Source organism: Ornithorhynchus anatinus, chromosome 8, assembly GCF_004115215.2.
Source record: "Ornithorhynchus anatinus isolate Pmale09 chromosome 8, mOrnAna1.pri.v4, whole genome shotgun sequence".
NCBI lineage: Eukaryota > Metazoa > Chordata > Mammalia > Monotremata > Ornithorhynchidae > Ornithorhynchus > Ornithorhynchus anatinus.
The window spans coordinates 33,694,094-33,766,182 of record NC_041735.1 but is presented as its reverse complement, the minus strand read 5'-3'; the positions used below and the strand labels follow the sequence as shown (position 1 = coordinate 33,766,182).

The 72,089-nt window shown below is 46.8% G+C and overlaps 1 protein-coding gene and 4 pseudogenes across 1 annotated transcript; all 5 read right to left on the bottom strand.

The window, feature by feature from the left end:
• On the bottom strand, positions 1,050-1,951 carry ORNANAV1R-PS4008 (vomeronasal 1 receptor ornAnaV1R-ps4008 pseudogene; annotated as a pseudogene).
• ORNANAV1R-PS3445 (vomeronasal 1 receptor ornAnaV1R-ps3445 pseudogene) lies at positions 18,895-19,492 on the bottom strand (annotated as a pseudogene).
• LOC114813731 lies at positions 32,952-33,890 on the bottom strand (annotated as a pseudogene).
• A 17,016-nt stretch (positions 33,891-50,906) lies between these two features.
• ORNANAV1R3138 (vomeronasal 1 receptor ornAnaV1R3138) lies at positions 50,907-51,848 on the bottom strand. Its single transcript, NM_001253530.2, has one exon. The coding sequence runs from the start codon at positions 51,846-51,848 to the stop codon at positions 50,907-50,909; it is 942 nt and encodes a 313-aa protein (NP_001240459.2).
• On the bottom strand, positions 66,744-67,618 carry ORNANAV1R-PS3200 (vomeronasal 1 receptor ornAnaV1R-ps3200 pseudogene; annotated as a pseudogene).

Below are 72,089 nucleotides of genomic sequence, written 5' to 3'. Positions count from 1 at the left end.
AGAGTTACTTTCTGCCATATAGAAAAGGGAGGGCTTTCCAGGCCAGTGGCCAGACACAAGCAAGAGATTGGCAGTGAAATAGATGAGATCTAGGTAGAGGGCGTAGGGTGCCACTAGGGGAGTGAAGTGTGCAGGCCGGATAATAGTGAGACAGCAGTGAGGGAGAGTAGGAGAGGGCAAAGTCACTGAATGCTTTAAAGCCAAGGGTAAGGAGTTTCTGTTTGATGCAGAGGTTGATGGACAACCACTGGAGGTTCTTGAGGAGTGGGGAAAGATGGTCTGAACATTTTTGTAGAAAAGGGAAAGGAAGATATTTGCAGGATGCAACTGCTATGGTTTTGTGAGGGAAACTTCCTACTTTTAATCAATGATAATGATGTTTTCATAGTTGTTAAGCACTTATAATGTACCAGATGCAACCTAATCAGATAATGAATAACTGTCAGGTTTGTTAAGCCCTTACTATGTGCCTAGCACTGTCCTAGGCACTGGGGTATATACAAGATCATCAGTTCGGGCATAATGGCTGTCCCACATTAGGCTCACAATCCAAGTAGGAAGGAGAAAAGGTTTGGAATCTCCATTTTACAGTTGACAGAATGGAGCTACCGTGAAGTATATGACTTGCCCAAGATCACACAACGGACAAGTGCCAGAGCTGGGTTTAGCACCCAGGACTTCTGAATTCCATACAGGTTCTCTTTCCACCAGGTTTCTCTGCTTCCCCCCATCAAGAGAAATGGAAGGCAGATCCCAAGAATGTTCCAGAGAGATCCAGCAAAGCATTGTGGGAGTTGCTAGAGCCACTAGAGGTATCTTGGCCATGAGATGGGGAAAGGTTCCAGAGGAGGGATGTCTGGACAAAAATTCTCTGTGCCATAACCCTTCACCTGCCTTTGGCAAGTGAAGCCCTGATTTTCTGCAGGGATTGGGTCTAGGAATATCCTTCGTTTAATGGTGATATCTAGGTATATCCTTCGTTTAATGGTGATATTGTTCTCCTAGGATCTCATTGCTGGTGAAACAAGATCTCCACTTGGATTTCCATCTCAAAGAGGGCTGGCAGATAACAGTGTGGGCTGAGAGGATTTGAGTGGCCTATTCCCCAGAAAATCAGCTAGAAACTTAATGACCCTGCTGTCACAGGTGAGCAACACAGAGGGGCTGATAGGGGCATATCCACTGGTCATAAACATGGTAGCACTGAAGATGGCAGCATTACTCTTCAGGGATGTCCCTAGAAACAGGGAAAAGACAAGGTCTCCACAGTAGAAGACTACAAAGTAGCTCACCAGTAGCACAGTGGTCTGGGTGGCTCGTCTCTCTGGCGATGTTTTGGGGGCTTGGCTGGGACCAAGAAGATGTCGGACCTGGTGCCTGTGTCGGTGCAGGAGAAGGTCCATATACCCACTGCAGCAGCTCATGAACCCCAAGGAGAGGATGTCACGGAGATCCATGATGGTGAGAATCAGCCCCTGGAGGAATGTGTTTATAGGCACCAAATAGCAGTTGATATCCATGTTGGTTGTATTGGGAGAGGCGAACATTTGGAACAGAAGGTTGGTGCTTATCAGCGAGTTGGGAATCTACAAGATGACTAAGACCAGGCGGATGGCATTTGGGTTTGGAACAGATAGGAAGTGCTAGGACTGATGGTGATGGCCTGGACCACACTCAGGAGGGAGGTGGCGCAGATGGAGAGGGCCTGGCTGATGTGGTAAACAAAGACCAAGAGCTTACACTCGGCATCATTCTGGACAAGCTGCAGCCCTAACACCCCTGCTGCTATGAGGATACACCTTGTAAGGAGCATCACAGTGTGGACCAAGGCCAAGTGGATGATGGTCAGGTCTGTGGGCTACAGTTTGGAACCCAAGAGGAATGAAGAGAGGTAGAATGTGATGAGGAGAGAGTTTCCCAGGATACCTACTTTGGTCTGGAGAGGAAACATTTCCTGAGCCACATCAATGGCCATCGTTTCCTGATATGAATTTCTACAGGACCACTGGAAAAATCAGGATGGACCAGAGACATGAGAATTAGTACCTGGAGATGAAAAGAAGACTTGCAAAGGATCCAAAATGAATTGAGTATGTCAGTCAGATTGTTAGGGAATAGTCATGTTTCTATAGTCCATTTTGATCAAGCCCAGGTTTCAAAAGTCTTTTGAACTTCTCAGCATAGTATGTCCACTGCTTACCTAACACCTACAGAATGAATGGTCAATTTAAAGAATTCCAGCACATTAGTAGGATGCAATGACCCTTAACAAGCACTTAGAACAGTGCTCTTCACATAGTAAGTGCTCAATCAATATCATTAATTGATTTAGTGATTAACATAGGCAATGTTGTCTTTCTCCCAGCAGACAGTAGTTTTCTATGGGCTTACACTTTCTCACAAGCCCTCAACCATTTTCATTTAGAGAAAGGACTGAGCAATCCTGAGGGTAAAACTTATAAGTGAATGCTTTTCGACCCTGGGGTCTAGAGGTTAGAATCCCTGAGGAGTGAGGCTCCCATCCCTGGGTTTTTTTTCTGGGCCTCGGAAAATCAGGAGAGAGTGGACCTGCAACCTGGGATTCCTGGAGAGGCTGAAGGGCAAGGATCAGAAAACACGAAGCCTACAGGGAAGAAGTATCCTGGGGAAGGGAAATGTATGAAAGGAAAGGTCCAGGCATTTTTATAGAGGAATCATTGCACATTAACTAATTCATTTGTTACAGATTCTGTTGATTCAAGTGTGACAAATCCAGTAGCATTCTAACATTTCCGTGTAGCTGGGGTAGAGGGTCTGTGAGCCACTGGGGGTTTGAGGGGCAAATTTGCCTAGGACACCAAGGGAAGGGGATGAAGAGCTGGGAGGGTGACTGACAGTTCTCTGAATGATCCCATTGCAGTTCGGGGGCTTATATGACATTCAAATTTTGTCCTGTTCCTGGATAGGAAAGAACGGAGGGCCTTAGGATGCAGCTGACATAACTGGAGGCCTGACCCCTCCTAAAATGACTCTATAGCCATTTTCATCCAGGGGAAAAGCTGAGGAGCTAGAGTGATCACACAAAGATAAAAGTGCGAATTCACTTGTCTTGTTTTCAAGACTCAGTGTAGTGAGTAATTTGAAGATGGAGCATGAGTCAGATAATATGACCAAATTCAAGGAATTTGTCATGGAATGCGATTTCCTTCTTCTTCCTTAATATCCGGGATACCCTCAGTCGAATGACCTAACCTCAAATGTGGTCAAAATAATCAACTGACAGGCCACTTGGAAATCAAAAGATTCATTTGAAGAGCAGTGCTGTATGGCAGCTGCAGCCAAGGGCCAGGAGTATTTTGAGCCAAAACCCCAGAGTGATCAACCCGATCTCTGGGGCCCACCATCCTGGAGAGAATCTACCCCCCACTCTCAACCACGGCTTGTACAGACCCCTGTTCCAGTTGGGAAGTAGTCATATGCTGGCAACTGCTTGACTCATCCATGATCACTGGAGGCTGCCCTGCTCCTATATCTATATCATTCATGAACTTTCCCTCTAGCGTTTAGCACAGTATTTTGCATATAATAAGCATTAATTGAATACTGCTGTTGAGAATGAAATGTTGACAGTGAAAGTGTTCATATGTATATTATAGCAGTGTGGCTCAGTGAAAAGAGTGTGGGCTTCGGAATCAGAGGTCATGGGCTCGACTCCCTACTTTGCCACTTGTCAGCTGTGTGACTGTGGGCAAGTCACTTAACTTCTCTGTGCCTCAGTTACCACATCTGTAAAATGGGGATTATCTGTGAGCCTCACGTGGGACAAACTGATTACCCTGTATTTGCCCCAGCACTTAGAACAGTGCTCTGCACATAGTAAGTGCTTAACAAATACCAACATTATCATTATTATTATTATTGTACTGCTTCTGTCTATGTGAAAACCAAAACAGTATGGAAAGGAACCCATCTTATCATTCAATCATTCAATCATATGTATTGAGCCCTTACTGTTTCTCTGAAGGACTGGAGAAGAGACAATCGAGACCAGATGAGAGACAAGAGAGAGATAACCTAAGAAGAGCGATTGAGGGGACACAACTAGCAAAAACCAGGTAAGGCTGCTACCTTGATGAAGTAACCTGAGGACAGGGAGAAGTGATGGGGTATGGTGCTGAACTGTTTCCTAGGACAGCCTGCTGGGCTACCCTATTTGGCAATCAAGTCCTGCTTACTGGAACCATGGACTCCTTTTCCTGTTCTATCGGACGGTCCACTGAAGTTTTGGGCTAAAATGTTGGCTTTGGGAGCACGATCTTGAAACGTAAGACCCAGGTCCTGGATTGATCACCTGGAGAGGATGGGTAAGACCACAGATTGACCACCAGCCCAGCAGACCTGGGTCTTCATTGGAGAGTTTATTGCCAAATATATTCAGAATTGGCGTAGGCCCTTCAAGGTCCCAAGACATCCCAGAAGGTGAGATAAGATGTCAATCTAGGACCCAAAGGAGACTCCAAAGGGAAGGCCAACAGTGGTCTTGGGGTGTCCAGTGGGGGGCATTTACTCACTGAGTAGAGAAAGTTTGCTCTCCAGGTAATAAGTTCCGCAAGGACAAAAAGGGGCCATTGTATTTCAATCATTACTGGAAAAGATAAGGGTAGTCTTGGAAGAAATGGAGACCATGTGCATGATCCTAGTTCTCCCCCTATCTTTCTGGAATCTTATTCTCAGTTTTTTTCACGGGTTTTTCCTCTACCTTCCACCAACTGACTGTGGACTTTCCTCGAGGTTCAGTTCTGGGTCCCCTTCTATTCTCCAGCTACAACCATTCCCTTGGAGTACTCATTTACTCCCGTAGCCTCAACTACCAAGTCTATGTAGATGATACTCAAATCTACATCTCCGGGCACCATCAATCTCCCTCTCTGCAGTCTCACATCTCCACCTGCCTTCAAGACATCTCTACTTGGATGTCCTCCTGTGACCTCACATTCACCGTGCCCAAAACAGACCTCCTCATCTTCCCACCCAAACCCTGTTTTCCTCCTGACTTTCCCATCACCATAGCCAGCACCACCACCATTCCTGTCTCACAAGCCTGTAACCTTGGCCCTATCTTTTCATTCAATCGATAGTATTTATGGAGCACTTACTATGTTCAGAGCACTGTATTAAGCGCTTTGAATATACAATTTGGCATCAGATGGAGAGAATTCCTGCCCGGTGACGGGCTCACAATAATAATGTTGGTATTTATTAAGCGCTTACTATGTGCAGAGCACTGTTCTAAGTACTGGGGTAGACACAGGGGAATCAGGTTGTCCCACGTGGGGCTCACAGTCTTAATCCCCTTTTTACAGATGAGGTAACTGAGGCACAGAGAAGTTAAGTGACTTGCCCACAGTCACACAGCTGACAAGTTGCAGAGTCTGGATTTGAACCCAAGAACTCTAACTCCAAAGCCTGTGTTCTTTTCACTGAGCCACGCTGCTTCTCACAGTCTAATCGGGGAAGACAGACAGAGAAAAACAAGACAACATAATCACGATAAATAGAATCAAGGGGATGTACACCTTATTAGCAAAATAAATAGGGTAATAAAATATATACAAATGAGCACAGTGCTGAGGGGATGGGTAGGAGGACGGGGAGTAGCAGAGGGAAAGGGGGCTTAGCTGAGTGGAGGGGAAGGGGAAAGGGGGAGGTGCAGAGGGTGGGGGGGCGCAGGAAGGGAGCAGAGGAAAAGGGGAAGTTCATTCTGGGAAGGCCTCTTGGAGGAAATGAGCTCTCAGTAGGGCTTTGAAGAGGGGAAGAGAATTAGTTTGGTGGAGTTGAGAGGGGAGGGCATTCCAGGATAGTGGTAGGTTGTGGGTCAGAGGTTGACGGTGGGATAGATGTGAATGGGGGACGGTGAGGAGGTGAGCGGCAGAGAGCAGAGCGTGCGGGCTGAGCAGTAGAAAGAGAGAAGGGAGGTGAGTTAGGAGGTGGCAAGGTGACGGAGAGCCTTGAAGCCAAGAGTGAGGAGTTTTTGTTTCATGCAAAGGTTGATAGGCAACTGCTGGAGGTTTTTAAGGAGGGGAGTGTCATGTCCAGAGGGTATCTGTAGGAAGATGATCCAGACAGCGGAATGAAGAATAGACTGGAGTGGGGAGAGACAGGAGGAAGGGAGATCAGAGAGAAGGCTGACGCAATAATCCAGCTGGGATATTGTGAGAGCCTGTACCAGTAAGATAGCCCATTTGGTTGTAGAGGAAAGGGCGGATCTTGGCGATATTAATTAATTCATTTAGAATTTGAATAGATTCAAACAGTCATTCAGGCTGCTGTTTTATCTTAATCCACTTTTCTCTCTTTCCTTCTCCCCTTCTTGCTACTCTCCTCCACTTCAACAGACCATTACTCTACCACTCTTAAATGTCTTATTGAAGGCACATCTCCTCCAAGAGGCCTTCCCTGACTAAGGCCTACTTTTCTCTTCTTCCTGTCCTTTCTACCAGCCCTGACTTTCTCCCTTCATTCATCCCCCCCTCCCAGCCCCACAGCACTCAAGTATGTTTATGTAATTTATTTATTTAGATCAATGTCTTTCTCTGCATCTTGACTCTAAGCTCACTGGGGGCAGGGAATGTGGCTGGTATATTGTACTGTTATTCTCTCCCAAGTACTTAGTTTAGTGTTCTTTGCACAGTACATGCTCAATAAATATGAGTGACTGACATCACAGCTTTAATGGAAGAGGATAGAGCCTCCAGAAGGTTAAGGAGGCCCATCAGGCTGTCATAAATCATTTGACCATGGCCGTGGAGCTGATGTCACCACAGTCATAGGAAAAGACAAAGGAGAGAAGGGGCAATTGAAAGACAGAGCGAAAAAGTTCCAAGGTCTCTAAGTGACCTTAGCTCAACTCGGGGGATGAACCTCTGGAGTCTGTCTTTTGGTGCCCGCAGAAGAAAAGGGGACTTTGTATCCAGAGCCTCTGAGGGCATAGAACGATCCCATATCTGTGAACGGTATGGTGCTTGCCCCAACCTAGGGAGGAATCATAAGGAGATAAGCAGTGTGGCCTGTGGAAGAAGCAGAGGCTTGGGAAGCCGAGGACCTGGGTTATAATCCCAGCTCTGCCATTTGTTGGCTATGTGAACCTTAGAAAGTCTCCTAAATTTTCTGTGCCTCAGTTATGTCATGTTTAAAATGGGGTTTGAGATTGTGAGGCGCATGTGGGACATGGACTATGACCAACCTGATTATCTTGTATCTATTCCAGAACTTAATACAGTGTCTTGCCTACAGTAAGCATTAGTCGATTAAACTGTAAGCCCGTCAGTTGGCAGGGATTGTCTCTGTCTTTGCCAAATTGTACATTCCAAGTGCATAGTACAGTGCTCTGCACATAGTAAACACTCAGTAAATACTATTGAATTAAATGAATGAATAAGCACTTAAATAACATTATCAAATTAACCTCGGACAAATCTAAACTGCCAGGGAATTTCTGTGTGGACACAGGGACATGGACCCTTGATTTATCAGCAGTCCACAGCCCTCTGGACACTTGGGCAGTATTCACGGTCTCTCACTAGACTTTTGCATTCTCTTCTCCCCAGTGCTTAGTACAGTTCCCTGCACTAAATAAGCACTCAATAAATACCAAGGATGGATGGATCGATTGGGTTTACCATTCATTTGTGGAGACAACCTGAGGGGAGGCACAAGTGGGAAATAAAAGAGACCCTAAGGAATTTGTGTGAGGTGCAGGGCAGCCTACTCTGTAAAATAAAGTTACCTTAAAAAGAAATATTAATCGATGTTTTTGCTACAAGTAAGGAGATATATTGAGAGGAAGTGGAATAATGGGAGGTAATTTAGGGAGATGGATTGATTTAGAAATCCAACCAGTTAAGGAATTAAAGAGGACATTTGCACTGGGGAGTAGTGTCAAGCAGAGAAATAGGATGACATAAAGGTGTGATAGAGTGCAGTGGAGAAAGATGAAGTTGAACAAGGGTTCAGACATTATTTACATGAAGAATACACCTTCTCTTTTAGACCACATCATCAATCAAATTAATCTATCAATGGTATTTATGAGTATATATTATATGCAGCCCCTCTCAGGATTATAGAAGCAGTGTGGCTGTGTGGAAAGGGCACGGGCTTGGGAGTCAGATGAAGTGGGTTCTGATCCCAGCTCTGCTGCTTGTCTGCTGTGTAACCTTGGGTAAGTCACTTAACTTCTTTCTGCCTCATTTATCTCTTCTGTAAAAGGTGTATTTAGACTGTGACCGCCAAGTGGGAAAACCTGATTATCTTGTATCTACCCCATGGTTAGAACAATGTTTGGCACATAGTAAGAGCTTAACATATGCCATCATTATTGTTATCATGCCTGGAGAATTTCTACTACCCTATCAGTATCTGCTATGAGAGGGAGAGTAAAGCAGAGGCAAACCCATTCTATTCCTAGCTTGGGCTAGTGGCTAGTGAGAGGAAAACAATCTGTTACAAGTCAAAACTCACCCGTGCTGGGCAGCAGCTACACCAGCGATAATGGAGGACAGAAACTCTAGTGTACTGCAGGTTAAAAAGGCTATGGCAAACCACTTCCATATTTTTTTACCAAAAACCTCTATGGATACACCTCCCAGAATTGCAGATGGAGAGTGGGATGTTCTGGGAAGGGTGCATCTGTGGAGTCGTTATGTGTCCAGACGACTCCACAACATAAGACATTATATGCAGATCATTGTGCTTGGTACTGCTTGGAAGAGTACAGTGAGCTTACAATAAAAACCTAAACATTAAAATGTCTATTAAGAGTTAATTTTAGAATAGTTTATTTGGGAGAAGGGTGCAGCAAAACATGGTGGGGTGCTTAATTGCCCAGCACTACAAAGAAAAATGAATGGCAAAGAAAAATTCCAGATTTCTGTTTTAAAGCAAATGTGTTTTCTTCTGAAGGCACTCAGGAAAGTTTTAGGACTTGGATTCCTAGGATTTAGGCATTTACAGAAGGGTCATTTTGTGATAGGGAGTATGATATGAAAAGAATTGTCTCAGATTTTATCAGTTGTGTCTGAGTAGCTGATTCTACTGGGCGTTCATCTGCTTGGCAATCATTTGGTTAGGATTGAACCTTCCTAGGATTTTACAGGACATAACTGATGCAATGGGACACTCTGCCTCTGATCACTGGAGATGCCTTAAGCCTGAGCTAGGATATGAAAGCATCAGGATAGGGGGTGTGCTCTGGTAGATCACCTGGTCCAGGAAAACAGGCAGGGACATCATCTGAAGAAAGATGAGGTCTTCCTAACCACAATAAGACATTAATTGCTCTTATTTCACCCCTAACTGGCATGAATAATTGGATGCCATTTTCTATCTAGTAATAATCATAATTAATAATTATCATATTTTTAAGGAACTTAATATGTGCCAGGCACTATTCTATGTGCTGAAGTAGATACAAGCTCATGAGGTTGTCCCACGTGGGGCTCACAGTCTTAATACCTATTTTAAAGATGAGGCAGCAGAGGCACAGAGAAGTTAAGTGACTTTCCCAGGGTCGCAAAGAGGACAAGGTGGTGGAACCAGGATTAGAATCCATGTCCTCTGACTCCCAAGCCCGGGCTCTTTCCAATAAAGCACACTTTACTGACTTATGAGGAGAGAGAGAACTGATCTCAGAAATGTTTCTGTCTCATCATGTCCTCAATCAGGAGATCCCAGGACATACCAGGAAAACAAGCCATACAGACTTCCATTTCATATAAGAAACATGTTTAAACAGTATTTTGTGAAAGCTTAAATATGGTCCAATTAGTAAGTAAAATCATAAGTATCAATCAAGACTGAATAAAGTTATTTAGGAAAGATTGACTGCTCCAATACAAGAACAAAGAACAAAAAGAAAGTTAGGTCACTAAGTAAATCCTGTCTTTGAATTAGTCATGAAGTTCCTGGTACAGTTTGGGAGTGAATATAAGTATGTTTTCCTCAAATTATTAAAAGGATAAAAAGAAGGGAGGGCATTCCTGGTCAGTGGTAGATATGGACCAGGGGTCGACGGCAGGACAGGTGAGAACTAAGTCCACTGAGGAGGTTAGTGGTGGCAGATGAGCAGAGTGTACAGGGTGGGATGTAAGAGGAGAGAAGGGAGATGAAATAGGAGGGAGCAAGGGGATGGAGAGGTTTGAAACCAAGAGTGAGGTGTTTTTGCTTCATGTGAAGGTTGACAGGCCACCACTGCAGGTTTTTGAGGAGGGGAGTGAGCGTTTCTGTTGAAAGATAATCCGGGCAGAGGAATGAAGTATAGATTGAAGCAGGCAGAGACAAGTGGATGGAAGATCAGAAAGGATGCTGATGCAGCAATCCAGGTGGGGTATGATGTGAGATTGTACCAACAAGGTAGCAGTTTGGATGGAGAGGAAAGGGCAGATCTTGGTGATGTTGTGGAGGTGAGACCAGCTGGTTTTGCTGACAGATTGGTTGTGTGGGGAGAATGAAAGAGCGGAGTCAAAGATGACACCAAGGTTGCGGGTACGTGGTATGGTAAGGATGGTATTGCTGTCCACAGTGACAGGAAAGTCAGGGAGAGGACAGAGTTTGGGAGAGAAGATAAGGAGCTCAGTTTTAGACATGCTGAGCTCAGTCTTAGACATTCTGACTTCATTCCAGTACTCCGAGATCACTAGGCTGGCTCTCCCCACAGTCATCATGTATTGGGTCTGTGAGGACCTAATTTTCTCTCCTCTGTATAATAGAGTCAGCTGAGTTTCCATCTCTCCTATATTTTCTTCATTTAATTTGTCTTGCTCAGCAAAGGCAAGACATGGTTGTTCTGAGCGCTTGGTAGAGTCCAGTACAATAAGGTTGGTAGACACATTCCCCGCCCATAAGGAGCTCACATTCTAGAGGGTATTTTTTAGTGTCTACTGCCTGTCCACTTGCCCGTCCCTGTCCCAGTCACATGTCTTTACCTTGTTCATTCCCTCTCTCACTAAGTTAAACACAGTGAAGATAGCGAGGGAAGTACACAAATACAAGAATTTCTCTCATTCACCCCACACATCCAATCTGTAACCAAGACCTGCCGGTCTCACCTTCATAATATCGCCAAGATCTGCCCTTTCTTCTCCACCCAAACGGCTATCTTACTGGTACAGGCTCTCGTAATATCCCAGCTGGATTATTGTGTCAGCCTTCTCTCTGATCTCCCTTCCTCCTGTCTCTCCCTGCCCCAATCTATTCTTCATTCTGCTGCCGGGCTCATCTTCCTGAAAAAACTATCTGGCATGTCACTCCCCTTCTTAAAAACCTCCAGTGGTTGCCTATCAACCTTCACACGAAACAAAAACTTCTCACTCTAGGCTACAAGGCTCTCCATCACCTTGCCCCCTCCTAGCTCTCCTCCATTCTCTCTTTCTACTGCATACCTCACACGCTCCGCTCCTATGCCGCCCACCTCCTCACTGTCCCCTGTTCTCACCTATCCCACCATCGACCCCTGGGCCATGTTCTCCTACTATCCTGGAATGCCCTCCCTCCTCACCTCCGCCAAACTACCTCTCTTCCCCTCTTCAAAGCCCTACTGAGAGCTCACCTCCTCCAAGAGGCCTTCCCAGACTGAGCTTCCCCTTTTCCTGCTGCTCTCTCTGCTACCCCTCTACCCCCTCCTCACCCCTCCACAGCTAAACCCCCTTTTCCCTCCCTTTCCCTCCGCTCCTCCCATTCTCCCTTCCCCTCCCCTCAGCACTGTGCTTGTCCTCTCATTTTTATATATTTTTATTACTCTATTTATTTTGTTAATGAGATGCACATCCCCTTGATTCTATTTATTGCTATTGTTTTTGTCTCTTTGTCTCCCCCATCAATGGGCAGGGACTGTCTCTATCTGTTGCCGATTTGTATATTTCAAATTTGTATAGTAAGCACTCAGTAAACACTTTTGAATGAGGAATTACTCAGGACACACCGGCAGAAACCTACACCTGTTAAATTCTTGGTTGAAATGCTGTTCCCATTTGATTTAATGGGGAAAAGGAGTATAAAATGGGGGTGAGCTTCCTGTTCTCTCTATCCCTTAGACTGTGATCGCCATGTGAGACAGGGACTCTGTCAGATGTGAGTATCTTGCATTTATCTCAGTATTGAACATGGTGCTTGGTGATACTAAGTACCACAACCCCAGTCAGGTTCTGTCTGGCCCCCTCTTGTGAGCCCCTTCTATTTGTCTTCCTTGGTTTTGAGTTCCACTGTGATGAAGTTAACACTGAGCCACTTCCACCACAAAGGCCATGCCAAGTGGCCATGCTGCCCAGCATCCTCCTTCCCCCACCTCTTACTGGTGACACGAGGCCCCCATGTGGAAGTGATGCTGCTACAAGACACCCACAAGTTGCTGCAATTGCTTCTCCTCAATCCCCCTCTTCTCTCCAGCTCCTCCATAATAAGCACTTAACAAATGCCACAGTTTTTTTAATTATCATTATTATCTTTGGTATCCGCTTGTTCTGCAATTACCCAGACTAAATTCAAAATCAGTGAAATGATCAATCGTTTGAATTTACTAGAGATTCCTATGTGCAGAGCGCTCTACCTAACTCTTTGGAGACTACAATACAAGAGTTGGTAGACACATTTCCTGCCCACGATGAGCTTACAGTCTACAGGGGAGCCTGACAGTCACTAATATAAATAAATAAATTACAGCTATGTACATAAGTGCTGTGTTTTGAGGGAGGGGTCAAAAAAGTAATAAATCTATATTCAAGGGTGATGCAGAAGGCAGTAGGAGAAGAAGAAAGGAGGGCTTAGACAGGGAAGGCCTCATGGAGGAGATGGGCCTTCAATATAGGATAGAGAGATGGACCAGACTGTGTCCAATCTGATTAGCTTGTATCTACCCCAGTACTTAGAACAGTGCTTGAAACATAAGAAACGCTCAACCAATACCATCATTATCATTATCATTACGTGGAAAAAATCTCGGGAGATGCAATTAATTGCTAGGCCGACAAGAACTCGGCTGGAACAGGCACCCAGACATGAATGAGATCCATCACGTATTCCAGATCGTTGCGCTTGTGTTATGACTTCTGATAGCTAGCAGGCCCAAATAACCCGTTCCCTTGGTCTTCATCCAACCAGCTTTTCAACAGCAACTGACCCTTTTTGGGTGAATTTATGGTCGGGATCCTCTGTGGACCCTTGTTCTTGGAAGGGCACCCCTTCCTGCCAGAAGACTCAGAGACCCAAGTGGCCCAGAACCCCAGTACCCAAGCACTGGTACACAAACTCCTGGGTTAAAAAGGCCCCTGTCCTGTCCTCACCAACACATTAAACCTCACTCAAGTTGTGTGAATGCCATCTAGAGGGAGGAGTCAGAGTGGGTCATTTCCTTCTCTACCTATCTTGTCCGTTGAATACCATACCCCAATCAGTTAATCGAGCAGTCACATTTATTGAGTGCTTACTTCGTAGAGAGCATGATACCAAACACTTGGGAGAATAAAATATAACACTATGACAGGCACATTTGCTGACCACAGTAAAGCTTTTAAAGTACAGGGGGAGACTCACGTTAATATAAACAAATACATAACGATAATGTACCTAAGTGCTGTGGATTACTGTGTCAGCCTTCTCTCTGATCTCCCTTCCTCCTGTCTCTCCCACTCCAGTCTATTCTTCATTCCGCTGTCTGGCTCATCTTCCTGCAGAAACGCTCTGGGCATGTCACTCCCCTTCTTAAACACCTCCAGTGGTTACCTATCAACCTCTGCATGAAACAAAACTTCTCACTCTAGGCTACAAGGCTCTCCATCACCTTGCCCTCCCACCTCTCCTCCCTTCTCTCTTTCTACTGTCCACCCCATAGGGTCCACTCCACTGCCGCCCACCTCCTCACCGTCCTCCATTCTCGCCTATCCCGCTGTCGACCCCTGACCCACGTCCTCCCACTGTCCTGGAATGCCCTCCCTCCTCACCTCCGCCAAACTACCTCTCTTCCCCTCTTCAAAGCCCTACTGAGAGCTCACCTCCTCCAAGAGGCCTTCCCAGACTGAACTTCCCCTTTTCCCTCTGCTCCCTTTGCTACCCTTCTACCTCCCTCTTCACCTCCCCACAGCTAAACCCCCTTTCCTTCCCTTTCCCTCTGCTCCTCCCCCTCTCCCTTCCCCTCCCCTCAGCACTGTGCTCATCTGCTCATTTATTACCCAATTTATTTTGTTCATGAGATGTACATCCCCTTAATTCTATTTATTGCTACTGTTTTTGCCTGTCTGTCTCTCCCAATTAGACTGTAAACCCGTCAGTGGGCAGGGATTGTCTCTATCTGTTGCCGAATGGTGCATTCCAAGCGCTTAGTACAGTGCTCTGCACAAAGGAAGCGCTCAGTAAACACTATTGAATGAATGAATGAATGGTGCTGGGGTGGGGGAATGAATAAAGAGAGCAAGTCTGGGTGATTCAGAGGGGTGTGGAAGAAAAGGAAACAAGGCCTTAGTCAGAGAAGACCTTTTGAAGAAGATGTGCTTTCCATAAAGGTTTAAAGGTGGGAAGAGAAATTGTTGGATAAGTCAGTGGGGAACAGGAATGGGGAAAGGGAGTGGGAGCACGAATGGGGAGTCTTCAATCCTTCCACTTTCATTTATAATTGCTGTCCCCTCCATCATACTATTTTGGTTCTATATCTATGCCTTTGACTCCCCTGACAACTTTTCTGCTGCCTTTGTTATTGCTGCCCTCCCCTCACTTCAAGATAATCTCCTCTTAATGTTTTTAATGGTATTAAAACGCTGGTATTTAACGGTATTAAACGGTGTCAAACGCTGGGACGGATATATGCTAATCGGATGGGACACAGCCCTGTCCAACATGGGGCTCATAGTCTAAATTGGAGGGAGGAAGATTTAATCCCCATTTTAAAGATTAGATAACTGAGGTGCAGAGATATTAAGTGGCTTGCCCAAGGTCACACAGCAAAGAAGTGGCGGAGCCAGAATTAGCAACCAGGTCCTTTGACTCCCAGGCCTAACCTCTTTCCACTAGGTCCTGCTGCTTCCCAGCTCAGGATCACTGCTTCTTTCAGGTTATTCCTAATTCTTAACCATTTGGCTCACAATCTATTACCTCACACCCCTCCCCAACCTTCCAGGCCCCAGTGGAACCCAAATATCCCAAACCTTACATCATGAGACACACCTCCCAACCCAGTCCCACAACACTTAGGTACAAAACTGTAATTTATTTATTGGTATGAATGCCTGTCTGCTCCTCTAGGCTATAAGCTCCTGGTGGGCAAGGAATATGTCTTTTTATTATTATAATATACTCTCCCACGTACTTATTTCAATGCTCTGCACACAGATTTGATTGAATGAATGAATGAATATTCATTCGGAATGGTAGTTATATACCAAGTACCATCTAGAAGCAGCATGACATATTAGCCCAGTGGAAGGAGGATGATTCTGGGAGTCAGGGGACCTGGGTCCTTGTTCCTGCTTTGTCACTTATCTGCTATGTGACCCTGGTTGAGTCACTTTATGTCCCTCGGTCTCAGGGAAAACTGCAAAATGGGGATTTAATACCTGTTCTCTCTCCTACTCAGACTGTGAGCCCCATGTGTGATCTGATTATACCTTCCCCAGAACTTAGCAGAGTGCTCAGCACTTAGTAAGAATTTAACAAGAACCATAATTGTTTTTATAATCATTTTTTATTAGACTAGTGTAAATCCATAACAGATTACACCCATGAGGCTCACAATCTAAATTGTGGTAGGTAGTTATGTAGAGAAATGTTGACGGACTACACAAAAAGTCAGATCAAAACTTTGGCAATTCAAGGTATTTTAGCTAAGTAGCTAAAAATGGTACAGAAATCCTCAGACTCTTCCTGGCTCCAGGTAACAGAATGGTGATTCAGGCAGTATTGTGTATTATAGAATTTGTGTCTCCCTGACTGCTTAGCACAGTACTAGTCTTAGAGTAAGAACTTAAGAAATACTGTAGTTAACTTACCTCTGGAGCTGGTGACTAACAGGGTTAGTGCCTGTCATTCTCCCTATCTTCATTACCTTGTTTAGGAGGGAGGAGTTACAGCGTGGCTTAATGGAAAGAGCCCAGGCTGGGGAGTCAGGGGTCATGGGTTCTAATCCCTCCTCTGCCACCTGTCTGTTGTGTGAACTTGGGCAAGTCACTTAACTTATCTGTGCCTCAGTTCTCTCATCTGTAAAACGGGGATTAAGACTGTGAGCCTAGTGTGGGACAACCTGATTACCTTATATCTACCCCAGTGCTTAGAACAGTGCTTGGCACATAGTAAGTGCTTAACAGGTCCCATCATCATCATCGTCATCATCAAAGTATGAGGAGAAACAGAACGGCCTAGTGGCAAGAAAATGGGCTTGGAAGTCAGAGGAAGTGGGCTTTAAACCCGGCTCCATCTCCTGTCGGCTGTGTGAAATTGGGCAAGTTACTTAGCTTCTCTGTGCCTCAGTTACCTCATCTGTAAAATGGGGATTAACTTTGAGCCTCAAGTGGGACAACCTGATTATCCTGTATCTACCCCAGCACTTAGAATAGTGCTCTGCACATAGTAAGCATTTAACAAATATCAACATTATAATAATTATTATTTCCTGAGTGCTTTCGGTGTGCAGAGCACTGTATCATATGGGCCAGGGACTGTGTCCCATCTGATTACCTTATGCCAGTGCTTAGAACTGTGGTTAGCACATAGTTATCACTTAATAAAAGCCATAAAAAAAGAGAAAGGAGAGAGTATGTAAATCTGGTGATTCCATGGGCCTCAAGTCCATGGACCTCAACTGGACTCTTAAATAATAATGATGGTAATAACAAACAATAATGATGACAATGTTTGTCGAGTGCTACCTATGTATATTAATTAATTCATTCATTCATTCATTCAGTCAGTCATATTTATTGAGCGCTTACTGTGTGCAGAGCAGTGTACTGAGCTCTTGGAAAGTACACAATCCTTGCCCACACCAGGCTTACAGTCTAGAAGTGGGGAGACAGGCAACAAAACAAGTAAACAGGCATCAGTGGCATCAATATGAAGAAATAGAATTACAGATGCATACACATCATTAATATAAACAGAACTATAAATATGTACATATATACACAAGTGCGGCGTGGCGGGGAGGGTGGTAGAGCAGAGGGAGCAAGTCAGGGCGATGAGAAGGAGAGGGGGAGCAGAGGAAAAGGGGGGCTTAGTGTGGGAAGGCCTCCTGAAGGAGGCTAGCCTTCAGAAGGGTTTTGAAGCAAGGAAGTATGCTAGTTTGGTGGATTTGAGGAGGGAGGACATTCAAGGCCAGGGGTCAGCCGTAAGACAGAGGTTGATGATGAGACAGGGTAGAAGGAGGTCCAGTGAGGAGGTTAGAGGCACCAGAGGAGTGGAGTGTGTAGGCTGGGCTGGAGAAGGAGAGAAAGGAGTTGAGGTAGGAGGGGACAAAGGGATGGAGAGCTTTGAAGCCAAGCATGAGGAGTTTTTGCTTCATAGGAAAGTTGATAGGCAACCCCTGGAGATTTTTGAGGAGGGGGGTGACATGCCCCAAACGTTTCTGTAGCAAGATAATCTGGGAGGCAGAGAGAAGTATAGACTGAAGAGGGCAAAGAAAAGAGGATGGGGATCAGAAAGGATGTTGATGCTCTAATGTAGTCAGGATAGCATGAGCGATTGTACTGAGGTGGTAGCAGTTTGGAGGAGAAGAAAGGGTGGATCTTGGCAATGTTATGAAGGTGGGACTGGCAGATTTTGGTGACTGGATATGTGGGGTGAATGAGAGATCAGAGTCAAGGGTGACACTGAGGTTGCGGGGTCGTGATACGGGAAAGATGGCAGAGCCATTCACAGTGACGGGAAAGTCCGGGAGAGAACAGTGTTTGAGAGGGAGGATAAGGAGCCCAGTCTTGTACATGTCGAGTTTTGGGTTGCAGGAGGACATCCAGGTGGAGGTGTCCTGAAGGCCGGAGGAGATGCAAGCTTGGAAGGAGGGAGAGAGAATTCTTCTAAGTGGTGGGGAAGATACAAATTGATTATGTCGGGCACAGTGCTTACTCCACAAAGGACTCACAGTCTAAGTAGGAGGGAGAAAAGGTATGGAATCCCCATTTTACTGTTGAGGGAATGTAGCTAGGATGAAGTGAAAGACTTGTCCAAGATCACACAGCAGATAAGTGGCAGAACTGGGTTTAGCATCTGGACTTCTGAATCGCAGATCCGTCCTCTTTCCACTAGGCTTCTCTGCTTCCCCACATCAAGAGAGACAGAGGGCAGATCCCTTGAATGTTCCAGAGAGATCCAGCATAGCATGTGGGAGTTGCTAAAGCCACTAGAGAGATCTTGGCCATGAGACGGGGAAAGGTTCCAGAGGAGGGTTGTCTGGACAGATTCTCGGTGCCGTAACCCCTCACCCAGCCCCCACCAGTGAAGCTCTGATTTTCTGCAGGGATTGGGTCTAGGAATATTCTTTGTTTACTGGTGATATTGTTCCACAAGGATCTCATTGCTTGTGAAACAGGATCTCCACTTGGATTTCCATGTCAAAGAGGGCTGGCAGATAGCACTGTGGTCTGAGGAGATTTGAGGGCTCTATTTCCCAGAGAATCAGCTAGGAACTTAATGACCCTTTTGTCACAGGTGAGCAACACAAAGGGACTGATAGTGGCATATCCGCAGGCCACAAACATGTTAACATTAAAAATGACAACATTATTCTTCATGGATGTCCCTAGAAACATGGAAAAGACAAAGTCTCCACAGTAGAAGACTACAAAGCAGCTCACCAGCAGCATAATGGTCTGGGTGGCTCGTCTCTCTGGTGTGATTTTGGGAGATTGGCTGGGGCTGTGAAGATGCTGGACCTGGTGCCTGTTTCAGTGCAGGAGAAGGACCATGTACCCACTGCAGCAGCTCATGAGCCCCAGGGAGAGGATGTCACGGAGAGCCATGAAGGTGAGAATCAGCCCCTGGAGGAGTGTGTTTATAGGCACCAAATAACAGTTGGTATCCATGTTGGTTGTATTGGGAGAGGCAAACATTTGGAATAGAAGGTTGGTGCTTATTGGCGAGTTTGGAATCCACAAGATGGCTAAGACCGGTCGGATGGCATTTGGGATCTGAACCTTGAGCTAGAACAGATAGGAGGTGCTAGGACTGATGGTGATGGCCTGGACCACGCTCAGGAGAGAGGTGGTGCAGATGGAGAGGGCCCGGGTGATGCGGGAGGCATAGGCGAAGAGCTTACACTCAGCATGATTCTGGACAAGCTGCAGACCCAGCATCCCTGCTGCTGTGATGATCCACCTTGTAAGAAGCATCACGGTGTGGACCAGGGCCAGGTGGATGATGGTCAGGTCTGTGGGCTTCGGTTTGGTACCCAGGAGGAATGAAGTGAGGTAGAGTGTAATGAGGAGCTCCCCAGGATACCTGTCCGGGAGAGGAAACAGACTCCCTGAGCCACATCAACGACCATCGCTTCCCGATACAAATTTCTGCAGGACCGCTGGAGAAGTCTGAATGGACCAGAGACATGAGAATGAATTCCTGGGGATGAAAAGAAAACTTGCAAAGACTCCAAAATGAATTAAGTCAGTCAGATTGGTAGGGAATGGTAAATTTTCCACAATCCATTTTGATCAACCTGCGGTTTGAAATGCCATTTGAAATTCTCAGCATACTATGCCCACTTCTTACCTGACACCAACAGACTGAATGGTCAACTCAAAGAATTCCAGCACATGAGTAGGACTCAATGACCCTTAACCAGCACTTAGAACACTGCTCTGCAAGTAGTCAGTGCTCAATCAATACCATTAATTGATTGATTGATTAACACACGTGATGCTGTCTTTCTCCCAGCAGACAATAGTTTTTTATGGGCCTAAACCTGAGTGCAACCCCTCAACCATTTACAGTTAGAGAAAGGACTGAGCAATCTTGCAGGGAAAGGTGATAGGTGAATGCTTTTCCACAATGGGGACCGGAGGTTAGGGTCCCTGAGGAGTGTGGCTTCCATCCCTGGGGTTTTTTCCTGGGACTCGGGAAATCAGGAGAGGGTAGACATGCAACCTGGGATTTCTGAAGAGGCTGAAGAGTAAGGGTCAGAGAGAACGAAACCTACAGGAAAATACGGTCCTGGGGAAGGGAAATGTATGAATGGAAAGGTCAGGGCATTATTATAGAGGAATCATTTCACATTAACTAATTCGTTTGTTAAAGATCCTGTCGATTGAAGTGTTACAAATCCAGTAGCATTCTAACATTTCTGTGTAGCTGGGGTAGAGGGTCAGTGAGCCGCTGGGTGTTCGAGGGCCAAATTTGCCTAGGACTCCAAGGGAGGGGGGTGAAGAGACAGGAGGGTGACTGACAGGACTCTGAATGATCCCACTGAAGTTTGGGGGCTTATATGAAATTCGAATTCTGTCCTGTTCCTGGATGGGAAACAACAGAGGGCCTTAGGATGCAGCTGACATAACTGGAGGTCTGCCGCCCCCTAAAGTGACTCTACGGCCATTTTCATCCTGGGGAAGAGCTGAGGAGATCAGAGTGATCATACAATGATAAAAGTGCGATTCATTTGTCTTATTTTCAAGACACAGTGTAGTGAGTAATTTTAAGATGGACCATGAGTCAGATAATATGACCAAATACAAGGAATTTGTCATGGAATGTGATTTCCTTCTTCTTTTTAGTATCAGGAATACGCTCGGTCGAATGACTTAGCCTCAAATGTGGTCAAAATAATCAACTGACAGGCCATTTGGAAATCAAAAGATTCATTTGAAGAACAGTGCTGTATGGCAACAGCAGCCAAGGGCCAGGAGTATTTTGAACCAAAACCCCAGAGGGATCAACCCGATCTCTGGGGCGCACCATCTTGGAGAGAAAATACCCATCACTCTCAATCATGGCTCGCACAGGCCCCTGTTCCAGTTGGGGAATAGTCATACGCTGGCAACACCTTGACTCAACCATGATCACTGGAGACATCCCTGCTCCTGTATCTATATCGTTCATGAACTTTCCCCCACAATATTTTGCATATAATAAGCATTAATTGAATACTGCTGCTGAGAGTGAAATTTTGACAGTGAAAGGGTTTGAATATATATTATAGCATACTGCTTCTGCCTACATGAAGACCAAATCACTGTGGAAAGGAACCCACCCTATCATTCAATCATTCAATAGTATTTATTGAGTGATTATTGTTTCCTTGAAGGACTGGAGAAGAGACAACAGAGACCAAATGAGAGATAAGGGAGAGATAACCTAAGAAGAGAGATTGAGGGGACACAACTAGCGAAAACCAGATAAGGCTGCTACCTTGATGGAGTCACCTGAGGACAGGGAGAAGTGATGGGGTATAGTGCCGAACTGTCTCCTGGGATAGGCAGCCGGCTGGGCTACTCCATTTGGCATTAAAGTCCTGCTTGCTGGAACCATGGATTCCTTTTCCTGTTCTGCATGAGCATCCACTGGAGATTTGGGCTCAAATCATGGTTCTGTGAGCACGATCCTGAAATGTAAGACCCAGGTCCTGATTTGATCACCTGGAGAGGATGGGCAAGACCACAGGCTGATAACCAGTTCTGCAGCCCTGGGTCTTCACAAGTGAGTTTATTGTCAAACATATTTGAAATTGGGGTGGGACCCAAGGAACGCCAGGAGGTTATACAAGATGTCAATTTTGGACCTAAAGGGACTCCAAAAAGAGGGCCAACAGTGGTCATCGCGTGTCCTGTTGGGGGGACTTACTCACTTTATAGAGGAAGTTTGCTCTCCAGGTAATAAGGTCAGCAAGGACAAAAAGGGGCCATTCCATTCCAAGCAGTACTGGAAGAGATAAGGGTTCTCTTGGAGAAAAAGAAGGCCATGTGCATCAACCTAGTTCTCTCCCAAATTTCTGGCCTTTCATTCTCAGTCTATTTCACAGGCTTTTCCTCTACCTCCCATCCATTACTGTGAGTTTTCCTCAAGGTTCAGTTATGGGTCCTCTTCTATTCTCCAACTACACCCATCCCCTTGGAGAACTAATTTGCTCCCATGGCTTCAACTATCAGCTCTATTCAAATGAGAATCAAATCTCCATCTCCGGCCACCATCTCTCTCCCTCGCTACAGTCTCGCATCTCGATCTGCCTTCAAGACATCTCTACTTGGATGTCCTCCTGTGGCCTCACTCTCAACATGCCCAAAACAGACCACCTCATCTTCCCACCTAAACCCTGTCCTCCGCCTGACTTTCCCATCACCATAGACAGCACCACCATCATTCCTGTCTCACAAGTCCGTAACCTGGGCCTTATCCTTGACTCTTCCCTCTCATTTAACCCACATATTCAAAACACCACAATGTTCTGTCAGTTCCACCTTCAAGACACCACTAAAATCTACCCTTTCCTCTCCACCCAAACTGTTACCATGTTCCTACAACCGCTTATCCTATCCTGCCTTGATCACTGCATCAGTCTCTTTGCCGACCTACCGGCCCCATGTATCACCCCTACCCACTCCATACTTCACTCTGCTGACCAGATCATTTTTCTGCAAAAAGGTTCAGGATGTTCCCCCACTCCTTCACATCGAGCAGAAACTCCTCACCATTGGCTTTGAAGCACTCAATCATCTTGCCCCCTCCTACTGCACCTCACAACCTCCTAGTACAACACAGCCCACACACTTCCCTCCTCTAATGCTAACTTTCTCACTGTACCTCAGTCTCGTCTATCTTTCCACAGACCTTTCCCCCACATCCTTTCTCTGGTCTGGAACCCCTTCCATCCTAAAGTCCAACAGACAATTACTTTCCCCTCCTTCAATGCCTTGTTGAAGGCACATCTCCTCCAAGAGGCCTTCCCTAGCTAAGTCCTCCTTTCCTCTTCTTCCTCTCCCTTCTCGAAGCCCTGGATTGCTCCCTTCATTCATCCCCCCTCCAAATCTCACAGCACTCAAAAAGGTATATGTAATTTATTTATTTATATTGATGCCTATCTCTGGCTCTTGACACTAAGCTCACTGTAGGCAGGGAATGTGTCTGGGATAGTGTTCTATTGTTGTCTCCCAAGTGGTTAGTGTAGTGTTCTGCACACAGTATATGCTCAGCAAATATTACTGACTGACATCACAGCCTTAATGAAAGAGGATAGAGCCTCCAAGAGGTTAAGGAGACCAAATCAGGCAGAAGAGACAATTGACCATGGCTTTGGAGCTGATGTCACCACAGCTACAGGAAAAGATAAAGGAGAGAAGGCACCAATGAAAGGCATAGAGAAGTAGTTCTGAGGCCGCTAAGAGACCTTACCTCAAGTGGGGGACATGAAGTCCTGGAGTCTGTCCCCTGGCATCCACAGAAAAATAGGGGACATTGTACCCAGAGCCACTGAGGGGACAGAACGATCCCACTTCTGTGAACGGTATGGTGATTGCCCCAACCTAGGGAGGGACCATAAGGAGAGAAGCAGGATGTCCAAGGGGAAGAAGCCAATGTTTGGGAGACTGAGGACCTATGTTCTAATCCCAGTGCCACCCCTTGTTGGCTGTGTGACCCTTGGAAAGTGACTTCAATTTTCTGTGCCTCAGTTATGTCATGTTTATAATTGAGTTTGAGACCGTGAGGCCCAAAAGAGACTTGGACTGTGTCCCACCTGACTACCTTGTACCTATTCTAGAACTTACTACAGTGTTGGGCCCACATTAAGCACTTAAATAACATTATCAAATTAACCTCGGCCAAAACTAAACTGCCGGGGAGTTTCTCTGTGGACACGTGGACACGGACTCTTGGTTTGCCAGCAGTCCACAGACCTCTGGACCCTGGGGCAGCATTCACACTCTCACACTAGACTTTTGCATCCTCCTCTCCCCAGTGCTTAATACAGTTCCCTGCACTAAATAAGCACTTAATAAATACCACTGATGGATGGAGCGATTGGTTTTACCATTCATTCGTAGAGGCAACCTGAAGGGTGGCACAAGCAGGAAATAAAAGTGAACCTAAGGAATTTGTGTGAGGTGTAGGGCAGCCTACTCCATAAGATAAATTTACTTTAAAAAGACATATTGATTGGTGGGTTTGCTAGAAGTAAGGAGACACCTTGAGTGGGAGTGGAATAATGGGAGGAAATTTGGGGAGATGGATTGACTTAGAAATCCAACCAATTAAGGAATTAAAGAGGAAATTTGCACTGTGGAGTAGCGACAAGCAGAAAAATGGGATGATGTAAAGGTGTGATAGAGTGCAGCGGAGAAAGATGAAGTTGAACAAGAGTTCAGACATTATTTACATGAAGAATGCACCTTCTCTTTTAGACCTCATAATCAATTAAATCAATCTATCAATGGCATGGGTGAGTCTATATTATATGCAGCCCCTCTCATGATTAGAATAGCAGTGTGGCTTAGGGGACAGAGCACGAGCTTGGGAGTCAGAGGACATGGGTTCTGATCCCGGCTCTGCCGCTTGTCTGCTGTTTGACCTTGGTCAAGTCACTTAACTTCTCTGCCTCAGTTATCTCATCTGTAAAATGAGCAATAAGACCGTGACCCCCAAGCGGGATAACCTCATTATCTTGGATCTACTGCACGGTTAGAACAATGCTCAGGACATAGTAAGAGCTTAACAAATGTCATCATTATTATTATCACACCTGCAGAATTTCCAGTACTCTACCAGTATCTGGTATGTGAGGGAGAGTCAAGCAGAGGCTAACCCTTCCGATTCCTAGCTTGGGCAGTGGCTTGCGAGTGGAAGGCAGTCTGTTACAAGTCAAAATCTACCCATGCTGGGCAGCAGCTGCATGAGAGAGATTCAAGGGCAGAAACTCTAGTGTACCGCGGGTAAGAAGGCTATGCTAAACCAGTTCCGTATTTTTACCAAGAAACCTCTATGGATATACCCACCAGCATGGGCAATGGAGAGTGGGGCTTTCTGGGAGAGGCATGTCTGTAGGTCACTATGGGTCTAGGAGACATGACAACATGCGACAAGACATTATATGCAGATCACTGTGTTTGGAACTGCTTGGAAGAGTACTGTGAGATTACAGTAAAATCCTATATATTAACATGTCTCTTAAGACTTAATTTTTGACTGATTTATTTGGGAGAAGGGTGCAGCATTACATGGTGGGGTGCTTAATTGCCAAGCACTACAAAGAAAAAAGGAATGGCAAAGAAAAACTGTGGATTTCTGTTTTAATGCAAATTGTGTTTTCTTCTGAAGAGACTCAGGAAAGTTTTAGTATTCGGATTCTTAGGATTTAGGCATTTGCAAGAAGGGTTAGTTTGTGATAGCGAGTATGATCAGAAGAGAATTGTTTCAGATTTTACCAATTGTGTCTGAGTAGCTGATTCTACTGGCCGTTCATCTGCCTGGGAGTCGTTTGGTTAGGATTGAACCTTCCTAGGATTTTACAGGATGTCACTGATGCAATGGGACACTCTGCCTCTGATTACTGGAGATGCCTTAAGCCTGAGCTGGGATATGAAAGCATCAAGATAAGGGGTGTGCTCTGGCAGATGACCTGGTCCAGGAAAAACAGGCAGGGACATCATCTGAAGAAAGACGAGGACTTCCTAACCACAAGGAAATGAATCGTTATTATTTCACCCCAAACTGGCATCAATCACTGGATGCCATTTTCTATCTAGTAATAATAATAATTAAAAATTATGGTATTTGTTAAGCACTCACTCTGTGCCAAGCACAATTTTATGTGCTGAAATAGATACAAGCTCATCAGGTTGCCCCAAGTGGGGCTCACAGTTTTAATACCTATTTTACAGATGAGCTAACCCAGGCCCAGAGAGGTTAAGTGACTTGCCCAAGGTCCCACAGCAGGAAAGGTGGCGGAGTCAAGGTTGGAACCTATATCCTCTGACTCGCAAACCTGGGCTCTTTCCACTAAAGCACACTGTACTGACTTATGAGTTGAGAGAAAACTGATTTCAGAAAGGCTTCTGTCTCATCATTTCCTCAATCACGAGATCCCAGGATATACCAGGAAAACAAGCCATACAGACTTCCATTTCATATAAGAAACACGATTTAAAGAGCAATTTGTGAAAGCTTAAAGATGGTCCAAGTAGTCAGTAAAATCATAAGCATCAATCTAGAGAGAATAAAGTTCAATAGCAAAGCAGGATGGCACCAATATAAGATCAAAGAACAAAAAGAGAGTTTGGTCACCAAGTAAATCCTGTCTTGGAATTAGTCATTTAGTTACTGGTACAGTTTGGGTGTGAATATAAGTATGTTTTCCACAAATTATTAAAAGAATAAAAAGAATACTCATATCCAAGACTGAGTCTGCCTACCACATGGCAATAATTAATTTGTCAAATCACTCTTTAAGCAGTTGAAGTGTCACCAGTAGTCAAGACAAGCCTTTCAACGTATCTGTAAACGAAACCAGAGGGCTAGAAGATGATGAACAGAGGCGGGATGATCAGGCTGTGGCTAGAGCAGATTGCCAACAATTTTTTAAAGTTAAATTAACCTAATTTGAGTTCACTGAAAAGTAGAGAGGAGGTCATTTTTAGGGAGATGGCATCATACCTCTAGGAAGTTATCTACAGGAAGAATCAGAATAATTTAAAACTAATACTCACCGAGGATTCAACAGAATATGTAGGCAATGAGGACTTGGAAGGAAATGGATTCAAGGAAAATTAGTGAAGACATCCCATGCCTGCTGGAGAACAGGGTAAAGAGGGGGGAATGAAAGAGGGAGAAATGTATTAAGATAAACCGGTATCCTGAATGATTGTTTGAATCTATTCAAAGCCTAAATGCAAGTGTTAAGAACATAAAGAATTAAATCATTCTTATAGAGATTTGGCAATAATTTAGTCCAGTGAACTGTTGAGGGACTAGATTATTTCTGGTGGGAGGTAAAATGGGACTGTAATTGTCTTGCCAGAGTTCTAGGGTTATGTTTGTGTTTGTGCGTGTGTGTGTGCTTATGTTGGTATCCTTTGTGTGTGTGTGTGTGTGTTTGTGTGTGTGTATCGGTGAATCCATGTCTGTGTTAGAGTGTTTGGGGGACAGAGTTTGTCTTTGAATCAGGGGTCGAGAGAGAAGAGAGAAAGTCAGCAGTAACATGTTCATTTCAGGGAAAGACCCAATCTAATGGCCCTAAAACCCATCCTGTTCCCCTGACCAGTCTCTGGCCAGCCCCAGCAGAGGTGGCCCTTCAGCTCTGGGACCAGCAGAGGGATGGGGAGAAGTGAGTGTCTGAACCTCAAATAGGAGAGACTTTCTGAAAATCTGGGGGGCATAGGTGTCCTGGGAAAAGGGTATTCTCTCTGCTGAGAGGTCCCCAAATCTGGGAGGGAGGGAGAGGCCTGTACTGGACATACAGCTATGAGGCAGGAAAATGATGGTGAAAGTGACTGAGGATACAGTCAGAAGCAGGCAGCTCTCTCAGTGCAGCCAGCCCATCTGCTAGAGGGTACAAGGACCAAGGAAGGATGGGAAATCTGCCTTGTCTGGCAAGGGCGCTGGGGTAATGTCACTGTCAGGGTGTGGGGGGGAACGGCCACTTCCAACTGTCATGATTTTGTTGATCAGCCCTCGCCTGGTCCACGTCTACATGACCCCTTTGGCTCAGAAAAGATGATCTCCTGTCCTTTCCCAACCATAGGAGAAACTCACTGTGCTGCCATTGATTCCAGAACCGTGCTTCTCTTGGCTCAGTGTGGTGACCAGGTGGATGTTTATAGGGAAGGATTTCATGTGCTCATCTCCCTCCAGCCCAGTAATTTTCTTTTCCCTAGCAGGATCCTGACACTGTCAAGCATGAGTAGGAGATGGGGAGTCCCCATGTTCCAGTAACCACCTGTGTTGGTGCATCATAGAAATCAGTTAGATTCAGCCTTCCCACAACTCTTCTGGCTTTCTGTACCAAATCATAATAATAATGAACATCTTAATTATAACAGTCATATAAGTAATGATAATTACCTTGACATCTGTTATGCTCTTTCTAAGTGCAGGCACTGCATTAGTGATGGGGTAGATAGGAGATCAGACACCGTGAATAACCTCGTGGGTCTTGCATTCTAAGTAGGAGGGAAGACAGCTATTGAATCCTCATTTTACAGATGTGGAAATTGAGGCATATAGGAGTTAAGTGATTTGCCCAAGGTCACACAGAAGGAAAATGGCAGGACCAGAATTAGAATCCGGTTCCTTGGACTCCCACGTCTGGGAATCTTTCCACTAGGCAACTCTGGCTTCACATATATCAAGCATTCAGTAAGTTCCACTGATGGGTTGATTAACTGTTATGGAACTTGCAATCAGTTAGCACAGCAGATCTGAGACACTGGTTCTTTATTTCCTCACCACGCGATATACATGCGGACTATGCAGACATTATTTACGCATTCATTGATTCACACTTACCTATAAGTATCTCAAAGGGATAGAGATATGTGAACTTGTACATAAGCATATATGTAACAGTATATCCCTACTGAAGAGAGATACATGTATTTGTGTGTGTGTGGGGGGATTATGGAGATTTAAAACGAGAGAGAATATATTCCTATTCAATCGAGAGATAATGAGGTAGAGCAGCATGAAGTAATAAACTTCCAGCTAAAGTGAAGATCCACAGAAGGGTAGCTGAGTCCAAACTTCCCTATGATCGTAGGACGTGGTCCTTCCATAAGCAACTCACCGGACTCCTTGAGCAGTTCTGTTAGTATAATGTCTGAACCATACTCACCGTCAGTATCGGGAAGCAGTATGGCCTAGTGGAAAGATCCCGGGCCTGGGAATAGAGGTCCTTGGTTCTAATCATAGCCCTATCACTTGTTGGTTAGTGACCATGGGCAAGTCACTTTATTTCTCTGTACCTCATCTTTCTCAGCTGTAAAATAGGGGTTAGAGCTGTAAGCCCCATGGGTTACATGGACACTGTCCAGCTGGATTCTTTTATATCTACCCCACTGCTTAGTACAGTGCCTGGCACATAGCAAGCACTTAACAAACGTTATTTTTTTGTGGCAATAAGTGATCAAAATCACCAAAGCTATAATATTTTTATTCATTCATTCAATCGTATTTACTGAGTGCTTACTGTGTGCAGAACACAGTACTAAGCACTTGGAATGTACAATTTGGCAACAGATACATTCCTTGCCCAGTGAGGGCTCACAGTCTAAAAGGGGGAGACAGATAGCAAAACAAAACCAGTAGTCAGGCATTAATACCATCAAAATAGATAGAATCATAGATCTATACATATCTTTAATAAAATAGAGTGATAAATAATATGTACAAATATACATGAGTGCTGTGTTGAGGAGAAAGGAGTAGAGTAGAGGGAGGGAGGAGGGGGAATGGTGAGGGGAGGAGGGGCAGATGGATAGGGAGGGCTCAGTCTAGAAAGGCCTCCTGGGAGGAAGGTGAGCTCTCAGTAGGGCTTTGAAGAGAGTTAATTTGGCCGATGTGAGAAGTGAGGGCATTCCAGGCCAGTGGTAGGACGGTGGACCAGGGGTTCGACGGCGGATGGGTCAGAACGAGGCCCAGTGAGGAGGTTAGTGCGCCAGAATGAGCGGAGTGTACAGGGTGGGCTGTAGGAGGAGAGAAGGGAGGTGTGGTAGGAGGGGGCAAGGGGATGGAGAGTTTTGAAGCCAAGCGTGAGGAGTTTTTGCTTCCTGCGAAGGTTGATAGGCAACCACTGGAGATTTTTGAGGAGGGGTAACAAGCCTAGAATGTTTCTGTAGAAAGATAATCCAGGCAGAAGAGTGTAATATACACTGAAGTGGGAAGACAGGGGTTTGGGAGATCAGAAAGGATGCTGATGCAGTAATGTGGTCAGGATAGGATGGGCGATTTGTACTAATGTGGTAGTGGTTTAGATGGAGAGGAAAGGGCAGATCTTGGCGATTTTAATGAAGGTAAGACTGGGATGTTTTTGGTGACTGATTGGAGATGTGGGTTGAAATGAAGAGACGGGTTAAGATGACACCGAGGTTGCGGGCTTGTGAGACAGGAAGGATGGTAGCGTTGTCCACAGTGAGGGAGTGAGAGAGAAGACAGGGTTTTGGGAGGGAAGATAAGGAGCTCAGTCTTAGACATGCTGTGTTCATTCTAGCACTCCAAGATCACTAGGCTGGCTCTCCCCACCGTCATCATGAATTGGGTCTGTGGGGATCTCATTTTCTCTCCTCTTTATAACAGAGTCAGCTGAGATTCATCTCTTCCTGTATTTTCTTCATTAACTTGTCGTTGCCCAGCAAAGTCATGGCATGGCTGTTTTGAGCACTTGGGAGAGTGCAATACAATTAAGGTTAGTAGGCATATTCCCTGCTCACAGCCTAGAGGGTATTTTTTGGTGTCTACTGCCTGTCCCACCTGCCCGTCCTGTCCCAGTCACAATGTCTTTACCTTGATTCTTTCCCTGCTCACTAGCTTAAAAACCATGAAAGTAGCGAGAGAAGTATAAAAATACAAGAATTACTCAGGACACACAGGACATCTTTTACGCCTGTTAAATTCTTGGTTGAAAGGCTATTCCCATTTGACCTAATGGGGAAAAGGACTATAAAAAGGGGGTGAGCTTTCTGTTCTCTCTATCCCTCATACTGTAATCTCCATGTGGGACAGGGACTGTGTCAGGTGTGAGCATTTTGCATTATCTCAGTATTAACAAAGTACTTGGCATACTAAGTGCTACACCCCTGGTCAGGTTTTGTCTGGCCCTGTCTGGACAGCCCCTTCCACTTGTCTTCCTTGGCCTTAAGTTCCACTTTGCTGAGGTTAGCCCTGAGCCACTTCAACCGCAAAGGTCTTGCTCCGTTGCCAAGCCGCCCAGCCTCCTCCTTCTCCCACCTTCTCCTGGTGCCCAGTTGTTCTCCAGTAATCCAGACTGAATTCAAAATCAGTGAAACAATCAATCGTTTGAATTTATTGGAAGCTTCCTATGTGCGGAGCACTGTAGTCAACCCTTTGGAGACTATTATACAACTGTAGGAGGGTTGTAGGAGGAGAGAAGGGAGTTGAGACAGGAGGGTGCAAGGTAATGGAGAGCTTGAAGCCAAGAGTGAGGAGTTTTTGCTTCACTTGAAGGTTGATAGGCAACCACTGGAGGTTTTGAGGAGGGTAGTGACACGCCCAAGCGTTTATGTAGAAAGACAATCCGGGCAGCGGAGTGAAGTATAGACTGGTGCAGGGAGAAACAGGAGGATGGGAGATCAAAAAGGATGGTGATGAAGCAATCCACTTCAGGTACGATGAGAGATTGTACCAGCAAGGTAGAGGTTTGGATGAAGAAGAAAGGGCAGATTTGGCAATGTTGTGAAGGTGAGACAGGCAGATTGTGGTGACAGATTGGTTGGGTGGGTTGAATGAGAGAGCAGAGTCAAGGATGAGACCGAAGTTGCGGGCTCGTGATACAGGGAGGATGACAGTGCCATCCAGAGAGATGGGAAAGTCAGGGAGAGGACAGGGTTTGGGGAGGGAAGAGAAGGACCTCAGTCTTAGACACGCTGAGTTCATTCCAACACTCCAAGATCACTAGGCTGGCCTCTCCCCACAGTCATCATGAATTGGGTCTGTGAGGACCTAATTTTGTCTCCTCTGTATAACAGTCAGTTGAGATTCCATCTTTCCTGAATTTTCTTCATTTAACTTGTCTTGCCCAGCAAAGACATGGCATGGCGTGTCCTGAGAGCTTGGGCGAATCCAGTAAAATAAGGTTAGAAGACACATTCGCTGTCCCTCGGGAAGCTCACAGTCTAGAGAGCATTTTTTGGTGTCTACTGCCTGTCCATCTGCCCCTCGCTGTTCCAGGCACATGTCTTTGCCTTATTTATTCTCTCTCTCACTAGGTTAAACACCATGAAGGTAGCAGGGGAAGTACAAAAATTCAAGAATTACTCTGGACATACCGGCAGACACCTAAGCCTATTAAATTCTTGGTTGAAATGCTACCACCTATTTGATTTAATGGGGAACAGGACCATAAAATGGGGGTGAGCTTCCTATTCTCTCTATCCCTTAGACTGGGATCGCTATATGGGACAGAGACTTTGTCAGATGTGATTATCTTGCATTTACCTCAGTATTTAACATAGTATTGGGCGATATTGAGTGCTACACCCCCAGTCAGGTTCTGCTGGGTCCCGTATTGGCAGCTCCTTTTACTTGTCTTCTTTGGTCTTGAGTTCCACTGAAGAGGTTAGCATTGAGGCACTTCCACCACATAGGCCATGCCAAGTCACCATGCTGCCCAGCATCCTCCTTCCCCCACCTCCTCCTGGTGACATGCGGCCTCCATGTGGAACTGATATTGCTACGAGGAACCCGCAAGTTGCTGCAATTGCTTCTCTTCAATCCCCCTATTCTCTCCACCTCCTCCATAGTAAGCACTTAACAAATGCTACAGTTTTTTTCCATTTGAATTATTATCTTTGGTGTCTGGTTGTTCTGCAGTAATCCAGACTGAATTCAAAATCAGTGAAACAATCAATCGTTTGAATTGATTGAGAGCTTCTTATGTGCAGAGCACTGTAGTAAACTCTTTGGAGAGTATGAAACAACAGAGTTGGTCAACACGTTCCCTTCCCACGATGAGCTTACAGTGTACAGGAGGAAAACGACAGTCACTAATATAAATATATAAATTGCAGGTATGTACATAAGTGCCGAGTCTTGAGGGAGGGGTGAAAAAAAAGAAATCTAAATTCAATGGGTGATGCAGAAGGCAGTGGGAGAAGAAGAAAGGAGGGTTTAGACAGGGAAGGTCTCTTGGAGGAGATGGGTGTTTAATAAAGCTTTGAAGATGGAGAGAGTAACTATCTGTCAGATCAAAAAGGGAGGGCTTTCCAGGCCAGTGTCAGGACACGATATAGAGATTGGCAGAGAGATAGATGAGATCTAGGAAGAGTTCAGTGCTTGACTCCACTTGGATTTCAATATCAAAGAGGGCTGGCAGATAGCACTGTGGTCTGCGAGGATTTGAGGGTTCTATTCCCCAGAAAATCAGCTAGGAACTTAATGACTCTTCTGTCACAGGTGAGCAACACAAAGGGGCTGAGAGGGGCATATCCACTGGCCACAAACATAGCTGCATTCAGGAGGGCAGCATTCCTCTTAAGGGATGTCCCTAGACACAGGGAAAAGACAAGGTCTCCACAGTAGAAGACTACAGTGCAGCTCACCAGCAGCATAATGGTCTGGGTGGCTCATCTCTCTGGCGAGATTTCGGGGCTTTTGCTGGGGCTGTGAAGATGCTGGACCTGGTGCCCGTGTCGGTGCAGGAGGACCATGTACCCGCTGCAGCAGCTCATGAGCCCCAGGAAGAGGGTGTCGCGAAGAGCCATGAAGGTGAGAATCAGCCCCTGGAGGAGTGTGTTTATAGGCACCAAATAACAGTTGGTATTCGTTGTGGTTGCATTGGAAGAGGCGAAAATTTGGAACAGAAGATTGGTGCTTATCAGCGAGTTGGGAATCCACAAGATGGCTAAGACCGGTTGGATGGTATTTGGGATCTGAACCTTGAGCTGGAGCAGATAGGAAGTACTAGGACTGATGGTGATGGCCTGGACCACACTCAGGAGGGAGGTGGTCTCAATGGAGAGGGCCCGTGTGATGGGGTAGACATAGGTGAAGAGCTTACACTCAGCATCATTCTGGACAAGGTGCAGTCCCAACATCCCTGTTGCCATGACGATCCACCTTGTAAGAAGCATCACGGTGTCAACCAGGGCCAGGTGGATGATGGTCAGGTCTTTGTGCTTCACTTTGGAACCCAGGAGGAATGAAGTAAGGTAGAGTGTGATGAGGAGAGAGCTCCCCAGGATACCTACTCCTGTCTGGGAGAGGAAACTGACTCCCTGAGCCACATCAACAGTCATCGCTTCAGAAACAAATTTCTACAGGCCACTGGAGAAATCAGGATGGACCAGGGACATGCGAATTAGTGCCTGGAGATGAAAAGAAAATTTGCAAAGGATCCAAAATGAAGTATGTCAGTCACATTGGTAGGGAATGGTCAAGTTTCCACAATCCATTTTGATCAATCCAGGTTTCAAACACTTTTGAATTTCCCAGCATATTATGCCACCGCTTACCTGACACCTCTAGACTGAACGGTCAATTGAAAGAATTCCAGCACATGAGTAGGACACAATGACCCTTAACAAGCATTTATAAGAGTGCTCTGCACACAGTATGTGCTCAACCAATATCATTAATTGACTGACTGATTAACACACGTGATGTTGTCTTGGTCCCAGCAGACAGTAGTTTTCTATGGGCCTAAACTCTATCGCAACCCTTTCACCTATTTACAGTTAGAGAAAGGACTGAGGAATCTTGAGGGGAAAGGTGATAGGTGAATGCTTTTCCAAATTGGGGTCTGGAGATTAGGAACCCTGAGGAGTGAGGCTCCCATCCCTGGGCTTTTTCCGGACCTCAGGAAATCTGGAAATTTGCAGGTCCACCCTGGATTCCTGGAGAGGCTGAATGGCAAGGATCAGAAAGCACGATACTACAGGAAAGTAGGGTCCTGGGAAAGAGAATATGTATGAAAGTAAATGTCAAGGCATTTTATAGAGGAATCATTTCACATTAACCCACTCATTTGTTAGAGATCATGTGGATTCAAGTGTTAAAAACCCAGTAGCATTCTAACCTGTCCGTGTAGCTGAGTTAGAGCGTCGGTAAACTGCTGACTGTTCGAGGGACAAATTTGCCTAGGACACCAAGGGAGGAGGGTGAAGAGACGGGAGGGTGACTGACAGGATTCTTTACGATCTCACTGCAGTTCGGGGGCTTATATGACATTCAAATTCTGTCCTGTTCCTGGAAGAGAAACAGCGGAGGGCCTTGGGATGCAGCTGACATAACTGGAGGTCCGACTCCTCCTAAAGTGACTCTAGGGCCATTTCCATCCAGCGAAGAGCTGAGGAGATGAGAGTGATCACACAAAGATAAAAGTGCGATTCACTTTGCTAGTTTTCGAGACACAATGTACTGAGTAAGTTTAAGATGGACCCTGAGTCAGATAATAAGACCAAATTTAAGGAATTTGTCATGGAATGTAGTTTCCTTCTTCTTCCTTAGTTTCTGGTATATCCTCAGTCTAATAACGTAGCCTCCAATGTGGACAAAATAATCAACTGACAGGTCATTTGGAAACCAAAAGATTAATTTGAAGAGCAGTGCTGTATGGCAGCTGCAGCCATGGGCCAGGGGTATTTTGAGCCAAAACCCCACAGTGATCAATGTGATCTCTGGGAACCAACATCTTGGAGAGCGTTTACTCCCAACTCTCAACCATGGCTCGCACAGGCCCCTGTTCCAGTTGGGGAGTAGTTATCCAGTGAGCACAGCTTGACTCATCCATGATTACCGGAGGCTGCCCTGCCTCTATATTTATATTGTTCATGTCTTTTCCCCCCAACATTTAGCGTGCTATTTTGCACATGATAAACATTCAATGAATAATGCTAATGAGAGTGAAATGTTGACAGTGAAAGCATTCTTGTGGATATTATAGCATACTTCTTCTGCTTACCTGAAGACCAAATCACTGTGGAAAGGAACCCACCCAATCATGTAATCATTCGGTCATATTCATTGAGTGCATACTGTGAGCTGGAAGGACTGGAGAAGAGACAAGAGAGACCAGATGAGAGACAAGGGAGAAGTAACCTAGGAAGAGAGATTGAGGAGACACAACTAGCCAAATCCAGATAAGGCTGATACCTTGATGGAGTCACCTGATGCCAGGGAGAATTGATGGGGTATAGTGCTGAACTCTGTCCTGGAACAGGCAGCCTGCTGGGCTACTCCATTAGGCAATAAAGTCCTGCTTGCTGGAACCACAGACTCCTCTTCCTGTTCTGTGGGAGGGTCCACTGGAGATTTGGGCATAATCATGGCTCTCTGAGCACGGTCCTGAAAGGTAAGACCCAGGTCCTGAACTGAACACCTGGTGAGGTTGAGCAAGACTACAGGCTGACCACCAGCCCTGCAGGCGTCGGTCTTCAGTGGAATTCCGAATTGGTGTGGGCCCTTGACGAACTCAAGGCACCCCAGAAGGCCAGACAAGATGTCAATCCAGGTTGTAATGGGACTGTGAAAGGGGGGCCGACAGAGGTCATCGGGTGCCTCGTCGGCGGCATTTACTCACTGAATAGAGGAGGTTTGCTTTCCAGGGAATTAGGTCAGCAAGGACAAAAAGGGGCCATTCTATTTCAAACATTAATGGAAGAGATAAGGGTCCTCTTGGAAGACAAGTAGGCCATGCGCATGAACCTAGTTCTCCCCTGTCTTCCTGACTGCTCATTCTCAGTCTCTTATACGGGCTTCTCCTCTCCTTCCCACCCCTTGACTGTGCGTTTCCTTGAGCGTTCAATTCTGGGTCCCCTTCTATCCTCCTTCTCCACCCATTCCCTTGGAGAACTCATTTGCTCCCATGGCTTCAACTACCAACTCAAAGCTGATGATATTCAAATCTACATCTCCGGCTACCATCTCTCTCCCTCTCCAGTCACATGTCTCTACCAGCCTTCAAGATATCTCTACTTGGTTATCCTCACCCTCAACAAGCCCAAAACAGACCACCTCATCTTCCCACCTAAACCCTGTCCTCCGCCTGACTTTCCCATCACCATAGACAGCACCACCACCATTCCTGTCTCACAAGTCCGTAACCTGGACCTTATCCTTGACTCTTCCCTCTCATTTAAACCACATATTCAATCCACCACAATGTTCTGTCAGTTCCACCTTCACGACACTGCTAAAACCTGCCCTTTCCTCTCCAGCCAAACTGCTACCATGTTAATACAACCACTTATCCTATCCTGCCTTGATTATTGTATCAGTCTCTTTGCTGACATCCCAGACTCTTGTCTCCTCTCCCCTCTCCAGTCCATACTTTACTGACCAGATCATTTTTCTACGGAAATGTTCAGGACGTTTCCCCACTCCTCCTCACCAAGCAGAAACTCCTCACCATTGGCTATGAAGAACTCAGTCATTTTGCTCCCTCCTACTGGTCTTTGCTATCCTTCTGGTACAGCACAGCCCAAACACTTCCCTCCTCTAATGCTAACTTTCTCATTGTACCGCAGTCTCGTCTATCTTGCCACAGACCTCTTCCTCACAATCTTTCTCTGGCCTGGAACCCCTTCCATCCTAAAATCCAACAGACAATTACTCTGCCCCCCTTCAATGCCTTGTTGAAGGCACATCTCTTCCAAGAGGCCTTCCCTGGCTAAGTCCTCCTTTCCTCTTCTTCCTCTCCCTTCTCCATGCCCTGAATTGCTTCCTTCATTCATCTGCCCTGCAAGCGCCACAGGACTCAAGTACGTATATGTAATGTATTCATTTATATTGATGTCTGTCTCTGGCTCTTGGACTCTAAGCTCACTGTGGGCCGGGAATGTGTCTGGCATAGTGTTCTATTGTTGTCTCCCAAGTGCTTAGTATAGTGTTCTGCACACAGTAAATGCTCAGTAAATGTGACTGACATCACAGCCTTAATGGAATAGGATAGAGCCTCCAGGAGGTTAAGGAGACCAATCAGGCATTCATGAGTCAGTTGACCACAGCCGTGGAACTGAGGTCACCACAGTTACAGGAAAAGACAAAGGAGAGAAAGGGCAATTGAAAGGCATAGCGAAGAGGTTCTGCGGCCTCTACAAGACCTCAGCTTAAGTGGGGGGATGAGCTCCTGGAACCTGTCTGGTGGCATCCTCAGAAAAATAGGGGACATTGTACCCAGAGCCGCTGAAGGCACAGAATGATCCCATGCCTGTGAACAGTATGGTGATTTCCCCAACCTAGGGAGGGACCATAAGGATAGAAGAAGTGTGGCCAAGTGGAAGAAGTGCAGGCTTGGGAGTCTGAGGACCTGAGTTGTAGTCCAAGCACCACCACTTGTTGGCTGTGTGACCCTTGGAAAGCCACTTCAATTTTCTTTGCCTCAGTTATGTCATGTTTAAAATGGAGTTTGAGACCGTGAGGCCCACGTGGGACTTGGACTCTGTCCCATCTGATTACCTTGCACCTATTCCATTCATTCATTCCATAGTATTCACTGAGCGCTTACCATGTGCAGAGCACTGTACTAAGCGCTTGGAATGTACAAATCAGTAACAGATAGAGACAGCCCCTGCCCTTTGACGGGCTTACAGGCTAATCGGGGGAGACAGAAGGACAAGAACAATGGCAATAAATAGAGTCAAGGGGAAGAACATCTCATTAAAACAATAGCAAATAAATAGAATGAAGATGATGTACATCTGATTAACAAAATAAATAGGGTAATGAAGACATATACAGTTGAGCGGATGAGTACAGTGCTGAGGAGTTGGGATGGGATGGGAGAGGGGGAGGAGCAGAGGGAAAGGGGAGAAGAGGGTTAGCTGGGTAGAGGTGAAGGGGGGTAGAGGGAGCAGAGGGAAAAGGGGAGCTCAGTCTGGGAAGGCCTCTTGGAGGAGATGAGCCCTAAGTAGGGTTGTGAAGAGGGCAAGAGAATTAGTTTGGCGGAGGTGAGGAGGGAGGCATTCCAGGACCGCGGAAGGACGTGGCCCAGGGGTTGAAGGCGGGATAGGTAAGAACGGGGGATGGTGAGGAGGTGGGCGGCAGAGGAGCGGAGTGTACGGGGTGGGCAGTAGAAAGAGAGAAGGGAGGAGAGGTAGGAAGGGACAAGGTGATGGAAAGCCTTGAAGCCTAGAGTGAGAAGTGTTTGTTTAATGAGGAGGTTGATAGGCAACCACTGGAGGTTTTTAAGAAGGGGAGTGTCAGGCCCAGAGCGCTTCTGCAGGAAGGTGAGCCGGGCAGCGGAGTGAAGAATAAACTGGAATGGGGAGAGAGAGGAGGAAGGGAATCCACGTGGCTCAGTGGAAAGAGCACGGGCTTTGGAGTCAGAGTTCATGGGTTCAAATCCCCGCTCAGCCACTTATCAGCTGTGTGACTTTGGGCAAGTCACTTAACTTCTCGGTCTCTCAGTTACCTCATCTGTAAAATGGGGATTAAGACTGTGAGCCCCACGTGGGACAACCTTATTCCCCTGGGTCTACCCCACCGCTTAGAACAGTGCTAGGCACATAGTAAGCGCTTAACAAATACCAACAGTATTATTATTATTTTAAGGGAGATCAGAGAGCAGGCTGGCACAGTGATCTAGCCGGGATATTACGAGTGCCTGTAGCAGTAAGATAGCCGTTTGGGTGGAGAGGAAAGTGAGGATCTTGGCGATATTATAAAGGTGAGACCGGCAGGTTTCGGTAACGGATCGGATGTGTGGGGTGAACGAGAGAGCCGAGTCAAAGATGACACCGAGGTTGCGGGGCCTGAGAGACGGGAAAGAATGGTCGTACCATCCACGGTGATAGGGAAGTCAGGGAAAGGATAGGGCTTGGGAGGGAAGATAAGAAGCTCAGTTTTGGTCATGTTGAGTTTTAGGTGGCGGGCAGACATCCAGGTAGAGACGTCCTGGAGGCAGGAGGAGATACGAGCCTGAAGGGAGGGGGAGAGGACGGGGCAGAGATGTAGATTTGTGTGTCATCTGCATAGAGATGATAGTTGAAGCCGTGGGGCGAATGAGTTCACCAAGGGAGTGAGTGTAGATGGAGAACAGAAGGGTGCCTAGAACTGACCCTTGAGGAAATCCTACAGTTAGAGGACGGGGTGGTGGGGAGGAGCCTGTGAAGGAGACCGAGAATGAACGGCCAGAGAGATAAGAGGAGAACCAGGAGAGGACAGAGTCCGAGAAGCCAAGGTGAGACAAGGTGTGGAGGAGAAGGGGATGGTCGACAGTGTCAAAGGCAGCTGAGAGGTCAAGGAGGATTAGGATGGAGTTGGAGCCATTGGATTTGGCCAAAAGGTGGTCATGAGTGACCTTAGAGGGAGCAATCTCGGTAGAGTGGAGGGGACAGAAGCCAGATTGCAGGGGGTCCAGGAGAGAATGAGAGTTAAGGAATTGTAAGCAGTGAGTGTAGATGACTCGTTCTAGGAGCTTGGAAATAAGGGTAGTAGGGAGATAGGGCGATATCTGGAAGGGGAAGTGGGATCGAGAGAGGGTGTTTTTAGGATGGGGGAGACATGGGCATGTTTGAAGGCAGAGGGGAAAAAGCCATTGGAGAGTGAGCGGTTAAAAATAGAAGTTAAGGAGGGGAGGAGGGAAGGGGCGATGGTTTTTACAAGATGAGCGGGAATGGGGTCCGAGGCACAGGTGGAGGGGGTGGCACTTAATAATAATAATGTTGGTTTTTGTTAAGCGCTTACTATGTGCAGAGCACTGTTCTAAGCACTTGCGAGGAGGGAGGAGATCTCCTCTGAGGATACTGCAGGGAAAGATGGGAAAGTAGGGGAAAGGGTTGGGCGGGGGGGAGGCAGAAGGGGGAGGCGTGACTGGGGAGCTCAGACCTGATTCTGTTAATTTTCGTGATGAAGTAGGTTGCCAGATCGTGGGGGTGAGGGATGGGGGAGGGGGAGGAACAGGTGGCCTGAGAAGAGAATTAAAGGTCCGGAACAATTGGCAGGGGTGATGGGCATGGGTGTCGATGAGGGAAGAAAAGAAGTTGTGCCTGGAGGAGGAGAGGGCAGAGGTAAGGCAGGAAAGGATAAAGTTGAAATGATAAGGTCGGTTTGTTGCTTGGACCTTCGCCAGCAGCGCTCAGCAGCTCGAGCATAGGCGCGTAGGAGGTGGACCGAGGCAGTGACCCAGGGCTGTGGGTTAGTGGAGCGAGAGCAGCGGAGGTAGCGGGGGGCGAGAGTGTTGAGATGAGTAGAGAGGGTGGAGTTGAGCGCGATGACCTGATTATCGAGAGTGGGAAGAGACGACGGGGGCCAAGGTGGGGAGAGAGGCTTTTGGAGAGATGGATGGGATTAAGAGAGCGGAGGTCTGTGTGGGGAGTAGTACAGATTTGCAGGGGGAGAGAGTGTGAGAGAGGAGGCAGGTCAGAAGGTTTTGGTCTGAGAGGGAGATTCCGGAGGTGGTGAGGGAGGAGATAGTGCAGCAGTAGGAGATGACGAGATGGAGGGTGTGACCGAGTCAGTGAGTGGGCGAGGCATGGTGGAGCGGGAGGTTGGCAGAGTCGAGAAGCGATAGCAGGTGGGCGGCAGAGGAGTCACCGCGTACATCCATGTGGATGTTGAAGTCTCCGACGATCAGAGTGGGCAGAGAGAAGGAGAGAAGGAAAATGAGAAAGGGGTCTAGGTGGTTGAAGAAGTCGGTGGTGGGACCAGGAGGGCGGTAGATGACGGCTACAAGTATCTGGAAGGGGTGGTAGAGGTGAATGATATGGGCTTCAAAGGAGGGGAAGGAGAGCGATGGGGGAGGAGGGATAGTGTGGTAGCGGCAAGGGGGTAAGAGAAGGAAGCCGACGCCTCTTCGCTTTCCGGTGAGTCTGGGGGAGTAGGAGAAGGAGAGGCCTCCGCTGGAGAGAGCAGCGGAGGCGACCGTGTCTCCAGGAGTGAGCCAGGTTTCCGTAAGGGCGAGAAGGAGGAGAGAGCGGGAAAGGAAAAGGTCATGGATGAAAGGTAGTTTACCTGTAATGAAGCGGGAGTTCCAGAGGCCACACTTGAAAGTACCTGTGAGTGCAAGGCGGGGAGAGGGGGGAGAGCGTGGGGAGGGGAGGGTTTGGATGGGAACGAGCTATCGGGGCCCTGGACGGGGAGTGGGGGAGGAGGGGTGGTGGTGGGACAGGAGGACTGCGATGGGGCGTGGGTGGGGAAGAGGGAAAGGGAGAGCGTGGGAGGAGGGGGTTGGTTGTGGAGGAGCATAGGGGGAAGGGGGGAGGGTTGGCGCTTGTAAAGTGGGGTTCTAGGGCGGGGTGGAGGAGGCGGGGAGGAGGGAGAGGAGAGAGCGGGAAAGAGCTGGGCGGGAGCGCGGAAGGGGAAGGAGAAGATTGGGAGGGGCAGATGAGGCGAGTGGAAGGACATGGGGAGGCCAGAGAGGTAGGTGATAGCACTGAGAACAATTAACGATAACATGCGAAAATGGTAGTATAGTAACAAGATACGATAAAATATTATTGATAAGCGGGTGATGACCAGGCTCGGGGGTTGACTTGACTAAGGGTCGACCTGATCAAAATCAAGGTCAAAAGGCTAGAGACAAGGAGAGTCCTGGGGCTCATGGTCCAAATGTCTCCGAGGCGGTGGCGGGAGCCCTGAGGATGTCCGATGTGAGTTGCGGGCGTAGTTGGTGGCTAGGGTAAGGTAACACAGTGAGAACAAGGACATTGTTGGCCCGGGTGGGGGAAATCAATCACGTCACGGGGGAAGAGTGAGTGAGGGCTTCCCAAAATGGCCGCTTCGGGCGGAGTAGGGGAAGGACGGTTGGGTAGCACAATGTCCCTAGGCCCAGGGTGGGAGGAGCAGGGGAGCACAATGTCCCCAGGCCCGAGCAAGGGAGCACAATGTCCCCGGGCACGAGCAAGGGAGCACAATGTCCCCGGGCACGAGCAAGGGAGCACAATGTCCCCGGGCACGAGCAAGGGAGCACAATGTTCCCAGGGCGGAGCGGACGAGCACAGTGGGAGCTGATGGCTGGGGGGTCTGCGGGGGCGGCGGGGGGAGATGCTTAGTGGAGGAGTCCTTGAGCGGGGGTGCAGAGGTCCGGGTTGCAGGGCTCAGGGGCAGGTGGTCGAGGACTAATACCGCGGCTCTAAGGAAGCAGAGGTCTCGAGTCGATGTGGCGCCGATGACTGGAGGAGAAAGGTTCAGCCCCACACCTAGCCCCCAAACACTTACTGTCCATATCCATAATTTATATTAACGTCCATCTCCCCCTAGACTGTAAACTTGTGTCTGTCAACGCCATTATATTGTTCTCTATCAAGCACATAATACAGTGCTCTGAACACAATAAGCGTTCAATAGATATGATTGATTTTATCTACGACAGGACTTAGAATGGTGTCTGCTACATAGTAAGCACTTACAACCACGATTTTTTTTTAAAAAAAAGCAGAAAATTATGGCCCAGGATAAGGGAGGGGGTCAGGAGATCAGAGTTTTCTGTGGGGGAACAGAGCAGATTTTCGGGGAGGGGTGTGTGGGATTCAGTCAGTCGCATTTATTGAGCGCTTACTGTGTGCCGAGCACTGTTCTCTAAGGGCTCGGAGAGTACAATATGTCAATCCAACAGACATGTTCCCTGCCCACCAAGAGCTTACCGTCTAGAGATGGAGCCAAACATTAATATGAATAAATAAATTAGAGATACGGACATAGGAGGGAAGAAAGGCGGTTGAGGAGGTTGGGGTCGGAGAGTGGGATGTCGGCGTTGGACAGGCCTGAGATTGTTCAGGGACCAGATCGAGCGTGGGGGAGGTGGTGAAGACCGGGAGGATGGCAGCGTCGAGGAGCGAGAGGAAAAGGGCAGTGTGAAGGTCATAGGGAATGTCCACCTGGATGCTGGGGTCCCCGAGGACCAACGCAGGGAGAGGGAAGGCGAGAAGGAAGGCGAGAAACGTGTCACGACAGCTTCTAGCCTGTCAGGCCGCTGTGGGCAGGGATTGTCTCTCTTTATTGCTGAATTGTACTTTCCAAGAGCAGCGCACACAGTGAGAGCTCTATAGATTCGATCAAAGAAATGAAAAAAAATCGGACGTGGGGGTTGGAGAGCGTCCTGGGGGTTGGAGAGTGATGAAAGTTCCAGTAGCGGTTGAAGTCGGATGACATGAACTGTAAAGGAAGAGGAGGGAGGATGGAGGAGTGGGAGGGGGTAAAAACAGCATGGAGGTGGGCGGGAAGAACCGAGCCACAGGTCCCCCTTTCTCAGTGGGTCTTGTGGGGTGGGAGAAGGTGAGACCCCTCTGGAGAGAGCGTGGCGGGGATCGGGGGAAGATCGGGGTTAGATGGGAGGGGAGTGGGATAATGAATAGATGGATAATCATGTTGATATTTGCTAAGCGCTTACTACGTGCACTGTTCTAAGCGCTGGGGTAGATACAAGGTAATCAGGTTGTCCGGCGTGGGGCTCACGCTCTTCATCCCCATTTGGGTGATGGGGTCACTGAGGCACAGAGAAGTTAAGCGGCTTGCCCAAAGTCACACAGCAGACGAGTGGTGGAGCGGGGATTAGAAACCACGGCTTCTGACTTCCAAGGCCAGGCTCTTGCCGCTAGGCCACGCAGATGGGCTCCTCGAGAGAGTGAGTATAAAATATCAAGCGTGCAAGAAAGTCTCACTTGGGCCACTTACGCTGCCTCATAGAGAAACCCAGAGTGAGGGGCTGGTCCTCACCCCCATAAAACCTCCGGACGCACTGCTTGCCGCTGGGTGGGGGCTTCGGCAGGGGATGGGAGTGGGGGCCTGGTCTTCTCCCCCACAAAACCCCCTAACACACTGCCTGGCAGGGAAAGGGAATAGGGGGTCCAGGCTTCTCCCCCACAAAGCCCCCACACCTCTGTGAGGCGGTGGGTCCGAAGGCTTTGTGGGGAAACCGCCAGGGGGCTGGGAATGGGGGACCGGGCCGCTCCCCAACGAACGCCTGGACACCCTGACTGCCTGGGTCTGGGTTTCCAGGCAGGAGGCCGGGAATTGGGGCGCCTGTCTTCTCACCCACAAACCCCCGGACCTCCTTGCTGCTAGAGTGTGGGTGCCTGGTGGGGGACTGGGAATGGGGGGACTGGTATTCTCACCTCCAAAGCTCTGGACACTGTCTGCTGAGGGTGTGGGTAACTGGGAAAGACCATTCATTCGAATATTGATTTATTGATCGCTCACGGTGTGCAGAGCACTTTACTAAGCATTGGGAATGTACAGTTTGGCAACAGATACAGACCATTCCTGCCCAACAACGGGCTCGCAGTCTAGAAGGGAGAGACAGACAACAAAACAAAACAAGTAGACAGGCATCAAAATAAATGAAACATCAATCTATTGATCAATAATAATAATAATGTTGGTATTTGTTAGCGCTATGTGCAGAGCACTGTTCTAAGCGCTGGGGTAGATAGAGGGTAATCAGGTTGTCCCACGTGAGGCTCACAGTTAATCCCCATTTTACAGATGAGGTAACTGAGGCACAGAGAAGTGAAGTGACTTGCCCCCGGTCACACAGCTGACAAGGGGCAGAGTCAGGATTCGAGCCCATGACCTCTGACCCCGTAGCCCGGGTTCTTTCCACTGAACCACGCTGCTTCATCAAAATAGATAAACAGAATCATAGACAGATATACATCATTAATAAAATAGAGTAATAAATATTATATAATAAAAATAATAATAATGTTGGTATTTGTTAAGGGCTTACTATGTGCAGAGCACTGTTCTAAACGCTGGGGTAGACACAAGGGAATCAGGTTGTCCCACGTGGGGCTCACAGTCTTAATCCCCATTTTACAGGTGAGGTAACTGAGGCACAGAGAAGTGAAGTGACTTGCCCACATTCACACAGCTGACAAGTGGCAGAGCTGGGATTCGAACCCATGACCTCTGACTCCAAAGCCCGTGCCCTTTCCACTGAGCCAGGCTGCTTCTCTAAATATACCAATAGACACGAGTGCCGTGGGGAGGGGAAGAGGGTAGAGCAAAGGGAGGGAGTAGGGGGAATGGGGAGGGGAGGAGAGGCAGAAGCAAAGGGAGGGCTCAGTCTGGGAAGGCCTCCTGGAGGAGGTGAGGTCTCAGTGCCAGGCACTGTACGAAGCACTGGGGTAGAAACACACTAATTACACTGAACGCAATCCAAGTCCCACCCGGTCCTCAGAATCTCAATCCCCATTTTACGGAGGAGGAAACTGAGGGACAGCGAAGTGAAACGACTTGCCCAAGGTCCTACGGCAGCAAGTGGTGGGACTGGGATTAGTCATTCATTCATTCAATCGTATTTATTGAGCGCTTACCGTGTGCCGAACACTGTACTAAACTCTTGGGAGAGGACAGTACAACAATGTATAGACACATTCCCTCCCCTAGAACACTATTCTAGGCGCTGGCGTAGATAGAGGTTAGGTTGAACACAGTCCCTGTCTCTTATGGGGCTCGCATTCTTAATTCTCATTTTACACGAGGTAACCGAAGCCCAGAGAAATTAAGTGATTTGTTCAAGGTCCCACAGCAGACATGTGGAGGAGCAGGGATTAGAACTCGGGTCCTTTTGACTTCCAGGCAAGTGCTCCATCCACGATCTCCCTTCCGACCTCGCCGAGGTCAACCCAGACCACGGTTTGGAGCCGGGGAGGGGAAAGAGCAAGCGGAAGTAGGAGCTCGGTGTGTGTGTGGCTCTTTGGTAGAAAGAGCCAGGTGCTCCCCTCTCTGTCAAGGAGCCCGAAAAAAGCAAAGTTAACAATCGGCATAAGTAATGGGGGCCTGAGGGAGGGGTGAAAAGCTACCAGTGCAAGTATCAGGGCGATGCAGAAAGGAGTAGGAGAAGAGGAAAGGAAGACTTCACCAGGGAAAGCCTCTTGGAGGAGCTCAGCCTTCAGTGAGGTTTTGAAGGTGGTGAGAGTTTTCATCTGTCGGATATGAAGAGGGAGGTAGTTCCAGGATGGAGTCAGGTCAGGAGCAAGAGGACAGGGAGAGGTAGAAGAAATCGAGGACCGGTGAGTAAGGTTGGCATCTGGAGGGGCGAAGTGTGTGGGCTGGGAAAGCACCCGCTTTCAACGAGGGACTGGATAGAGCCCATTCACTCCGAACACTCCGCTTAATGGCTCGCTAATGGCCGTTTAAGACTTGTGTATTCCCCTCAACTGGGAACTGACAGGTGGCCACCTTCTAGAGGAACCTGTATTGGCCTCTGAATTCTACGGATCAACTGATGCTGCTCTGGACTGTCTCTTTTTTCTTAGTGAAATTTGTTAACCTCTTACTATAATTATAATAAGGATGGTAATTGTTAAGCGCTCACTATATGCCCAGCACTGTTCTAAGAACTGGGGGAAATACAAGGTTCTCAGGTTGTCCTAGGTGGGGCTCAATTCTGTAATGCTTGTGGTATTTGTTAAGTGCTTACTATGTGCCAAGCACTGTTCTAAGCATTGGGAAAGATACAAGGTAATCCCGTCAGACAGTCTCCCACAGGACTAATAATCTAAATATCCTCATTTCCTAGCCCACTTGCTGCTGGAGACCTTGGGCAAGTGACTTAATTTCCCTGTGACTCAGTTACCTCATCTGTAAAATGGGGATTGAGACTGTGGGTTCTGTGGGTGTTAAGACTCTGCCCCAGGTTGGACACCCTGATTATCTTCTATCGACCCCAGCGTTTAGAACGGTGCTTCGCACGCAGTAAGTACTTAACAAATACCGTTATTATTATTATTATTATCATTATTGTTATTGTTAGAGTCTCTGGGAAAGGGGGAGGAGTCGTCTTCCCTGTCGCTCTCCAGTGACAGTCTCGCACCATCCCATCTCCGCTTTCTCCCCTTTCCCTAATGACCTGCCTCCCCCATTTCTAGCCCTTCATTTCCAGGAGGAAATTTGTAGATTTCTTGGTTGGGAGAGGTCATGAAATTGAAAGCGAACAGAGTGGTGGAAATGTGTCTTTGATTTTTAAGCTGTGTGGAAGTGAATCATTTGTGTAGGCTGCCCCTCTTCTCCACGGTCACAACGACTTCCCCAGGGCCTTGGGTGTCCAGGAAAGGGAGGATATTGGATGCTGCCATGTATCACGCCTGGACCACTTGGACATCAAATTTCCTCTCCTCCCATCCCCTTCTGTGTCACACTTGGATTTGTCCCTTTCATTCACCCCTCTCTCAGCCCCACAGCACTAAAGTGCATGTCCATAATTTATTTCTTCATATTAATGTCTGCCTCCCCCTCTCAAATCCCCTGTAGGCAGGGAACGTGTCTTCCAACTCTGTTATATTGTACTCTGTCCGGTGCTTTGCACAAAGTAAATGCTCAATGTTAGTCACATACCTGTTAAACCCCGGGAGATGTCTCGGGGAGGTCCATGCTTCAAAGCCACCCCGAGAAGATGCTCAGAAGTGGCAAGAAACAGCTTCACTCTTGTAGAGTCAATGTTGTAGGTGAGCAACAAGGAGGTACTCAGAGGGACAGTTCACATTTCCAGCTCAGGGGGTGGGAACTGCGAAGTTGCGGTGAGGATATATTCTGAAGGAGCACAATGCACCTTTTATGCTCCAGGGATGGGGGGAAGTCACAACAAGGAGGTACTAGGAAGGAACAAATTGTAGGTTCGTTGCCATCGTATAGCAAGGAAAGGCGCTGCATACGATCAGATGGATGTACTATTTGTTGATTGCAAACTGAGTGCTTACCTCCACCTCCTGAGTCAGCGACAAAGAGCCTTAGGCCCGTGAGGTGGGGAAATGTCCCGGAGTTTCCTTAGCTAAAATGCCAAAAAGCCAGGCCTGCTGAGCCTTGTTATTTCATGGTGAAGTTCTGTCCTGGACTCGGCTCCTCCTGCAGGTCTATCTCTTCAGGCATTTCTGCAGAGGAATGGGGGGTAGAGCAGCAGGGTTGTGGAATCTCAAAACAACAGGACAGCCGCTATAAATTCCGTGTATGAATTTGGGTATTTGTTTAGAGCTTACTACATGTGAAGCACTGTGCTATGCCCTGGAGTAGATGAACAGATAGAGTCCCTTTCCACAAATCTACATCTCTGCCCCTGTCCTCTTCCCCTCCCTTCAGGCTTGTATCTCCTCCTGCCTCCAGGACGTCTCTACCTGGATGTCTTCCCGCCACCTAAAACTCAACATGTCCAAGATTTGAGCTCCTTATCTTCCCTCCCAATCCCTGTCCTCTTCATGACTTCCCTATCACTGTGGATGGTACGACCATTCCCGTCTCTCAAGCCCGCAACCTCGGTGTCATCTTTGACTCGGCTCTCTCATTCACCCCACACATCCAATCCGTCACCAAGACCTGCCGGTCTCACCTTTATAATATCGCCAAGATCCGCCCTTTCCTCTCCACCCAAATGGCTATTTTACCGTTACAGGCTGTCGTAATATCCCAGCTGGATTGTTGTGTCAGCCTTCTCTCTGATCTCCCTTCCTCCTGTCTCTCCCCGCTCCGGTCTATTCTTCATTCCGCTGTCCAGCTCATCTTCCTGCAGAAACGCCCTGGGCTTGTCACTCCCCTTCTTCAAACCCTCCAGTGGTTGCCTATCAACCTCCGCACGAAACAAAAACTTCCCACTAGGCTACAAGGCTTTCCATCACCTTGCCCCCTCCTACTTCTCCTTCCTTCTCTCTTTCTACTGCCCACCCCACAGGCTCCATTTTTCTGCCTCCCACCTCCTCACCGTCCTCCGTTCTCGCCTATCCCGCTGTCGACTTCTGGGCCACGTCCTCCCGCTTTCCTGGAATGCCCTCCCTCCTCACCTCCACTAAATTAATTCTCTTCCCCTCTTCAAAACCCTACTGAGAGCTCACCTCTTCCAAGAGGCCTTCCCAGGCTGAACTTCCCCTTTTCCCTCTAGCCCCTCTGCTCCCCCTCTACCTCCCCTTCACCTCCCGCAGCTAAGCCCCCTTTTTCCCCCCCTTTCCCTCTGCTCCTCCCCCTCTCCCTTCCCCTCAGCACTGGCTCATCCACTCATTTGTATATATTTTTATTACCCTATTCATTTTGTTAATGAGATGTACATCCTCTTGATTCTATTTATTGCTATTGTTTTAATGAGATGTACATCCCCTTGAGTCTATTTATTGCTATTGTTTTTGTCTGTCTCCCCCGATTAGACTGTAAACCCGTCAATGGGCAGGGATTATCTCTATCTGTTGCCGATTTGTACATTCCAAGCGCTTAGTACAGTGCTCTGCACAGAGTAAGCACTCAATAAATACTATTGAATGAATGAAGTGGGGCTCCCGGTCCAAGTAGGAGAGCCTGATTTTTCCCGTTTACTGCTCCCGAGGGCTTAGTTTCCCTGCTTTGTGTTTTTAAGGCGATCAGGAAAAATCATTGAGGATGATGATGTCTCCCACTCCCTGGCACTCCTCCCGCAGTGCTGACCGCAGTGATGGGAAAATCAGGGAGAGGGCAGGGTTTGGGAGGGAAGATGAGGACCCCAGTCTTGGACACATTGAGTTTTGGGTGGTGGGAGGACATCCAGGTGGAGATGTCCTGAAGGCAGGAGGATATGTGAGCCTGGAGGGAGGGAGGGAGAGAGAGCTCTTCTAAGCAGTGGTGCAGATACAAAATAATTAAGTCGGACACAATCTCTATGCCACAAGGGACTCACAGTCTAAGTAGGAGGGAGAAAAGGTATGGAGTCCGCATTTTACAGTTGAGGGAATGGAGCTCCAGTGAAGCGAATGACTTGGCCAAGATCACACAACAGATAAGTGGCAGATCTGGGTTTAGCACCCAGGACCTCTGAATCCCAGACTCGTTCTCTTTCCACTAGGCTTCTCTGCTTGCCCACATCAAGAGAGATGGAAGGCAGATGCATGAATGTTCCAGAGAGATCCAGCAAAACATTGTGGGAATTGCTAGAGCCACTAGAGGGATCTTGGGCATGAGACTGGAAAAGGTTCCATTAATTAATTCATTCAATAGTATTTATTGAGCGCTTACTATGTGCAGGGTACTGTACTAAGCGCTTGGAATGTACAAATCGGTAACAGATAGAGACAGTCCCTGCCCTCTGACAGGCTCACAGTCTAATCGGGGGAGACAGACAGACAAAAACAATAGCAATAAATAGAATCAAGGGGATGAACATCTCATTAAAACAATAGCAAATGAATAGAATCAAGGTGATGTACATCTCATTAACAAAATAAATAGGGTAATAAAAAGGGTTTCAGAGGAGGGATGTCTGGACAGAAATTCTCAGTGCCATAACCCCTCACCCGGCCCCTGCCAGTGAAACCCTGATTTTCTGCAGGGATTGGGTCCAGGAATATTCTTCGTTTAATGGTGCTATTGTTCCCCCAAGAGGTCATTGCTTGTGAAACAGGATCTCCACTTGGATTTCCATATCAAAGGGGGCTGGAAGATAGCACTGTGGTCTGAGAGGATTTGAGGAACCTATTCCCCAGAAAATCAGCTAGGAACTTAATGACCCTTCTGTCACAGGTGAGCAACACATAGGGGCTGACAGTGGCATATCCACTGGTCATAAACATGGATGCATTGAAGATGGCAGCATTATTCTTCATGGATGTCCCTAGAAACAGGGAAAAGACAAGGTCTCCACAGTAGAAGACTACAAAGCAGCTCACCAGCAGCACAATGGTCTGGGTGGCTCGTCTCTCTGGCGAGGTTTCGGGGCCTTGGCTGGGGCTGTGAAGATGCTGCACCTGGTGCCCGTGTCGGTGCAGGAACAGGACCATGTACCCACTGCAGCAACTCATGAGCCCCAGGGCGAGGATGTCACGGATGGCCATGAAGGTGAGAATCAGCCCCTGGAGGAGTGTGCTTATAGGCACCAAATAACAGTTGGTATCCGTGTTGGTTATATTGGGAGCGGCGACCATTTGGAACAGAAGGTTGGTGCTTATCAGTGAGTTGGGAATCCACAAGATGGCTAAGATTGCGTGGATAGCATTTGGGATCTGAACCTTGAGCTGGAACAGAAAGGAGGTGCTAGGACTAATGGTGATGGCCTGGACCGCACTCAGGAGGGAGGTGGTGCAGATGGAGAGGGCCCGGGTGATGCGGTAAACATAAGTGAAGAGCTTACACTCAGCATCATTCTGGACAAGCTGCAGCCCCAACATCCCTGATGTCATGATGATCCACCTTGTAAGAAGCATCATGGTGTGGACCAGGGCCAGGTGGATGATGGTCAGGTCTGTGGGCTTCGGATTGGAACCCAGGAGAAATGAAGTGAGGTAGAGTGTGATGAGGAGAGAGTTCCCCAGGATACCTACTCCGGTCTGGGAGAGGAAACAGATTCCCAGAGCCACATCAATGGCCATCTCTTTCCGATATGAATTTCTGCAGGACCTCTGGAGAAATGAGGATGGACCAGAGACATGAGAATTAGTACCAGGACATGAAAAGAAGACTTTCAAAGGATCCAAAATGAATCGAGTATGTCAGTCAGTTTGGTAGGGAATAGTCAAGTTTCCACTGTTCATTTTGACCAACCCCAGGTTTCAAAAGCCTTTGGAACTTCTCAGCATATTATGCCCACTGCTTACCTGACATCTACAGACTGATTGGTCAATTCATAGAATTCCAGCACATGTGTAGGATGCAATGACCCTTAACAAGCACTTAGAACAGTGCTCTGCACATAGTAAATATTCAAGCGATACCATTAATTGATTTACTCATTAACACAGGCGATGTCGTCTTTCTCCCCTCAGACAGTAATTTTCTCTGGGCCTACACTTTATTGCAACCCCTCAACCATTCACAGTTGGAGAAGGGGCTGAACAATCTTGAGGGGAAAAGGTATAGGTGAATGCTTTTCCACACTGGGGTCTGGAGGTTAGGATCCCTGAGGAGTGAGGCTCCCAACCCTGGCTTTTTTTCCTGGGCCTCAGGAAATCAGGAGAGGGTGGACTTGCAACCTGGGATTCCTGGAGAGGCTGAAGGGCAAGAATCAGAAAGCACGATGCCTACAGGAAAGTAGGGTCCTGGGGAAGGGAAATGTATGAAAGGAAAGGTCAAGGCATTTTTATTTTACATTAACTAATTCATGTGTTAAAGATCCTGTCGATTCAAGTGTTAAAAATCCAGAATCATTGTAACCACTCCTTGTAGCTGGGTGTTCAAGGGAAAAATTTGTCTGGGACACCAAGGGAGGGGGGTGAAGAGCAGGGAGGGTGACTGACAGGACTCAGAATAATCCCACTGCAGTTTGGAGGTTTATATGACATTCTGTCCTGTTCCTGGAAGGGAAACAGGGGAGGGCCTTAGGATGCAGCTGACATAACACGTGGTCCAACCCCTCCTAAAGTGACTCTAGGACCAAATTTTCATCCAGGGGAAGAGCTGAGGAGATCCCAGTGATCACACATAGATAAAAATGTGATTCACTAGTCTAGTTTTGAGATGCAGTGTACTAAGTTAAAGATGCACCACGAGTCAGATAATATGACCAGGGTTAGGAATTTGCCATTGAACGTGATGTCTTTCTTTTTCCTTCGTGTCTAGGATACCCTCAGCCGAATGACTTAGCCTCAAATGTGGTCAAAATAATCAACTGACAGGCCATTTGGAAATCAAAAGATTCATTTGAAGAGCAGTGCTGTGTGGCAGCTGCAGCCATGGGTCAGGGGTATTTTGAGCCAAAACCCCATAATTTGGCTCCGAGGGCACAGAAAAGTTCCACCTCTGTGAAAGACATGGTGATTGCCCCAACCTAAGGAGAGACCATAAAGAGAGAAGCAGTGTGGCCAAGGGGAAGAAGCGCAGGCTAGGGAGTCTGAGAATCTGGGTTCTAATTGGAAAGTCACTTCAATTTTGTAAGCCTCAGTTCCATCATGTTTAAAATAGGGTTTGAGACTGTGAGGCCCACAGGGGATATGGACTGTGGCCCACCTGATTATCTTGTGTCTATTCCAGAACTTAGTAGAGTGTCTGACACACAGTAAGCACTTCAATAACATGATCAACCTAAACTCTGCCAAAACTAAACTGCCAGGAAGTGTCTGCATGGACACATGGACACGGACCCTTGATTTATCAGCAGTCTGCAGACCTCTGGACCGTGGGGCAGTATTCATGCTCTCACACTAGACTTTTGCATTCTCCTCTCCCAAGTGCTTAGTACAGTTCCCTGCACTAAATAAACACTCAATAAATACCATTGATGGATGGATCGATTGGTTTTACCATTCATTCGAGGAGGCAACCTGAGGGGTGGCACAAGTGGGAAATGTAAGAGATCCCAAGGAATTTGTGTGAGGTGCAGGGCAGCCTTCTCTGTAAGGTAAAGTTACATTCAAAAGACGTATTACTCGGTTCATCTGCTAAAAGTAAGGAGACATCTTGAGTGGGAGTGGAATAATGGGAGGAAATTTGGGGAGATGGATTGATTTAGAAATCCAACTAATTAAGGAATTAAAGAGGACATCTGCACTGGGGAGTACTGACAGGCAAAGAAATGGGACGACGAAAGGTGTGATAGAGTGGAGAAAGATAAAGTTGAACAAGAGTTCAGACATTATTTATATGAAGCATGCACCTTCTCTTTTAGACCACATCATCTGTCAAATCAATCTATCAGTGGTATTTATGAGTATATATTATATGCAGCTCCTCTTAGGATTGGAGAAACAGCATGATTTAGTGGAAAAAGTGCGGGCTTGGGAATCAGAGGACGTGGGTTCAGATCCCGGCTTTGCTGCTCGTTTGCTTTGTGACCTTGGGCAAGTCACTCTGCCTCAGGTAACTCATCCATAAAATGGGGATTAAGACTGTGAGCCCCAAGTGGGACAACCTGATTATCTTGGATCTACCCCATGGTTAGAACAATGTTTGGCACATAGTAAGAGCTGAACAAATGCCATCAATACTTTGATCACACCTGGAGAATTTCCAGTACTCTACCAGTTTCTGCTATGAGAGGGAGAGTCAAGCAGAGTCATACCCTTTCTATTCCTAGCTTGGGTAGTGGCTAGCAAGTGGAAGGCATTCTGCTACAAGTCAAAACTCACCTGTGTGGGGCAGCAGCTGTATGAGAGGGATTCAAAGGCATAAACTCTAGTGTACTGCAGGTAAGAAGGCTATGGTAAACCAGCTCCATATTTTTACCAAGAAACCTCTGTGAATACACTTACCGGAATTGCAGCTGGAGAGTGGGGCGTTCTGGGAGAGGTGTGTCTGTGGAGTCACTATGGGTCCAGCCGACTCGACAGTATATGACAAGACATTATATGCAGATCACTGTGCTTGGAACTGCTTGGAAGAGTACTGTGAGCTTACAATAAAAGCCTAAACATTAACAGGTCTATTAGGAGTTAATTTTGGAATAATTTATTTGGGAGAAGGGTGCAGCATAACATGGTGGGGAGCTTAGTTGCCCAGCACTACAAAGAAAAATGAATGGCAAAGAAAAATTCTGAATTTCTGCTTTAATGCAAATTGTATTTTCTTCTGAAGGCACTCAGTCAAGTTTTAGTACTTGATTCTTAGGATTTACGCATTTACAAGAAGGGTCATTTTGTGATAGGGAGTATGATCAGGAGAGAATTGTTTCAGATTTTACCAATTGTGATTGAGTACCTCACTCTATTGGATGTTTGGCAATCGTTTGGTTAGGATTGAACCTTCCTAGGATTTTACAGGATGTCACTGATGCAATGGGACACTCTGCCTCTGATCACTGGAGATGCCTTAAGCCTGAGCTGGGATATGAAAGCAGCAAGAAAAGGGAGGGGTGTGCTCTGGCAGATCACTTAGTCAAGGAAAAACAGGCAGGGACATCATCTGAAGAAAGATGAGGACTTCCCAACCACAGGGACATTAATCGTTATTATTTCACCCCAAACTGGCATCAATCCTTGGATGCCATTTTCTATCTAGTAATAATAATAATTAATAATTATGGTATTTGTTAAGCACTCAGTCTGTGCCCAGCACTATTTTATGTGCTGAAGGAGACACAAGCTAATGAGGTTGTCCCACGTGGGGCTCACTGTGTTAATACCTTCCTACCTCTCCTCCCTTCTCTCTTTCTACCGCCCACCCCGCACGCTCCGCTCCTCTGCCACCCACCTCCTCACCGTCCCTCGGTCTCGCCTATCCCGCCGTCGACCCCTGGGTCACGTCCTCCCGTGGTCCTGGAACGCCCTCCCTCCTCACCTCCGCCAAACTGATTCTCTTTCCCTCTTCAAAACCCTACTTAAAAATCACCTCCTCCAAGAGGCGTTCCCAGACTGAGCTCCTCTTCCCCCTCTACTCCCTCTGCCATCCCCCCTTTACCTCTCCGCAGCTAAAGCCTCATTTTCCCCTTTTCCCTCTGCTCCTCCACCTCTCCCTTCCCATCCCCACAGCACTGTACTCGTCCGCTCAACTGTATATATTTTCGTTACCCTATTTATTTTGTTAATGAATTGTACATCGCCTTGATTCTATTTAGTTGCCATTGTTTTTACGAGATGTTCTTCCCCTTGACGCTGTTTATTGCCATTGTTCTTGTCTGTCCGTCTCCCCCGATTAGACTGTAAGCCCGTCAAATGGCAGGGACTGTCTCTGTTGCCGACCTGTTCATCCCAAGCGCTTAGTACAGTGCTCTGCACATAGTAAGCGCTCAATAAATACTATTGAATGAATGAATACCTTTTTTACAGATGAGGTAACCAAGGCACAGAGTAGTTAAGTGGCTTGCCCAAGGTTGCACAGCAGGCAAGGTGGCGGAGCCTGGGTTGGAACCTATGTTCTCTGACTCCCAAGCCCGGGCTCCTTCCACTAAAGCACACTATACTGGCTTACGAGGAGAGAGAGAACTGATTTCAGAAAGGTTTCTCTCTCATCATTTCCTCAATCATGAGATCCCAGGACATACCAGGAAAACAAGCCATACAGCCTTCCATTTCATATAAGAAACGCGATTTAAAGAGTGTTTTGTGAAAGCTTAAAAGATGGTCCAAGCAGTAAGTAATATCATAAGTATCAATCTAGACAGAAAAAGTTAAATAGCAAAGCAGGACGGCACCAATACCAGATCAAAGAACAAAAAGAGAGTTCAGTCACAAAGTAAAGTCTGTCTTCGAATTAGTCATTTACTTACCGGTATGGTTTGGGAGTGAATATAAGTATGTTTTCCACAAATTATTACAAGAATAAAAAGAATACTCTCATCCAAGGATGAGCGTGCCTACCACATGGAAATATTAATTTGTGAAATCACTCTTTAAGCAGTTGAAGTGTCACCAGTAGTCAGGACGAGCCTTTCAGCGTACCTGGAAATGAAACCAGAGGGCTAGAAGATGATGAACAGAGGTAGGATGACCAGGCTGTGGCAAGACCAGATTGCCAACAGTTTGTTAAAGTTAAATGAACCCAATGTGAGTTCACTGAAAAGTTCAGAGGAAGTCTTTTTTAGGGAGATGGCCTCATGGCACTAGGATGTTATAATATGCAGGAGCATTTAAAACTGATACTCACTGAGGATTCAACAGAAGATGTAGGCAAGGAGGACTTGGAAGGAACTGGATTCAAGGAAAATTAGTGAAGATATCCCACACCTGCTGGAGCCCAGGGTAAAGCGGGGGAAGGAAAGAGGGAGAAGTGAATTAAGATAAAACAGCCTGAATGTTTGTTTGAATCTATTCTATTCAAGGCCTAAATGCAAGTGTTAAGAACATAAAGAATTAAATCATTCTTTTGTAGATTTGGGAATAGTTTAGTCCAGTGAACTGTTGAGGAACTAGATTGTTTCTAGTGAAGGGGATACAGGTGAAATGAGGTGAAATGAGACTGTAATTGGCTTGCCAGCATCCTAGGGATATATTTCTGTGGGTGTGGGTGTAAGTTAGTGTTGTGTGTGTGTGTTTGTGTGTGTGGGTGTTGGTGAATCCATGTCTGTGTTAGAGTGTTTGGGGGATAATAATAATAATAATGATGTTGGTATTTGTTAAGCACTTATTATGTGCCGAGCACTGTTCTAAGCGCTGGGGTAGACACAGGGAAATCAGGTTGTCCCACGTGGGCTCACAGTCTTAATCCTCATTTTACAGATGAGGTGACCGAGGCACCGAGAAGTTAAGTGACTTGCCCAAAGTCACACAGCTGCCAGGTGGCTGAGCTGGGATTCGAACCCATGATCTGTGACTCCAAAGCCCGTGTTCTCCACGCGGATAGAGTTTGCCTTTGAATCAGGTGTCGAGAGAGAAGAGAGAAAGGCAGCAGTAACCTCCTCACTTCAGGAAAAAGACCCAGTCTAGTGGCCCTAAAACCCATCCTATTCCTCTGCCCAGCCTGTGGCCAACCCCAGCGGAGGTGGCCCTGCAGCTCTGGGATGAGCAGAAGGATGAGGAGTGAGAAAGGGTTTGTCTCAACCACAAATTGGAGAGATATGCTGAAAATGTAGGGGGCATCGGTGTCCTGGGAACAGGTCTGTCTCTCTGTTGAGAGGTCCCCAAATCTGGGAGGGAGGAGCCTGTGCCGGACATGCAGCTGGGAGGCAGGAAAATACATTCATTCATTCGTTCAATAGTATTTCTTGAGCGCTTACTATGTGCAGAGCACTGTACTAAGCACTTAGAATGTAAAATTGAGCAACAGATAGAGACAATCCCTCCCCACTGCGGGGTTTACAGCCTATTCGGGGGAGACATACAGACAAAAACCATAGCTATATATAGAATCAAGGGGATGTACATCTCATAAACAAAATAAATAAGGCAATAAAAATATATACAAATGAGCAGACGAGCACAGAGTTGAGGGGAGGGGAAGGGAGAGGTGGAGGAGCAGAGGGAAAGGTGGGGAAAGAGGGCTTAGCTGACGGGAGGTGAAGGGGGGGCAGAGAGGCAGCAGAGGGTGCAGAGGGAAAAGGGGAAGCTCAGTCTGGGAAGGCCTCTTGGAGGAGATGACCTCTCAGTAGGGTTTTGAAGAGGGGAAGTGAGTTAGTTTGGCAGAGGTGAGGAGGGAGGACATTCCAAGAGAGCGGGAGGACGTGGGCCAGGCGTCGATGGCGGGATAGGCAAGAATGGAGGACAGGGAGGAGGTGGGCGGCAGAGGAGTGAAGACTACGGGGTGGGCAGTAGAAAGAGAGAAGGGAGGAGTGGTAGGAGAGGGCAAGGTGATGGAGAGCCTCGAAGCCTAGAGTAAAAAGTTTTTGTTTCATGCGGAGGTTGATAGGCAACCACTGGAGGTTTTTAAGAAGGGGAGTAGCAGGCCCAGAGCGTTTCTGCAGGAAGATGAGTTGGGCAGCGGAATGAAGAATAGAAAGGAAAAGGTCAAGGATGAAAAGTGGTTTACCTGTAATGGAGCAGGTATTCCAGAGGCCACACTTGAAGGAATCTGTGGGTGCGTGGGGGAGAGAGCGGGGGGAGGGGAGGGCTTGGATGGGAACGAGGTGGCGGGGCCCTGGATCAGGAGAGGGGGAAGAGGGGTGGCGGTGGGACAGGAGGACAGGGATGGGGCTTGGGTGGGGAAGAGGGAAGGGGGGAGGGTGGGAGGAGGGGGTTTGGTCGAGAGGAGCGTAGGGGTAGGGGGAAGAGGGGTGGTGCTGGTAAAGTGGGGTTCTAGGGCGGGGGAAAGTAGGGGAGGAGGAGGTAGAGGAGAGAGCGGGAAAGAGGTGGGCGAGAGAGCGGAAGGGGAAGGAGAGGATTGGGAGGGGCAGGGGCGAGGAGGGAGAGTGGAAGGGCATGGTGAGGCCAGAGAGGTAGGTGATAGCACTGAGAACCATTAACAGTAACGTGCGAAAGTAATATAGTAACATGATATATATGATACAATAAAATATTATTAATAAGCAGGTGATAACCAGGGTCGGGTGTTGACTAAGGGTCGACCTGATCGAAATCAAAGGCAAAACGTTAGCAGCAAGGAGAGTCCTGGACTCATGGTCCAAATGTCTCTGAGGCGGCGGCAGGAGCCCTGAGGATGTCCGATGTGGGTTGCAGGCGTAGGTAGCGGCTAAACCCATAGGTGGAGAAAGTGACTGAGGATACAGTCAGGAGCAGTCGGCTCTTTCAGTACAGCCAGCCCATCTGCTAGAGGGTAGAGGGACCAAGGAAGGATGAGAAATCTGCCTTCGTCTGGCGAAGGTGCCGGGGTAGTGTCATTCTCAGGGTTTAGGGGAAATGACCACTTCCGACAGTCATGTTACCTACTGATTTTCTTGACCACCCCTTTCCTGGTTCAGTTCTACATGACCCCTTTGGCTCATGAAAAAAGATGATCTCCTCTCCTTTCTGGCCATAGAGTCAGCAAGAAGGAGAAACTCACCGTGCAGCCATTTGATTCCAGAACCAAGCGTCTCTCAGCGCTGGGTTATGGCCAGGTGTATTTTTATAGGGAAGGGTTTCATGTGCACGTCTCCCTCCAGGCCAGTGATTTTCTTTTCACTAGCAGGATCCTGACACTGTCAGGAATGAGCAGGAGATGGGGAGTCCCCAGTGTCCAGAAAACACCTGTGTCGGTGCATTAGAGCAACCGGCCCGACACGGCGGGGCCACAGATCTTCTGGCTTCCTGAACCATATCATAATAATAATAAACATCATAATTATAACAATAATAATATTACTGATAATTATCATGACATCTGTATGCTCTTTCTAAATCCCAAGCACTGCATTAAGTGCTGGGGTAAATACAAGAACAGACACTGCCCATAACCCTCGTGGGGCTTGCATTCTAAGTAAGAGGAAATACAGCGATTGAATCCTCATTTTACAGATGTGGAAATTGAGGCTCATAGAAGTTAAGTGACTTGTCCAAGGTCACACAGCAGGAAAATGGCAGGGTCAGGATTAGAATCCCGGTCCCCTAACTCCCAGGTCTGGCCTCTTTCCACTAGGGAACTCCCCTTTACATAGATTAAGCATTCAGTAAGTACCACTGATGGGTTGATTAACTGAGTGTGGAACTTGCAATCAGTCAGCACAGCAGATCTGAGACACTGTTTCTCTTTTTCCTCACCATGCAGATACACATGCGTAATATACTGACATTATTAATGCACTCATCGATTTACACCTACCTACAAATATCTTAAAGGGATAGAGATATGTGAATGTGCATAGAAACCTACATGTAACAGTATATTAGAGAAGCACCATGGTTCTGTGGAAAGAGCCCAGGCTTGGGAGTCAAAGGTTGTGGGTTCTAGTCCTGACTCTGTCACTTAACAGCTGTGTGACTTTGGGCAGGTCACTTGACTTCTCTGGGCCTCAGTTCCTTCATCTGTAAAATGGGGATGAAGGCTGTTAACCAGGAGGTGTGGGGGTGTGTATGGAGATTTAAAAAGAGAGAGAATATATTCTTAGTTCTCTGAGAGATAATGAGGTAGCACAGCATGAAGTAATACACCTCCAGCCAAACTGAAGATCCACAGAAGGGTAGCCGAGTCCAAACTTCCCTATGACCATGGCACATGGTCCTTCTATAAGTGACTTGTCCGACTTCTTGAGCAGTTCTGTATAATGTCTGAACCATACTCAACATCCATATCGGGAAGCCGTATGTCCTAGTGGAAAGATCCCAGGCTTGGGAATAGCGGTCCTGGGTCCTAATCATGGCCCTACCACTTGTCCGCTGAGTGACCCTGGGCAAGACACTTAACTTCTGTGTACCTCAGTTTCCTCAGCTGTAAAATAGGGGTTAGAGCTGTAAGTCCCATGGGTTACATGGACTCTGTCCAGCTGGATGTTTTTTACATCTACCTCACTGCTTAGTACAGAGACTGGCTCATGGAAAACACTTAACAAATGCTATATTTTTTGTGTCAATAAGTGATCACAAACACCAAAGCCATCAAACTATAATATTTTTATTCATTCATTCATTCAATCGTATTTATTGAGCGCTTACTGTGTGCAGAACACCGTACTAAGCACTTGGAATGTACAATTTGACAATAGATAGGGACAATCCCTGCCCAACAAGGGGCTCACAGTCTAAAAGGGGAAGACAGACAGCAAAACAAAACCAGTATTCAGGCATCAATACCATCAAAAGAGATAAAATCATAGATATATGAATATCATAGAGTAAAAAATAATATATACAAATATACACGAGTGCTTTGTGGAGAAGGGAGTAGAGTAGAGGGAAGGAGTAGGGGGAATGGCGAGGGGAGAAGGTGCAGATGTAAAGGGATGGTTCAGTCCGGGAAGGCCTCCTGGAGCAGGTGAGCTCTCAGTAGTGCTTTGAAGAGGGGAATACAGTTAATTTGGCCGATGTGACAAGGGAGAGCGATCCAGGTCAGTGGTAAGACATGGGGGTTGACGGTGGGACGGGCGAGAACGAGTCCCATTGAGGAGGTTAGTGGCTCCAGTGGAGCAGAGTGTATGGGGTGGGAGGAGAGAAGGGAGGTGAGATAAGAGGGGGCAAGGGGATGGAGAGCTTTGAAGCGAAGAGTGAGGAGGTTTTGCTTCATGCTAACGTTGATAGGCAACCACTAGAGGTTTTTGAGGAGGGGAGTGACATGACCAGAGCATTTCTGTGGAAAGATAATCCGGGTGGTGGAGTGAAGTATAGACTGGAGCGGGGAGAGAGAGGAGGATGGGAGATCAGAGACGAAAAATATTTTTCTTATTATGTGCCAAGCAGTGTTCTAAGCACTGGGGAAGATACAAGGTAATTAAGTTGTCCCACATGGGGCTCACAGTCTCGTCCCCATTTTACAGATGAGGTCACTGAGGCCCAGAGAAGTGAAGTGATTTGCCCAAAGTCAGCTGATCAGTGGCGGAGGTGGGATTAGAACTCACGATTTCTGACTGAGTGATGGTTAATCAATCAATCCATCAATTGTGTTTATTAAGCACTTATTCTGGGCAGATCACTATATTAAGAGCTTGGGAGAGTACAGTGTATCAAAAACATTCCCTAGGCACAGTGATCTAACAGTTTAGCAGCTGAGACAGACACTTATGTAAATAAATGAATTACAGATATATGTATAAGTGCTATGGGGCTGAAGGTGTCTGGTGAATAAAGGGAGCAAATTAAGACGACACAGATGAAAGGGGAAGAAAAGGAAATGTGGGCTTAGTCAGAGAAGGCCTCCTGGGGGGTAAATATCTTCAAAGTGGCTTTGTTGTGTGTGTTGGAAATGAAAAGTGAGAGCATTCCACGTCAGAGGCAGGATGTGATTGAGAGGGCGGTTTTGAGATGGTTAAGATGGGGGTACAGGGAGTAAATTGGCCTTACAGGAGCATTGTGTGTGGCTGGATTGTAGTAGTAGAGTAGTGAGAAGAGTAAGGAGGGGTCAAGGTATTGAGTACTTTAAAGCCATCAATAAGGAGATTCTGTTTGACATGGAGGTGGATGGGCAACCACTGGAGGTTCTTGAGGAGTAAGGAAATAAGGACTGAACTATTTTGTAGAAAAGTGATACAGGAGAGTGGAGAGAGACAGGAGCCAGGGAGGTCTGTAAGGAGGCTGATAGAGTAATCAAGGTGGGATAAAATAAGTGTCTGTATGAACATGGGTGCGGATTGGATGGAGAAGAAGGGGCAGATTTTAGTGGTGTTGTGAAGGTCAAACCAACAGGATACATTAGTGATAGATTTGGTATGTGTATTGAATGAGAGAAATAATTCATGGATAAAGCTCAAGTTACTGGCTTAGGAGGCAAGAGGAATGGTAGTGCTGTCCACAGTGATAGAAAAGTCAGGGATAGGACAGGGTTTGTGAGGGAAGATATTGAGTTCAGTTTGGATGTGTTAAGCTTATTGGTGATGGCAGGACATCCAAGGAGATATGTCCTGAAGTCAGGAGGAAATGAAAAACTGCAGGCAGGGAGGAGATGAGGACTGGAGGTATATATTGGGGAATCATCCACAGGCAGTTGGTAGTTGAAGCCGTAACAATGAATGTGTTCAAGGGAGTGGGTGTAGATGGAGAATAGAAAGGAATCCAGAAATGAAACTTGAGGGACCCTCATAATTAGAGGATGGGAAGCAGAAGAGGAGACTGCAAAAGAGACTGGGAAAGAGTGGTCAGAGAGATAGAGGCAGAAGCTGGACAGAAAAGTATCAGGGAAGCTGAGGTTGGAAAATACTTCCAGGTGAAGGGGGTGGTCAAACTGTCAGTGTCAGTTGAAAGGTCGAGATGGATTAGGATGGAGTAGAAGCCTTTGGATATGCCAAGAAGGTGATCTTCTCTGATCTATGAGACAGCGGTGCCTGTAGAGTGAAGGGGAGAGAAGCCAGATTGGAGGGGTTTAAGGCGAGAATTGGAGGAGAGGAACTCAAGACATCTGGTGTAGAAAACTCGCCTATGGAGTTTGAAAAGAAACGGTAGCAGGGGTGTGGGCTGATAGCCGGATGGAGCCATGGGGTCAAGAGAGGGTTTTTTTAGGATGGGGAAACATGGGCATGTTGCAAGCAGTGGGGGAGGAAATCATTGGCGAGTAAACAGATGAAGATGGCAGTCAAGGAGAAGGAGGGAGGGGGCAAGTGGTTTTGAGAAGATGTGAAGGGATGGGATCGTTTGAGCATGTGGAGGTGGTGGATTTTGAGAGAAGACAGGAGATCTCCTCTTGAGATATTCCTGGGAAAGATGAGAGAGTTGAAGATGGGGCAGAAGGAGGGAGGGACCGGAGGGGAACAAAGGGAGACTTAGGGAGGTCATATCTGATAGTTTCAATTTTCTCAAGAAAGTAGGTAGCCCAGTCATTAGGGACAGGACATGGGGGAGGCAGGAACAGTGGATTTGAAGAGGGAGTTCAACATCTGGAGCAACTGGCTCAGGCAGTGATCTATTTGGTACTGCTACTCTGATTCATTGAGCCCCCAAACAAATGCCTATTTTCTATTGTGAGAGCACTGCTGAATGGGGAGGGGTAGGAATGACTGATTCATTCTCAGGTTTCATTCATTCAACAGTATTTACTGTACAGAACAATGCTTAGGAAAATGACAAAAGTAAAAGTCAGTCTGTGCCTTCAAAGAGTATACAAGTCCAATGTGGGGAGGCCAAAAGACATAAATTGAGGAATGGAGTGATATTCACTTGTAATGTCATCTATATGCTAAATAATGACTAGTATTCAACATATAGATATAGTTGTATACATCTATACAACTAGTTAGTTGTATAGATATACACTAGCTGTAGTGTGGCCAAGTGGAAAGAGCATAAGTCTGGGAGACAGGGGAACTGGGTTTTAATCCAGGCTCAACGTATTACCTGGTCTTTGACCTTGGGCAAGTCACTTAATTTTTCTCTGTCTCGTTCCCTCATCTGCAAAATGGGGATTCAATATCTGTTCTCACTCCTATTTAGACTGGGAGCCCCATATGGAATCTGATGATCTTGGATCTACCCATAGTAAACACAGTAAACACTTTGCCAAATCTACAATTGTCATTATTATTATTATTATTATCATTAAATACTAAATGCAAGGCAGAATTACTCATACAGTGTGCATAATTTATATATCAAACAATGATGGTGGATTATAAAGTAATATTAAATTACCGACTCAACAATTAGTGGTATCAGTGTTCACACTCCGTAGCTAAAAATGGTACTGGAATGGAAAGCCTCAGACTCCTCCCTGCTCTGCGCAACAGAGTAGATGTTCAGAATGATGATCCAGGCAGCAGAGTGTATTGAAAAATTTGTGAAGCCCTGACTGCTTACCACAGTGTTTGGCATGTAGTCGGTTCTAGATAAATAAAATGACTAATTTAGAATGAAAAGTTTGGAAGCACGGAGACAAGTGCGGAGATCCATGAGTAGAGTAGTGCACAGGTGAGGAAAATTTGTTGCAGGGATATTGCCATGAAGGTGAAGAGGGAATGGCAGATACAAAATATCAGATTTGGGCTTTTCTCATCTCCCTTGGAAATTCTTTGCTGCTTTTGGTTCTGAGATGAATCTCTCAGATTTTGTCCATGAGATTGTCTTAATATTGCCCAAAGAGCAGTGGTGAAAAGAATGCATTTACCTCAACATATGGACACTCACGAGATTGATTCCTATGGGTATTCTTAGGTGTGGGTGTCCTAGGGGAAGGAACATGGCATAATAGGTAGGGCACAGGCCGGGGAGTCAGAAGGTCAGGGATTCTTATCCTGACTCTGCCACATGATCTGCTGTGTGTCCTTGGGCAAGTTACTCAACTTCTCTGTGTCTCAGTAAGATGGGGATTAAGGCACGGAGAGCCTCATGCAGGACACAGACTGTGTCTAACCAGATTCGTCCATTTATTCATTAAGTGGTATTTTTTGAGCATTTAATGTGTGGAGAGCACTGTACTGAGTGCTTGGAAAGTACAATTCGGCAACAGATAGAGAAAATCCCTATCCAACAATGGGCTCACAGTCTAGAAATTTGCTGGTATCCAGCCCAGTGCTTAATATAGTGCCTGACACATGGTAAAGTACTTAACAAACATCACTATTACTGTCATTATCATTATTATTATTATCCCTATCTTTGCTAAACTCTTTGTCCCTGTATCCTGCTTTAAGTGAGAAAAATGGGGAAGATGACAAAGAATGAGGAGAAATGAGGGAGTAAGAAAATCTGGTCACACCATGGGTCTCAAGTGGTTTCTGTAATAATAATAATAATACTGTAATTATGGAAATGATAATGATATGGTCTTTGTTAAGTGTTTTCTCTGGGTCAGACACTGTGCTAAGTGCTGTTGGGTACAAATTAATCAAGTTGGGCACAGTCTCTGCCTTACAGGGAACTCACAATCTACGGAGGAGGGAAAAGTGATATTGAATCTTCATTTTACAGTGGAGGAAACAGAGGCTCAGAAATGCCAAGGTCACACATCGTGTGAGTGTCGGAGCTGTGATTAGAGTCCAGGACCTCTGAATCGCGGCCCCGTGTAACTTCCATTAGGCCAAGCTGCTATCCAGATAAAGATCATCTGAGGACACAGAACGTGCTGTGCACAGATCCAGCCATTGAAAGAGACATAAAGCTGTAGCAAAGCAAAATAGGAGATAGAGGGACCGTAGTCAGGAGTTGGGGAAAGCTTCCTGAGGAGGGATGTCTCCAGTAGAAATTATCAGTGCTGCAAACCCTCACCCACTACTGAAACCCTGATTATCTCCAGAGACTATGGCTAGGAACATCCTTGGTTTAAAGGTGATACTGCTCTAGCATGGTCTCCCTTGTTCGAGACACAAGATCGTCACTGGGTTCCCATATCAAAGGGGCTTTACAGATAGACACATGGTCTGAGAAGATCTTGGGGTATCATTACCCAGAAAATCACTTAAGAATTTGATGACTCATGTCACAAGTGAGCAAGACAAAAGGGCTGACAGTGGCATACCCACTGACCACAAGCATGCTAATATTCAAGAGGGTGGCATTATTCTTCATGGATATCTCTAGAAACAGAGAAAGGAAAAAGTCTCCACAGTAAAAGACTACAAAGCACCTCACAAGCAACAGAATGATCTCAGTGGCTCGTCTCTCTGGTGATGTTTTAGGGGCTTGGCCGGTACTGTGGAGATGCTGGACCTGATGCTTGTGTCGATGCAGGAGGACAACCACGTAGCCACTGGAGCAGCTCATTAGCCCCAGGGAGACAATGTCACGGAGAGCCATCGGGATGAGAATCAGCCCCTGGAGGAGAGTCCTTACGGGCACTGCATAACAATTGCTCTCAGTGGAGGTTGCATTATGTGAAGCAACCACTTGGTACAAAAGGTTGGTGCTTATCAGCAGGTAACTTATCCACAAGATGGCTAAGAGCGGGAGGATGAAGTTTTTGATCTGAGCCTTGAGCTGGAACAGATAGGAGGTAATAGGACTGATGGTGATGGCCTGGAGCACACTCAGGAAGGGGGTTGACAGAAGGAAAGACCCCGGATGATGCGATAGACATAGGCAAATGACTTACATTCAGCATTGGTCTGTAAAAGCCGCAGCCCCAGTATTCCTGCAGTTCTGGTTATCCACCTTGCAAGGAGCATCGTGGTGTGGACTAGAGCTAAGTGAATGATGACCAGGTCTGTGGGCTTGGGTTTGGAACCCAGGAGGAACGAGGAGAGGTAAAGCATGTTGAGAAGGGAGTTCCCCATGATACCTACTCCAGTCTGGAAGAGGAAAAAGACATCCTGAGCTACATCAGTGTTCATCGCATCCTCATCCAAATATCTGCAGCAACACTGGAGGAAGAAGGATAGGCCAGAGATTGTGAGAATTTCATTCCTGGAACTGAAAGAAAATTAGCAAAGGATCCAGAAAAAAATGAGTATTTCATCCATTGTCAGGGAATAGTAACGTTTAGGCGGTTATGGCACAACCATTTGCACGTAAACCGTTGTTAGAAGAGGCCCTATGAAAATCTAAATCTACATGCTTCATCTAACTCCAGCCAATGAGTAGGACTTAATTTCCCCTTAACATGTGGCATGTTGTCTTATCCCCAGGAGAGAGTGATTTTTCATGAGCCTCCTGGGCCTAAATCTTCTTACAGACTGCACTGGTGTGGCCAGGCTGAGACAGTCACTCAGACTAATCTCACACAAAGTGATGAGAGGGGCAGACTGTCAGAAGTTGCTAGAACTGATAGAAACTCACTTCTGATGATCTCCTCCCTGAGGGACAGGTAATGGATTTCAATAAAAGGTAAGAGGTGAGACCTAACTTAGTAAAATGGTAAGAGCCATCTCAGAGGAAAACTGAGACAAGAGGAAGGGGCTGGTAAAGTGGTATGCCCCTCAAGCATTTTGAGTTAGAGATGGGAATGAGCAATCCTGGGGAGACAGGGAATAGGAGAAATGGTTAAGAGATTATTAAGAGCCATGAGGAGTCAGGCAACTATTCATTCATTCAATAGTATTTATTGAGAGCTTACTATGTGCAGAGCACTGTACTAAGCGCTTGGAATGAACAAGTCGGCAACAGATAGAGACAGTCCCTGCCGTTTGACGGGCTTACAGTCTATCAGAGGGGCAAGAAAGAGATCATATGAACCTGAAGGCCTTTTGCTCTGGTCTCAGAATATCCTGACAGAAGAATCATGAGAGGGTGGACTTGAGACCTGGGATTCCTTGAGGAGTCTGGGTGACAAGGACCAGAGAGCACTATACATACATGAAACGTAGGGTCCTTGGGAAGGGAAATGAGATATAAGCTCATTGTGAGCAGGGAATGTATTGCCACCTATCTTGTATTATACACTGCCAAGTGCTTAGTACAGTGCTCTGCACATAGTAAGCATGCAAGAAAAACTACTAATGATGGTGAGGAAAGGTCAAGACATTTTCTATAGAAATTATTTTGTATTGGCCAATTCTTTTGTTAAAGATCCTTTCAATTTAAGTATTAGTAAATAATGTTTTTGTACAGCTGGAGTATTTCATTTAGCTCGTGAGAAGTACAAGGAACAAATCTGCCTCGACAGCTAAAGGGTAGCGGGAAGAGCGGGCCCCTCCAGGCTTAGTGCATCCAAGGAGGGAAGATGACTAACAGAGCTTCAGATGATCCACTTAAGGATTGCGGGTGCTTATTTTGCCAGCCAGTGGATGGTAGTGTTGGTCTAAGGGATGGAGGAATTGAGATTCACTTGATAGGACCCCAGATTCTGGGCCCTTCCCGAAAGGGAAAAACCGGAGGGTTTTAGGATGCAGTCGACATTTTCGGGCATGCAATCTCTCCAAATATGACTCCCCATTTTGGTTGGGGAAAGAGTTGAGGTGATCCCAATTACTCACAGAAAGTGTGCCTCACTCATTTAGCTTTTAAGACAAAATATGCCAAGTAAAATTAAGATGGATATTGAGCCTCTTTCCATTACCACATTTAAGAAATTCGGCAGTGGAATTTGGCTTCCTTCTTCTTTCTTCTTCTTCAAAGGCTGTGAAGTTGTTTCTGAACCTTAGCAACTCCCTGGTGACACACCCTCCTCAGAATGTCCCATCTCCGGTCATCAAGTCATTCTGGTGTGTGTATCCATAGAGTTTTCTTGGTGAAGATATGGAAGTTCTTTAACTAATGATGGTATTTCTTAAACGCTTAGTATGTGCCAGGCACTCGTCTAAGCTCTGGGGTGGATACGAACAAATTGAGTTGGACACAGCCCCTGTGCATGTGGGCTCACAGTCTCAATTCCCCATGTTACAGATAAAGTAACTGAGTACCAGAGAAGTAAAGTGACTTGCCCCAGGTCACCCAGCAGACAAGTGGCAGAGCTGGGATTAGAACCCACGACCTTCTGACCTCCAGGCCGGTGCTCTACACCACTCTACTTCTATGGTTGCCTTCTTCAACGCAGTAAAAACTGAATGTCTGCCATTGTCTTTGATCAATGTTTTGATCATTTGATCATCTGTCTTTGACTCTCATGCCCCTGCTGCCCAGCTCAGGTGAATCAACTTCAGTGCTTCGGCTCTGACCTTTCCATTATGGCATAGCTCTCAACTTCATCAGTGCACAGAAACCCTCCTGCCACATTAAGGCTTTGATTCCTTTATTCAAATGGATTAGCTTCAAAGGGGACCAAAATAATTGCTTGAGAGGTCATTTGTAAATCAAAAGAGTCATTTGAAGACCTGTGCTGTATGGCAGCTGCAACCTTGCATTAGGAGCATTCTGAGCCCCAACCCCTCAGTGATAAACCTGACCTCTGGGGCCCACCGCCTAGGAGAGAAGCTTCCCAAGTCTCAACTGTGGCTCCTGTCGGGCCCTGCTCAAGCCCCGGAAAGAGCCAAATTGCAGCAGCAGAAGTGGGAACCCTCCAACATCACTGATGGCTGCCCCACCCTCATAACCCCAGGCCTCCCTCCCATCTATGTATTTTATCCCCTGCACTCAGTTCATCTGTAGGCCTCAGGCTTATGAAATTCTAGGAATAGCAAAAGAAGGCTAATGTTCTGATACTAAGTATGATCAGAATAAAATTATTTCAGATTTTACCCCTTAGTCTTGGCAGCTGAACCCCCTGGTTATTTTTCTTCCTAGAAGTCACTGGTTTAGGATTGTGCCTTCCTGGGATTACAAAGAATATCAGGGAGGGTAATGGGACACTCTGCCTTAACAGACGGTTTCATCTAAATGATCATTAGAGCCATCTTTGACCTGAGCTGGAATGTGAAAACTTCAGGCAAAGCCATGTACTCCTGGCAGATCACCTGGTCCAGGAAAAATGGGCATTGGCATCACCTGGAGAAAGATGGGGATTTCAAAACCATAAGGAAGCCATGTTGCCACAGTGATAAAGCATGGGCCTGGGAGCCAGAGGACCTGGGTTCTACTCCTGGCTCTGCCACTTGCCTGCAAAGTGACCTTGGTCAGTCGCTAAAATTTTCTGTGCCTCAGTAAGCGCTCAATAAGTACGAATGAATGAATGAATGAATGAATGAATGAAGTTTCCTCAACAGCAAAAAATGGGGATCCACTACTGATCTTGGATCCATTTGGGAGAGGGCCTATCTAACCCGTGCCTACAGCAAAGCTTAGAATGGTGCTTGACACCACACCCAATGAATGCTTTACCAATACCATTAAAAAGAGATATTTTTCTTTCTTTGTTGACTTATTTTACATAATTGTTGGGTGGGTCTTTACTGACCTAAAATGTGAGTTTTAAGGATCAGAGACCCTGCATGGGATTTGTTCAGAATCTTGTAGTGGGATGCAATGGGCCATGGGACTAGATCATGGGGAGGAGAGGCAATTGATTTGTGGCATGGTGGAGTGAGAAGCTGCTTGGTATAGTGGATAGAGGACACAGCCTGGGAGTCAGAAGGTCATGGATTCTAATCCCAGCTCTGCCAAAAATCTGCTGTGTGACCTTGGACAAGTCACTTTACTTCTCTGTACCTCATTTACCTCATCTGTAAAATGGGAACTGAGACTGTGAGTCCCACTGTAAGCCCGTCAATGGGCAGGGATTGTCTCTATCTGATGCGGAACTGTACATTCCAAGCACTTAGTACAGTGCTCTATACATAGTAAGCGCTCAATAAATACTATTGAATGAATGAAAGAAAACAACCTGATTGGCTTGTACCCAGCCGAGAGCTTAGTACAGTGGCTTCAGCAATTTGAGCGTAACTAGAGAAATGATACTATGGTATTTGTGGATAATTTGATGGTGAAGCTCCTTCGTGGGCTCCTCTTTGGCCTCCCACATCCTAAATGTGATGGGCCCTCAGGGTTTAGTTTGGATTCCCTTCTATTTCTATCCCCTTCTGTTTCTATCGAAACCCACTCCCTTGGAGAACTCATTTACTCCCATGGCTTCAGTGACTATTCAGATGATCCCCAAATCTACATCTCTAGCCCTGATCTCTCACCCTCTCTCCACTGTCACATCTCCTCCTGCCTTCAAGACATCTCTACCTGAATGTCCTCCATTCACCCCAAACTTGTCAAAAACAGAGGTCTTTACCTTCCCACCCAAACCTTCTCCTCCCCCTGACTTTCCCATCACTGTAGACATCATCCTTCCTGTCTCAAAACGCCATTACCTAGTGCTATCCTTGATTCCACTCTCTCATTCGACCCATCTATTCAACCTGTCACCAAATCCTGTCGGTCCCACCTTCACAAAATTGCTAAAATCTGAACTTTCCTCCCCATCAGAACTGCTACCATGTTAAT

Bases quoted from the DNA above. Each gene is read 5' to 3' on its own strand.
- ORNANAV1R3138 (NM_001253530.2), bottom strand. From the start codon at position 51,848: ATGGCCATTGATGTGGCTCTGGGAATCTGTTTCCTCTCCCAGACCGGA.